This window comes from Myzus persicae, unplaced genomic scaffold (genome assembly GCF_001856785.1).
Source record: "Myzus persicae strain clone G006 unplaced genomic scaffold, MPER_G0061.0, whole genome shotgun sequence".
NCBI classification, from domain to species: Eukaryota; Metazoa; Arthropoda; class Insecta; order Hemiptera; family Aphididae; genus Myzus; species Myzus persicae.
The window spans coordinates 34,210-106,298 of NW_019102066.1; the positions used below are offsets into that span (position 1 = coordinate 34,210).

Sequence of the window (72,089 nt, forward strand, 5' to 3'; positions counted from 1 at the left end):
ATTTATTTATTGTTTATAATTTACAAAAATAACACTTCGATCAGATATTTTATACGAAAGCATAATAAAAAAGAAACCACTTGTGAAATAATTAAGCAATAAACCCATAGATGGTCTCTATTAATTAAGTTTCCTATATTGTCTTGGGCGACCCCGTTTAAGATGGGAAGCCGTGTTAAAGAAAGACGTACAATCACTTAATGGTGGTCCAGATTAGAAAACAAAAGCTGAGGACAGAAACTCGGAGGATTGGTTGATTGTCAGGATGGTCCTAGTGGTTGTTAGTTACTAAGAAGAAGATGGTATTGTCATTTATGGAATTTTAAACCTATGAACTTGCTGTACTCACATTTGCATGGGCCTGTACTCTGCAAGAAACTGTAGGTATTCTGTTAGTTCTGTAATTACTGGTAGCAGATAGCCGGCTTGTGTCTGGTGACAGTCAATCGGTCCTTAAAAACTACAATGCTCTAAAAATAGAAAAAAAATAGTTAAATTAAAATAATACCTAGGTACATAATCATTAATATAATCCAGTATTTAGCAGGGTTAGCCGATAGGTAGGTACTAATAAAATACTTCTGATAAAAAATTGGTTATTTTGCTGCATATGTGATTGGAGTGCGAATGCCTGTAGGCTGCAGACATTGTTTTTGTTAAATCGGGCCATTCAAATTACAAAAACACGGTTCCAGCCTGTATGGAAGGTTAGGTAAGAGTTAAAGTGTTGGTTTATACTTTATATAGCCATGTACCTACATATCATTAACAGAATAATAATTTAATATATAATATCAATCGCCGTAATGATTTATGATTACTTATGTCTGGGAGTTAGACCTATATTAAAGTTATAATTAAAAACCGTAATTTTCTTATAAAAATGTACTAATTAGTACTTTTGTATTAACTCCATTATCTTTAATTAACAGCTGAAATTATTTTATAATTGTCGTTACTTTATTTTACAGAAAAAACTTAGAGATGTACATGAACATATATTTTAAACAAATATTTTAAAACAGTTTACATTTTATATTTGTATATAATAGGTACCTGCATATTTATTAGTTCATGCCTATACTAATAAATAATAATATTATAAAAAATAAGTAGCAATAAAAATAAAATTTTAAGTACCTAAAGGAAAAATATATGTTACAAAATTATTAATTGCTAGTAACAATTTGTTTTTGCACGATTTTTCATATTTTAGCATTTTAATTGCACAATTTTTAAGTGTTAGCTGCACGAAAATTCGGTGTTTACGTTTAAGTAGGCAATGTTATAATATCTCATATTACAAATTAGGCAATGTTCTGGGGAAGTGGAAATTAGATCCCTCAAATTGTTGGAATATGGTACGCCGAATGTTTGCTCATTGGAATGTAGCTCCCCCTAATATTCTGCTTAATATCCAAGTGGTATATACTTACTTGGTCTGGGGCGCAATTCAGGAATTTATTCTGCGTGGGTAGGGGTGAATATTAATTTTTAAATTACAAGACATACCTACCTACGTATAGTAATATGTGTCTCAATTTCTTGATTTTCAAATTTTCGTGAATTTCGTCAATATCACAAACACTTTCAAATAACGTTACACTATTTTTTAGTTAAGAGGACGCTACCCATGCATTTATTGTCTCTGCCTTACACGCTTACGACATAGAACATTTTTGTTCACTATTTTCAATAGTGTGCTGTTAGTTTTGACATTTAAGTGAATTGACCTATTATCAAAGTTTTAGGTAAGAACATTTGGTATCAATGCTTAAGCGTTGGCGGATTTTTGAATATTTTAATTTTCAAGCGAGATATGAGCATTTTTGATTTGTGTTATTACACATACCTACTTGTATCTTGCTTGAAAATAAAAATATCGAAAATCCACCAACACTTAAGCATAGATAAAGTTCTTACCTAAAAGTTAGATGGTACTTAAATTCACTCTAATATCAAAACTAACGGCACACTATTCAAACTAAAGTGAACTGAAATTTGCCATGTCGGAAGTTGGTAAGACGGAGACAAGAAACACTTGGGTAGCATCCTATTAAAAATGAATAACATGTTTAGTTTCAATGATTTGGCGCTTAACTATACCTAAGACTTGCAAGTTTAATACAAAATTAATCATTATTCTTTTAACCTGGATTTTTTAAATTTTTTTTATAAGATATATATAATTTATTCCTTTAGGAACAATAAGAATATGTGATATTAGAAAGTATTTACATGAAAACGTGATGGGAGGAGTCACCCAGTGGTTACACTACCCTTACTTGATAATTTTTATGTAGGTACCTATTTGTTTCTGGCAATGCTTATGTACAAATAAGTTCAACATTACTTCATATTTTTTACATTAAATAATTTAACACATCCATAATTCATTAAAATATGTGCATTGTCGAAACTACGGGTCAGGCCCCTTAAACCATTGCTTGACCGAATCGGCGCATCCGAGTTGGGTCCCAAATACTAAGGGCTAATCGCAGGTGGTGTACTAGTTGGGTCCCGGATTTTTAAAGGTGCTAGACAAGTTGGGTCCCGAATTATTATAGGTATCCCACTAGTTCCTGAATATTTTTCGGTAAGTACTACACTATACTAACATTTTCATTCCCATTTTAACAGACTGTCTATGATCTATTTAGACCACAGGTATGGTTAAAAATGTTAAAAATTTAAAATGTCTAACCTAACCTTTGATTATTTAACAATTATAGTACCTAGCTGGTAAGCCTATTTTGTATGTATTAATACGCGCCTACGGTTCTGACCACAAATGTTGATGACAGACAGAAAAAAAACACACATCATGGTAAACACAATACATTTCTTCTCTATGCTCAAAATCTAAAAGTTTTGGTATCTAATTAAAAATGCGAAAAAGGTTAAAGTTTGACGGTTGAAAGTTAATCTTTATAATTATGTCTAGTACTCTGGTGTTCCGTTGTGCAACCTGGTTAGTTCAACAAAATACGTTATTGAACATGTAACAAAAAAAAAATTAGAGAACTCATAGTTCTGCTGTATAGTATGTCCTAAGTAGGTTTCAACTGTATCTACCTTCATTCCATTAAGGTTACTGCGTAATGCAGAGGCGACATCAAGGAGTGGTTGAAGGGGCCAGCAGTTACTTCACCATACCTTGTAGCTTTTTAAAATGTTTTAAGTTTTTGCTCCACCCAGAATGTATTGATTTTACCATGTTTTTGTATTGTTTGTGGGGTACCGGGTACCTGTAAATAGTTCTACAAGAGTCAAAATATTTTTAAAACTAGTTATGACATGTTGGAAGTATCTAAAATAAATATTTTGTGAACATTTCAAATATCTACGGTTATTCATTTTTAAATTTTAATTACAACAAAATAAGAAAATCGTTCAAATTGTTGAGCAATAATTATTGATGAAAGCTAAAACAAAAAATCGTTCAATGATAAATCCTTATATTATAGTGTTACCTATTAATCCTTTACGGTTGAATATCCAAATTAAAAATATTCATTATTGTCCAATATATAAATGTAGAATGTCAACAATTTTGAACTCCAACGTTCACGGTTAACTTTTTTGTTTTGTTTGAGAAATACAAAGTTATGGGAAATCTTGTATATTGTATTACATTTTAAAAATTTAAATATAAAAAGGTACATTTTTATTAATTTCCTTCCATTTCAAAATAATTTAGTACCTAATTTTCGTGATTTTGACGAATTTTGTCAAAATTCTAACTTAAGTCACTCATAAAAATATATTGCGAATTCAACTTTCTTTTTAATGACACTAATAACAACTCATGAGAAACCTTGTATACAATTTTCAAGTTGTTTAACGGAGCAAATGTTGTTTATCAGCAATAATTTTAAAACAAATTATAAAAATCGAAAATTTCTTATAATTTATAAATAGCTAAAAAAAGTAATCTATTATAAAAATTAAAGTATATACGTTTTCATTAGTACTTGAGTTAGATACACCAAAAAACTAAACCAAAAACTGGTTTTGCTTTAAAATCTTAGTTTTCTTTTGGTTTTTGGTTTTTCCCGTAGCTCTTCAACGTGTACTCAAATGTGTGTACTTTTGAACCACAAAAGTACCAACAAGATTCATTATCCTACCCGCAAAAATACGGATGTGAAAATTCATTATGTTTTTACTGCCTCAAAAGGACGATGACAGACTCAAAAAAATATCATTGTAACATCAATACATTATAAATTATAATAGCTTCAATCAGAATCCAAAAAGGAAAACTAAAAATTTTACGCAAAACTAGATTTTGACAAATTTGATTTTATTATTTTGCAGTAAGTAGTAGATAATTTAAAAACGAATAATTATTGTTGCTAATGTTGGGAATGAAAATGTTAGTATAGTGTAGTACTTACCGAAAAATATTCAGGAACTAGTGGATTACCTATAATAATTCGGGACCCAACTAGTATAGCACCTTTAAAAATCCAGGACCCAACTAGTATAGCACCTTTTAAAATCCGGGACCCATCTAGTACACCACCTGCGATTAGCCCCTATTATTTGGGACCCAACTCGGATGCGCCGGAAACAGTAGTGTAATTTGGACCGGGAGTGGTAAACTGAGTCCCAAATAATTGGGTGGATATTAGGGCTAGGCAAATTGAGTCCGGAAAACTTAAAAGTGCTAGGTAAATAGAGTCCCGAGTAATAATATTTTTCGAAAAAATAATTTATAAATAACGACGATAACTTAAAAATAAAAAGTCTCTACATTCAATGAGTACTGTATAGTGACTATAGTCACCAATTAGTGATTACCGATTACCGATTGGCCGATAGTGTTTGGAAAGACCTTATGAACACTAAAATGATCACACTATATTATCCGTTTATCGATTATCAAAAAAACGTATCCTCAAATAATACGTCAATTATACCGATGACTATGACAACTAGTCACCGGTTGTAGTTCAAATGTTCAACTTCAAATTACGGTTCTTAAAATTATTTATTACAAAAAACAGTGTGGTTTAAAACAATGGATTTAACGATAAGTGAACGAAACAAGACAATTTTTATGGTTGATAGACATACATTTCTCTGTAAAAGTGAGAAGGAAAATGTGCTTTTTGGAAACTAATTCGGGACTCGATTTACCTATACCCTTTTCAGACTCGGGACTCAGTTTACCACAAAAATGGTCCTTCGGACTCAATATACCTAGCCCCATTTGGACAACTGGCTAGACAGTGATATGATATTGTAATGAGCTTATTATTATGTATGTTAATTTTAAAATGAGTTGTGAGTATTTTAGAATTGTAAATTGCTTGAACATCTTAAAATACTCTTAACTCGCTCTAAAATTAAAAAATAATAAAAAGCCCATGGGATAATTACCGTATCACTATTAGCTTTACATTTTATAAGAGGTCTTTTCACTCTAATTTTTAAACTAACAGAACTAAACGTGATCTGCTGAGCGTAAAATTGTATATGTTACGCACTTGTACAACGGAGACAACACATGAAGGTCCTCTTAAGTCGGGAAAATATTTAAACATAAATTCGATGATTGGGCGTAATTTTTTTTCTAAAAATATTATTTGTCATGCGTTCACCGGAAGTTTAGTTTTCGATGACGGTTGAAGTGTTGGAAAGCTACCTTTTCCCGTCCAGTGGGTGTTAAAGTAGGAATCCCCAAAGTGTCAGGTGGTAAAGTGGAAATCTCTAAAAGTACTGGGCGTATCACCTGCATAACCAGACACTGAAATCTATACCTCGGCCTTTACAAAATATAAACTTTTGGTTTCTCTTTTACTCGTATTCATATTCTAACCTTCTCACATGAAGCGCAAACATTAGTCTTTCGTGAAATTGTTTTTGAAAAATAGTCTGGTTGTTGCATAGACTCCTGTATTACCTTTGCCGTGGTCGATGAAAGCCGGGACGGGACAAAAAATAGTATGAGTGGTTCGAGCGGGAAAGTAATCATTTCAGTCTTGGGTGTATGTAGCCCTCATCGTCTGTGACTGAAATAGCTCACTTCCTTCCCTTATTTCCACAAAATATACTATTAAACTGCACTTTTTGATGCTAAGTTCTCGGTTAGGTTAGCTAATGGTGTGAGTTATGAAGTATTCTAATTTTTAGTCAATCATACCCTTTATGGCTGCAATATAACAAATATTATCAGCCTCTCTCAAGAAAAATCGTGGCCACATCATTTTTATGTATACCTACACGAATAAATAAATAAATAAATAAATAAATAAATAAATAAATAATAATAATAAATCAAATAAATAAAAAATAAAAATAGTAATTAATAAATTCCACTTGAAAAATGGCTTCTATTAAAACAGGTAGATATATGGCATTTAAATTGAGCACTTGGAGAATTAATTTTGGTAAAACGAAAGACAACGAAAATAATCAACTAAATTATAGGTTCAACTCAGAATTTGTTTTTTCAAGGTATCTATGCGAAATAGGGTAGGTAACTGATTTTCAGCAGATAGTTCTCGTGTCATAAGAATTAGTACCATGTTCTATGTTTTCAGTTTTTTCAATATTTTCCGGGGCATTTGTTTTTCAAATGTTAAAGAGAAAATTTCCAACCTCCAATATTGCGAGGTATAAAAATTAAAAACAGAATATGAAAAAAGTGGGCAAGTGGGTACCGATCTGCTGTAAAGTAGTTGTAGAATACATATAAAGGATGTGAAGGTATTAAATTTGAATTCAATATAATATATATACCTATATATCAATGTATATGAAAAACAATTCTGAGCAGAGCATATATCGTATAATATTTCCTGATATGTCTTAATATTGCTAATTATAATACTTTAATATTTTACTATATCAATATTATGGAAGGTTGATTTAATTTTTGCCAAAAACATTACATATTTTACTATATTAATTTATATTTAATAATTAATATTATGTCTTAATGTACTTTAATAATAGTCTATATTTCTATCATAATATAATAATGTTATTATTAATTTTTAGTCCTTACCGTAGAACAGTTTGAAACATTTATGGTGTATACAAAATGCTAGTTTAAACATTCGGAGAAAATTTCACTTTCATATTAACTTTTCACGTATACGTTTTTTAGAGTTACACTGTACAACTAAATTTATTTTGTCAAAAATTGGTTTTTGTGTAATAATTTCATTTTTTCCTTAATTTCTTTTATTTTCCGACGCTTTTAATCCCTCAAATACGCACCAACTAGATTCACTACCAGAAAATAAACTGTTGTTGATCGTCAATAGTTGAAAATCGAAGCATTGACTATACTTATCGTTTTCATAGGCACGCGTTATAAGAGGGGGCTAAGGAGCCAATTTTACTAATATTGTTATACAAATCATACTTTGTAAAATATATGTTGTGAAATTCATACATTCATTGCAGAATCTAAAATATGAAAATCTTTGAAACCAGACTGGTTGTTTACTATCCAATGAATGATTGTTGTTGTATAATATATTGTATGATAATTATATAGGTAACGTAAATAAGAATAACACTGCAGAGAAATCCGTTATAAGCCTTAACCCAAAACATGAGGATTCTTGAGACAGCTTAAACCTTTAAACTCGTGTTTTTTTATTGGTACCTACATCGTTGGTTATAAAAAATACGATTCGGCGTAAGAGATATAATAAATCTGTTGACCCTTCCGCGTTGTACCGCTATAACGCTCAAACGGTGCACTTATCATAATACGGTACCTATATCACACTATTTACCACGGACAGCTGCTGGTATAGTGGTTCAGTGGTGTGGTTATATAAATCGTATACCTAGCGGTTAAGTTGCGTCTATAATTCAATTTTCTGGGCACAGTCCGAAAAGACGGTGCACCGTTTACCTGACGGCCGCACGCCGCCGCCGCCGCCGCCGCCGCAACCGCGTATTATAGTTGCGCTTTCCGCCGCTCAAGCGCCCAGCCTACACGCTTTGACGTCACAGACGCGCGCCGGCGGGGATGACGACGGGCATACGCGAAAGCGGCACCGGCGCGCGCGTCAGCCGGCCACCGCAGAGCACTGCCGGTGATCCGCGCCTCAGCGCATTCATAATATTATTGCTGTCCCGTCCCGGTCCCGCCGCTCATGCCGTGTCGCATGCCGGGCAACATTGTCATAACCACCATCGTTAGGATATTATACTCGTGAACACGCGGGGCCGACCCGTCGGTGTCATCGCGGCAACAATAACAATATATTGCAAATTTGCAATATTGTGTAAAACAATAACAACCGCCGTTATGCGGACCGCGTCGGGTTATCGCCGTAGCATCGGCGGTAGCAGCAGCGCCGCGTCGTCCGCGTCGCGTATTGCCTGGGCCACAGGACGTTCAATCGCCGTCCCCCGCAACAGGGCGGCGTAACTGCTCTGCCGAACCACACCACCGACTGCCGGCGACACGCGATGATGGACTGCAAACCGGACACTATCGGGTTCTATACCATCGACCGGCGCATCGGCAAAGGCAACTTCGCCGAGGTCCGGTTGGCCACGCACCGGCTGGTCAGGAGCGAGGCAAGTGGACAATAAGCACACATCACTATATTATTCACTCGCTCTGCGTATTGGTGCGATACCGTTAAGATAATGAAATAAATCGCGATTCCCCGGCAAGGTTTCGATGGTACCACAAAATATTATACAGGCGCAATTTTAATTTGTTTTTTTTTTTTGGGGGGGGGGGGGTTTGAGGGTCTTTATGTATACGGGGGAATAATTATTCTTTACATTGCAACCAAACATATGTACCGTGTAACGGCATATTAAAATCCTATATGCACTACAATTATGTCTCTGCAGTGTATAATATTCTTCAACCCGTTGCGTTTACCGTGGTACCTGTAGGCTATAATGCTATATTACTACCTATTTGCATCTAAGAATGTAAAAAAAACGAATTTGAATCAAACGCTCTGAGCTTAGAACCGAAGAGTCAAAATATTCTTGAAAAAATTAGACATCAGTGGGCTTTGTGCATTACTAATAAAGTCCTTCGGTCTCGGATAGGTATAACACGTTAACGTCATTAACAATAACATAATGATAATTAATTATATATATTTGTTTGTCACATATGTATACAAAAAAATGTATGTTCCTATTCCTATATTATAACGAGTGTATTAATGCTAACTGCATGTTAACAACATGTTCTATGCATTAGTAGTGAGGAGCTGGAGAAAATGTTGTTAAATGCATGTAATATGTGTAATTTTATATTTATGTACAAATGGTAATATACAAATTACTAATATGACGTAACAGTTAAGAGGGCGTAGGAACTTAAAAACATAATATAGCCAGTGGTGAACAAACGGGGAAGGGGAGTTTTGGGATTACCCCCACCCCTAAAAAAAATTCAGGTCTTAGTGCGCCAGCGAGAGCATAGCATCCACGGCCCCGCCGGTCCATTAGGCTTAAATGATTCAGTTCCAAAATTTGAAATTTGAAATTGCGCCTGTACAAATACAGTGAAATACACCTCCTAATGGCTAATATGCTACATATACTGCACACGCGAGTGGACGATGATAGTACTATTATTATTTTATTTGATATGTATATTTTTACTGTCATTAAACTGTTCGTTTCCGTCATTATTATCATATGGCACGCATATAATGTAGGTAGATGCGTCATGTGTACCTATAGTCTATAGGTACTCTATAGAATATACTATATTGTTATAGAGTATATTACGCAATGCTCACATTTATTGTTCCATTTGTAGGAAGGAATTTAAATAATAAATGCGTGGGTGGTTGCTGAAAGTGCTTTGTGATAAAACCAGAATTATATATTTATATATGTTTATTTACAGTTCAATCTTTAAACTTTTATTACACACTTTCAGATAATATGTATATTGTATAATCTAATCAAATCTATACATGTTACACTATAATAATACTAATGAATGAATGACAATAATATATAACTAATAAAAATGAAATATAATAAATAATATCAATAATAGATATTATATATTTATATGGTAATTATACAAATCAATTTAAATTTTTTAATGTCTAATCTTTAAAACAAAGTGTTTGATATCAAAAAAATAAATTAATATATGTATATTGTATAGGTACTTTTGTTACATTCATACAATCATACATAATAATAGCTACGAATTAAGTCATTATAGGCATCTATTTTTTAGATTTTAAGTACTATACATTGAAGAATGTGTATATTATGTTCTCGATAAAAAAGTCCAGAACAATGGTTTTTATTTAATTCACTACCAGTTCTCAAACAATACTAATAAATTAATTATAATAGCACCCTCGTGGAAGTTAAATATTTGAAACTTTTTACAAAATTGTTTTCAATATTTTCTATTGCAAGTTTACAATGATGATATTAATGTATCACATAATATAATGACATTTTTAAAACACTAAAAAATGTGTTCAGAAAACACTATATTTCATTGTACAACCAATAATTATACTCGATATCGCATATAGGTAATTTAAAATTTAATTTGTTAGTTGTTACTATAGTAGAAAATAAAGGTGAAATAAAAAATAAAAAAATAAACTTAAATATAATGGATATACTGTATACATATAAATTATACCGTCTAATTAAATTCACATTTCAAAAGTAACTTCAAGTGAATCAATGTATAAAACTTGTAATTTAAACTTTATTAGATGTTATTACGTTTTTAAAGGTTACCTGTATTAATACCTATCTACTTTGGTTATTAAAATATAAAATTTAAATAGGTACCAGTTAATTAAAACATACTTTAATCAACTTAACTCTCTATAGTTTATAAATTTATATAATATTTATGCATTTTATAATAATATTAAATTACTTTTCTTGTAAAAGTTAATTATTATGGAGTGCATTATTATGGAACTTATTTTTCTTTTGAATTTGCGTATAGTAAGTCCTATGAGCATAATATTATATCGACGTTGGTAGGTACCTATACTATTACTTATTAATAGTTTTTAATGTTTTAATTATTTAAAATTTAAAATGTTGATTATAAAATTAATATCTCCTCTTTTCATTCACTCTCCTTACTTAACAATAAATTATAAGATCACATATTTACTTTTATTTGGATAGTTTATGTGAATTTTTAATGTACTTAATTGATTTGTGTGTATATTTTAATATGGGTATTGTATTTTTGATACCTATTAAAATTCATAAAAAAAGATTGGTTGAATTTTAATGACGATACTATTCTATTCTCACGAATATTTACTCATATTTAAAAATAATTTATTATAAGAGTATCTATAGCATATTTTTACGGTCACATTACAAAATTGTCCCCAGAGGAAAATATTATTCATCACCGTTAATACTTATGTAATACTATAGTTGTATAAATTAAATGAGTTGGGATATAAATATATAATAGAAGCTTTTTTGAGCCTGTCGGCTAACACTTAGAGTAGAATCTAGATATTTTTTAAACAGTAAAAATTATAGGTAAAATATCACGATAGATTATATTAAAACTTAAATATATATATTGAAAGTAATCAACCAGTTACTACTTAATAAACTAGTTACTTAGAAACCTATAGGTACTCGAAAACATATTGAACGTCATCTAACTATTTACTTTTCATAATTATTAAATTTAAAATTTACTTGTCATTATTAAGATTATAAAATTATTCTTAAATAATTAAAAATATTTTAATATATGGCTGTGCAAAGACATTTAAACTGTCTAGTCTTTGACAAAAACATTTTTACTCAACAATAAATAATGTATCATTATTTTAAATACTAATATGATTAAAAAAACCTTTAATTTTTCCAAAATATATTTTCCGGTTCACGGTACAAAAAAAATTACTGTACTTATATTTAATACAATATTTCAGCCTAACAAAACTGCAGTAAATATCATTTTTCCTCAACGTATTTTAGGTTTTGTATTATTATTTTTGTGTTTAAATGTGGTAGTAATATTTTTGCTTACATTTTTCCAACTATATGTACACCTACACACAGGTTTGTCTAAATGATTTAAGATAAGGGTAATAATTATCATAATTATCAAAGCATCTTTAAGCGCATGACAATTGTTTTTATATTTTTATCTTAAATTTATATTTTGCATAGAATATACAGTATTACGATAAAAGTATTAAATGAGTGGGATGGAGATGTGGATTTATGTCGCCCCTTAACTACATTTGTGTATACTTTCAGTACTATGTAAACATGAGTTCCCGAAGTGTTGTAAGCATTATAAAAAAAGCCATCAATGTCACTATAGTTTAATCAACAATAGCATTAAGCAAAGATAAAGCTCGAAATTGAAAATGATCTTTTTTATACGATTGGACAAAATAATTTTTTCTAGAAATTATGGAACTTGATTTTTAGTTTTCAAGATTTTCGACTTTTATGAATCAAAATATTTGATGATGGACAAACATATTAATTTATTATTATTCTTCGCCTGTCGGAGTAAGTAAATAATCTGGATTTCTAGTAAGAATTATATTCCATTTGTAATATTTGAACAAATTAAAGTGTACAACATATAGACTAATGGATCATAATATTATATATACAATTATAAACCGTAACATATAATGTTGGATCTAAAGTCAGTTTTTCTATGATTTGTTTTAATATGCCTAGATGATGTAGATGATTAAAAATGTCTAGTACAATAAAAAACAAATATCAATTTTCTATATTCTGACCTTTGGAGTTATACAAAAACGAGATACTTGTCAATTAAAAGAAACCTAGAAAAGGGTATACGATAGAATTTCATTATAAGTACCTATTGAAAAATAAATGAAATGGTAAATTACATTCAAGCTTCATTTAATAATACGGCAGAAATTCGATATTTAATTTTAAGTGATACCATTATTTGTTCAATACATTTTTATCATCATAAATTATTAACATACGTCAATTTATTTTTAAATGTACTACCTTGTTCGATATGGGTGTACTTAATAGTATATAATATATAAATATATACCTATATAGATATATAAATACTAAGATACTTATACCTAGTTAAATTATAACATATTATATAGTGTGTATTAATAATTCTACTTAATATTTGTAAAAAAACTGAAATAATGATACAAGTGTACAACATTCAAAATGTGCTAATTATTAGGAATAAAAATAAACAATAGTATCTTTACCTAATGATAAAAACTTGTAGTGAAGTGGCAGGGCAGTAGGAATGTAGGAATAGCGGGTAAAGACGTTAGATGAAACAAAAGCATGCGAATTGGGTACGTCCAGTTTAGTTTTAAATAATATTATTATTCATAAACATAACTTTCACTTCAACTTTCAATGTTAGAATTTTTAACCATCATAATTTGGTGGAATAATTTTTTTTAATTCATGACAATTTAAAATTTTTTACGGCATGGTAAAACTTGCGTGACCAATAAATCGAACCACGTCATTGGTTGTTTTGCACGTGAGACGTTTTACCAGAGTGACGTAAAAGCTACGATTTCGTACGTACGAGCGCGGTACATGCGGCAAAAAACATTTCTAAATATATAATAGCACTATGTGAATCGCCAAATCGCCACTATTTGTTTGTGTGTATAGAACTTATGTGTATATATATAGTATAAGCCTTCCACATTCCACAGAATATGAGCTTTGGGGGGTTTTAGTTATGGGTTGTGTGCACGAAGAATTTCATTGAATTGTTCAAGCTTTCAGTTTGTCAATATGCGCAATATACATAACCTACTTTTTCTAACTATTTGACGAACTATAATCACTAGCTACGGAAACGTGGTAGTTGTATAACTTTTAATTTGAAAATGCATAACATTTTTTCATGATGAGCAGATGAGGTTAGGATGATATCGTACATAATTTAAAAACATTAAAATGGGAGTATTTTAATCTTGTTTTAGCATGTTTGAAACAGTTAAGTATCGTCATAGCTTTTAAAATTACTCGTGAAAAAGGTTGGAAGAATGTAACCTTATGTAGTTATAGTATGTGTTTTGTGGCTTGTTTAAGATATTGTTTAAATAGAATCATAAACTCATTAAACTTTATTTCTTTATTTTTTCATGTCTTAATTGTGGTATGAAAAAGAAAATAATGAATACTGAAAGTATATTTTAAATGTATAGTGAATGATTATTAAAAGTTAAAACTAAAATAATAATTATTGTAAACTTAAAATGTAGGTATTAAATTTAATACAAATTGATTACCGTGACCGTATAGTAATCGTAATTCCAATTGTACTTCCGTAGAGTATGAATAAATTTTAAATTTTTGTTTTAACTATAAAAATCTAAAATAGCTTATGTTGCCAATTCTAAATTTTGGCTATAAATTAATAATTTTATTTTTAGATTTTGATTCGCTTATAAATATATTGAATATTACTTAAATTACAAGTCATTTAACCCTCGTAGTTTGTACAGTAACATTTTTATTTTTTAAAATTAAAAATATACATTTATTTTTTATGTAAGTATTTTGTTTTATTTTAGTATTGATGCCAGAGTTATCTTAACGTTGTATTTATTTGGAATGTTGACGTATACACTAACCGAGACCAGAGTGCATTATATGTATAGGTATGTGAGGATATTATTTCAACCCACACTAGGTATTTATTTATGAGGTTTGAACTACATTAAATCTAATATTATCTATTATTATATTGTTCATAGTATCTTTTGTATACAGCCTGACCCCCGAAGAGTATTAAGATTTTCAAGTAAATTTTTAGTTTAAAATTGATTAAGTTTGAATTGTCTTTAATTTTTTAACTAAAGAAATTAAATATATAGATACTAGATATTCTATGCTTTAGCTAGTTAATAAAACATATTATAGAATTCAATAATGAAATTATACATGGCAATAAAAAATTACATGATATAAGAGTGAGTTGGTACCTACAATAAATATTAAATTGTATTGTTATTTTTTTGCGTGTAATATTTTCTCAATCTCGCTGTGTATTGTTATTTAAATATTGTATGAACTATAATGTCTCCGAATGAAATTGAATATTATTTGATATTAAAATTGTGTTTTATATTTAGTCATGGATAGTTTATAATGATTGAAGCGTAAACATACAATAGTACAAAATAATTTAAAAGTAGGTACGCGCAAACAAAAATGTAATATAGTCTGTAGATAATATTAATAACAGTTAATGATTTGGTAATGGAATGGGTACATTATAAATTGAATTAAATGTAGGCAAATACTAAATGTATAATAATGATAAACTATAATGTATTTTTTTGGCATCATTATACAATGGAATCTCGATAACTCTAATATCTATAAGTCGAATTTTCGATGATTCGAAGGAATATCTATTTTAATATGTATATGCAATTTTTTCTATAACTCGTATTTTCGATACCTCAAATTTTATATTCGACCCCGATTGATTCGAGTTATCAAGGTTCCACTGTAATTAGGTAATGCAGTGGCATACACACAGGGAGGGGGGTTGGATGCTAAGCCCTCCTTTGGTATTTTCTTACCATATGTAATTGTATCTATACCACTGTGGTATGAGTATTAGACTTTTGTCTATTTATTTTATAAAAGAAAGTGTAAATCAAATTTTGTAACTTTTTATAAACAAATAAACAGCACCATTAAGTAATTATACTTATTGATAGTTTAATAGGAAAAAATGATATACAAATATGTGATAAAAAAACATAATGATAATTTTATGTACATTCATTACATACTCAATTTTAAATATTTATATTTTTATATTAGTTATATTGCTTACATTATTGAAAAAAAGATGTATATCTAAGATTAAGACTGATAAATATGTTTTTGGCAATTGGTATTGGTTTTTACGATTTATGTACACGATAGTTATTTTGTTTGAAAAATGTGTGGGTAATGGGTGTATATTTTGATGACTTATTTTATTTGGGTTTTTCAGGTTGCTATAAAAATGATCGATAAAAGGAAATTGGATGCAGTTAATCTGGAAAAGGTTCACCGTGAAGTAGATATTATGAAACAGCTGGACCATCCTCACATCATTAAACTATATCAAGTGGGTAAAATAAAATGAAAATCTATTTTTTAAATAATGTGAGGTTTTCTGCAAATAAATGTCCTTGTTTTTGAATGTATTGTCTTGGCATCTAACTATTAAAACCTATGCTGATTATACTTTTTTAGGCTTTATTATACAGTAAGTAATTTAACTTGAAAATTACTATTAAAATTACTATTCAGTGCCATATTATAATATATTGAAGTAAACCGTTTCCTGTTAATTAATGTCCGCCGATTTATCCCATCTTAATCTCCATTAAACATTTTTAACACTGTAATTTTGAAGGTTTTTATCAAGTATAAAATACAGATCTAAAATTGTATTCAATCATAATAACTATTTTATTTTCTGTAACCAATATCAATCCTATAATAAACAAAAATATATTATTTGTTCATGAGCTAAATATCAAATCTATGTGTTCAATCCCTTAAAATCCAAATGATTTAAAATTCTTTCTTATTTCATGCGCCATTTCCTGAGAATTTCAAGTCGATAGCTATCATAATTAAGGCTGTGCGTTGATTATGAATCTGTCAGGACTTTTTCTTTTATATAATATACATATATATATATATATAGATTAAAAATTACAATATAAGTTCTGAAAACCCCATTTTTATTTTCATATTTGTAGTATAAAAGACTTGGAATTATAATATTTTCACCTATGGTTGTAATTTTTTAATTATGAAATTTAAATAATATTTCTTATTAATTATTTGAATGGAGTACCTAAACTAAAAAAATTCAAAATGTTGTTCATTGCAGATGTAATCAATTTACTCACAAAAAATGAATACTTTTAGTATTTACAACCTACAAACCTCGCTAACTTTTAAAGAAAATTATTATATAATATGATAAATGTATAAGCTAATGATCTTAAATCACCTAAAATAAATATTATTTATACCTCTCTAAAAATTAATTTATAAATATAAAGGCTATATTGTCATTTAGGTATCATGATAATACATTTCAATTAAGCTTTGAGCAGTGATTTACATTTTAATCTCCGGGTAACATAGGTATCTTATACTCATGTTGAGAGATAATTTTTTATTTCTTAGAACACAGAAAAAACACTTTATTATGGAAGGGAGTAGATTAAACTCACTACGACTGAATAAAGTCTTCAGTGAAAATCACAATTACTGATTTTCTAATAAACTTAAGGATTGTTTTGACTCCGTTAAAATTACGGTTGAAAATAATATTATAATATTCGTTGGTGGCTTGGTGTGGTTAGGCCTATACTCTGCGTTCGAGCTCTAAGTGTACACACCAGCCGAAGTTGCTAGCTCCCGGACGGATGACTTGGATGACTTTTTAGTTTTTAGCAACAAAATTCTTGCCACACATACAATACTCATTTCAAACCAACCGTTTCTCCTCCCCTCCCCATAAACAGTTAATGGCCACAGTTACCGGGTCTAAGATCAATAAAAAAATATATATTTATTTGATGTTAGGATTATTTAATATTAGGATAATTTTATTATTATTAGATACTCCGATACTCGATAGGTTATTATTTAGTTTGGACTTAATGTATGGGCACAAAAGTATATTGTAGATTCCTACACATCATTACAAATCTAATTCAAAATTAATCCAGAAATAAAATAATTATTTTAAACTTTTGTTACTTACAGTACCTAATACCTATAAATTATGAATAGGGTTAAACATTTCCGCGAAACAAAGTTATCGGTGTATTTAAATAATTAAGCTAGTTAGAACGAGTTTAAACAGCTAACTATTAAAAGGAATAATATATTTATATATATTTAAATCAAATAATTAATTATTGTTGAAAATAGGTTATGGAATCAAAAGATATGATATATATTATTTCGGAATATGCCAGCCAAGGAGAAATATTTGGTAAGTAACAATCATTTTGACGTAATAAGATAGTGCATCTATAGATTATTTAAGGAATAATGTAATACTATTTATTTGTTTTAAAATTGTAAGAATAATAATTAATAGGGATGATTTATTAAAAATTGTTTTTAAAGTTTTCTTTAATACAACGATTTAACTCATTATTGATTATTTAATATTTTTTTGAACATTTTACATTATAATAAACAATAAAAATTAATAATCTTATATAAATATTGTTTAGCTCACAAATAATCTACTATTAATTTGATTAAAGTACAGAGATTTTAAGTGCTATAAGAATATAACAGAAACTTTACTAAGTCGTGTCCTTTCTATGTCATTGATAATAATAAATAGGTATGCGTTTTACATATTGATAAACAACAGGTGTATTCAACCACCCTGACCAATTATGAGTATTGTATTTTTATTATGCTATGACTCAAGTATTCACTATAGTACAATATAATTAGCATACTATTTTCATGTAACACTAGTTCAAATTTACACGAAAAAGCAGAATCATTATTGTTAGTTGATATTTGGAATAATACCGCGAAAGGCGAAAGCTTAAATAAGAACTATAAATTGTTATCGAACAAAACCTTGAATATTAAAATGAATTATATTTAATGTCTTATTATCTACTGGCCACTAGGTATCTGGTATCTACTTAATCGTGGATATAACCAACGACTATTGTCTGTAATATTATGATTATGCTATCGCTATGATTTAATTTTTGTTATATTTTAGTTGAAATGTAATTCACGTTGAAAATATTTATTTTATTTTATGGAAATATTAAAATGCATAACATTACTTTGGAATTGTCTTGGACATATAGTGGATAACCCCGGGAGGTTAAAAAATATGAGATTACTGGTGGCATTAATAGTTACTGGAGTTTGAGATTTAAAGTAAAATTCACATTCAATATTATTTTTTAAATTGCAACTTCTCTAACATTTACGAGTTTACTGTTTAAAACTTTTAAATTTGAAAATAGACTATGCTTGTAGCAGACAAAAATACTAATAGCCATTTATAATATGCCTCGTATACATATTGAGACAGTATGTAATGCCTAACAATATTGCACATAATTATGTTTGGGTGATAAATACGGTCGAATAAAACGTATATCAATTAACCACGTATTAATTCTCAAAAATTGATATTTTATATCAACAAATACAGTCTTAAAATTCTGCACCATTTAATCGAAGAATTACCTCTTTAAAGGGTTATAAGGCCCTTTATTTACCCAACTAGACTCGATTTCCAATCGTAACTTAACATAATATAGGTATATAACTTATGAAGGTTTTTCACCGGGTAAGAAAGTGTTAACAGAAAAGAAAACATGTGCCTGTATAGCAAGTACAAAGTACTTAAATTAAATAAGTCTTATTTTCAAGGTTTTTTTTATTGATTTTAGAGAAATGTATATCAAATAATATATAATATGTGTGATTTAGGAGGCATATTAAACCCTTTTAATATTATAATTTAGGTACTTGTTATCACATTAAACTAAACGTATTAGTTGTTCCATTGTAGACCACATAATACTAAAAATTAGGTTAATTTTGTTTTTATTCCGAAGTTGTTCATAAATCGTAGGTAGGTACATATAAAGGAGCTTTATTATAGTGCCCACCACAACAAATTCCTATATTCACCACTGAATATGTGTGATGTTTATTTTCAAATAATGTTACATATGTATGATAAAATAAATACAATATTTTATTTTAATTTATTTTTATCTTTTATTTTTACTGTTCATTTTTAATTTTTATGTTTTATTATTTTAATCAATTATTATTATTATGAGTACTTTAATTTCTCTAATACGAGGTTATCATCAGTGTTGAATTTGGCCATTATACTCCATATTTTTTTTTATTGTAATTGATTGTATTTAAATGTATACACTGACGGCCAAAAAATATTATTATTACATTTAAAATCTGATTTCTGGAGTATTAGAATACGAGCCCTGTTCCCAAAATGTGTTAGTAAAAATTATAAAATGTCTATACTAATGTACTATACCATAAAAAACCAATGATATGGTTTTGTGGCTTCATGTATCAACATTTAAAAATAAATGATTGAAGCTATTGCTGAGGAGTTCCTACATTGTGGTTTTCGGTGGTTTCTTTAGAAAAAACTATACTACACACTGTAAAATATGATATTATACAGCCATCTATAGATATATTATAACATTATGTTCAACATATTATTATTTAATATTGCAGTAAAATCCGCTATCGAAAAAACACAAAAGTCGACGGTTTCTGGTGCTAAATACATATATATATATAAACTAAAAAAATATATATTTTGATATCGAAAAGAAATCTCATAACTAACTCGTTTTGGCTGTTTTTCACAACTGATAAAAAAAAAAATATATATATAAGCATTTATGTATTCTCCGCATCCCTCCTAATATAGTACCCTACGCGCATTGTGCGTGTGTTGCATGGTTTAACGGCTTAGGTACACAGGGTGAGCTTTTCGCAGTGAAGTACGTTCATTTTCTCGGTCAAAGTTTTGTGTTTTTGGACAAATGTTTTTGCACAGTTTAAAGCAGCCAAATAGTTTCAACTCATTTTTATTATCTACATTCTTTTATTTTTTAAATAATCACGATTCTTTAGATTTTTAAATTATATTCTTTAATAACATTTTTGTTATCTGATGGCGGATATTATTAGGTGTGTAGGTACCTATATTAGTTCATAGCACTCGTGTAAAAATGTCAAATTTTTGAAACAATAATATTTTTATATTTGTAATTTATAAACATTTAAAGTTTATATTGACGAGCGCGTGGTAGCGTTCCACCAATGTCGAAGTGTAACCGTTAGTGGTGCAACCCTTCTTTTCCTTCATATTATATTACCTGTTAGACGATTAAAAAAAAAAAAACTACTGCTCAAACAAAATACGATTCCTTTAAAATAATCGCTCTGTATAATATAATAGTGTCGTATATATATATTAAATTGCACGGTGAAAGTGTAAAATGCGCAGTCGGTGGTGGTGACGAGGTGTAAGACGACGGGAGAGCTTTTGGTACGGATACGTGGACTACGGCGGTGGTCGCGCATCGTCGTCGGTGGCGAGGGCGGTGCGGGAGGGTTGGGCAGCCAGCCAGCGAGCGAACGAGCGATCGAGCGATCTAGCGACAATCGTTACACACACACACACACACACACACACACGTACAATTTACGCGCGCAAGCGCCCGCCCGCTTATTTGTACATGTACGAAACAGCAACTAAAGAGAGCGCGTACTATAGAGAGCTTATTGATCGCGTGCGAGCGGTGGCGACCGGCTTCAACGCACCGCTGCCGGTTGCTCTGTACGCCCTCGCCGCCGCCGCCGCCCGGCACGTAATGCGTCGACCCCCGAAAGTGTAACGCGTACAACTACAACAGCCGCCGCCGGTGTGTTGCGTTTTTCCCGTCCCGCGCAGTGTTGTCATCATCGGCTGGGCGGCCGATACGATGCGAAATGCACCGGCGTCGCCGTGATCATATTACACATAATATAATATATAATATACCTGTATAATACGACAGTATACATAGTACGAGTGTACGACAGTACCGCAGACTTCATGTACAATATAATATCGTATAGATTATGTGTAGGTACGAGCTATGTGTGCTCGACACTCCCGAAGACCTGCGAGTTTTCGAGTGACGCGATACCGTCATAATAATTTGATTACTTTTTGACTTTTGTCCGAACGGACTTCTATTATAAGTCACTAAAATAATATAACGCGAGTTATTCGATTCACTGACGACTGACCTTATGCGGCTAAACAGTTAAAAAAAAAAAAATTTAAATAATAATAATATAAAAGTGACACTTTATTGCGTCATTGCTTTGCATATTCGCCCAATCTATAATACCCATATCACTTGCAGGTAAGGGGAGGGGGACTCGTATAGATATTATTTCGAATTATGTGCGACTCCCATTCACGATTGAGCGACAGTCTATATATTATAATATATTGCCATATAGCCGTGTATAGGTTACGTTTGTACGAACTTCGCTTAAGTTGTTGAACATAATATTGTTGAATCGAATGGTTTGTTAATATTGAGTCTCGTACGATGATATCGCTTAAAATCTAAATCACAGCATGATTTTCAGCCTTTCGCCCCCCGCGTCGAAAGAATAAGAATTCTTTTAATTTTGTCAGCGGCTTATCGATTTTTTTCCACATAATTTCTGCAGCAGGTAAATGCAGGAATATTTTTGGCACTCTAGTACAGTAGGTAAGTAGGTGACGGAAAATGGTGCCACACCGCGCACTGTACCAATTAATTGACCATGCTGTTTGATTATGTATATAAGCTCCTATAATATATAATATATATCATATTATATATTTATACAGATCGTTTCATAATGCTTTACAATAATCTATCCATCAATATTTTTTTTCTAATAGCTACATTTTAAATTTTATTTGGATAATTAGTGCCCACTCTATAAACTATAGTTATGAGAGCACAAACTAACTCAATTTCACGAATTTTTTTTTAGTTTATTATTTCTGTTTTTACGGATTTCCGACGAAAACGGCAGTAGTTTAATCTTACTATGGCATAGAACTTCTTTGGTCGATTTTGCCGAATTCAGCCTGCTTTGCTGGCCAGAAAAACAGTAACACCACATTGAAAAATTTTTGTAAAATTGAGTTACATCCTTCTTTGTAGAAGGTGTGGAACTATTATACTTCACAGTAGTTTTTGGTTATGTTGACTCCAAATAAAACATTTTAAATGTTTAAAAACCTGAGATACACAATTTAAAGAGCTACGTAATTTATGTAAATATTTTAAAAGTTTAATTACTAATTTTCATTAAGTATTCAAATACTTAGTTGCAAGAGGCGCGAGGCAGAAAGCAGATAAACGAGAATACCTATAAAGTTGAATAAACACGCGAGACAATCTGCAGTATATTATAATACATTTCCTAGACTTATTTTATGTAGCTATATTTTACTAAAAATATCTTTTACATTCTTTGAACATTTTTGAAATATTAGCTAAACGAACAAAATTTTAATGCTGTCGTCGATGAACAAGAAAACGTCCATGTACATAGAATAATTATCAATAGGTCCGCTGTTGAAATTTGTAGGTACATCATATAATAGCTACCAATTATTTTCAAGTTTCTTGTTAATTGTTACTAAAACGTGTATTCTCATTTTAATAGTAGGCATGTCAGTATGTTACTGTGTACTATGTAGTAAGTTAAACATTTTTCTACTGAATTATGACAAAACCGTTATTACAAGCTTCTTCGGTTTTCTCAAACACTGTCATAAAAATTATATTTATGTTACATAACATAATATGTTTAACCGTATATAATATGGCGTGTTACCTATTTTAGGCTGTTTTGGATCATTATTGTTGTTGGAAACAAAAAAATATAATACTTACTTTATAAAGTTTTGAGCCATAATGAACCATAGAAATCAAATAATATTCAAACTATTCTAAATAAACGTCGATATTACAATAATCAATAAATTGTGTTCAAGACTGCACTTTTCTGTTCGTTCATTCGCACTGTTTTTTTCGTGTTGTTATCGTGAATAGAAAAAAATAATTCTATACCCGTTTTATAGAGTGCAAAAATCGTAATATTTTGTTTTGTAAGATTGTAGAATCTACCAGTGGAACGACTCAAACGAGGAATCATCTATTTAGCATTAATATACAACCGTATTTATCTAACATTATTTAATGATTATTTTAAAACTTCTTTATTGGGGTTCCAGTTTAAAGTGTTCCAAAATGTTAATATAAGGTTGTAGCCATGACAATATTGTTTTTATATATTATATTTTTTTATTGATACAATTTGTGTACTAAAATTTTTTAAACTCGTGTAGTATTACATTTTAATAAAAGAAATTAAAAAAACTTTGTTGATTTAAATAAAATGTAAAATAACAACTTTAAAGCATTGAAAAAAAATACTTAATTTTATACGTAAATACGTTGTACACTAATATGTAGTTAATAATTATAATATTAAAATATTAAATTTGTTATAATGCAATATTATATTCCCAGCTATAAAGTCTATGGCATAAGTATAAACGATAATATTCAATACATTTTTTAAATCTTAACACGTATCAACCATGTATTTTTATGTGTACCTATATACTCGTACTTATAAGTGCTCTATAATTTTAAAAGTTCTATGAATATTCAGCTGTATGGTTTAATTCATTAATTGTAGTAAACAAAGCTAGGTTCGGAAGTTATTATATTTAATACGATAATATATTATTGTTTTCTAGTTTATTACCACAGTACTTACGCAATAGGGTTTTCCAAAAAATAATAATATATAAATTAAATGTAAAGGGAATAGGCAGGTAAAGTCACTATCTATAAATATTTATTTTGTATTGATCGGGAATGGTCTAGCTAAGTTCTAAGCTTAATATTATCGACAGTAGGCGATACAACTTGTTATATGGTTATTAGCTGTCAGTCTTCCGTAATCGCCCACGCTGTATAAAAAGAGAGTACACACACTTTAATAATCAAATTTAAAATTCATATTCATGTGTAATATGTTATTTATTTATAATGTATTCATTACTATTATACAATCGATGAATCAAAATAGATACATCAACTGTTTCTGTTTGTATAACTATATATTTGGTAATAAAAGTACGATAAAATAAACAATAATGTAATACTTAGTCATATTAAATTAGGTAGGTAGATAGGTGGGTAGGTAGGCAGGTAGGTAACTATTATAATCCTAAAATTGCAATTTTATTTGAAAAATGTATAGGCACTAAGTTGGTATTCAACACTGAGTCTATGTCTTTACTGACATAACTATTTTAATAATGATTTTTATAAAAAAACAACTACACGCTGCGTTTTTTTTTATCTACATAAATGTATATATAATTTTAGCTGAAAATGTTTTAGGAATAGAAATCATAATACTATAATAATATATTATAGACATTAAAGACATTAACTTACTATTTTAGTGAAACATTCAAACATTCAGTCTTAAATCAAATTTGTGTTCTTATATAGACTCTTAAAATAAATTGTAACTTATAGTAGGTTAGTACACCTATTACTAAGTAGTAGTGCCTGCTAGTATAAATCCCATAATATTTTTAGTCATTAAATTACGAATCAAACTAATATTATATCGTTTTTATACTTAATTTAAATAGTTTTTATAGAAATATTAAGTTTTTAAATTAATTTGAGGATAAAATAAAAAAATATTCGCACATGTGACACGTATATAATGTTTCATAGTTTTACTATATATCAATTTGAAGATAATTAAATTTTTTCTGTAATATATATTTGTATTTGTGTAGATTACATTGCCAAGTACGGTCGAATGACTGAAGCCGCAGCAAGAAAAAAGTTTTGGCAAATACTCTCAGCGGTTGAGTATTGTCACAACAGACATGTTGTACATAGAGACTTAAAAGTACGGAATTGTTTGATAAAAAAATTAATTATTTTTAGAAAAATATTGATGATTACATTTTTGTATAGGCGGAAAATTTGCTACTTGATGCTAATATGAATATAAAAATCGCTGACTTTGGATTTAGTAATTACTTTACGCCTGGTGAACAGTTGGCTACTTGGTGTGGATCACCCCCTTACGCTGCTCCTGAAGTTTTCGAAGGCAAAAAATATTATGGGCCCGAGATTGATGTTTGGGTAAATGTTTTGAACTATTTACAATTATAATATACTTGACTTAGGCAGTTAGTAGAAAATGTATGGTGCGGATTTCAATAAAAAATGAATAACCACAATATTATTGTTGCTATTACTGCAGATATAACAATTAACAATGTACGTTATTAATTAATTTTACTTACATCAGATTAATGATTATAATGCGTTTATTTATTTATTTGTTTGCAATATATTTTATAATTTTGTTTTGTAAAAAAATATTTTGCAGAGTATGGGAGTCGTTTTGTATGTACTGGTTTGTGGAGCACTGCCATTCGATGGAAGCACGTTGCACTCGCTCAGAGATAGAGTTTTGTCTGGAAGATTTCGTATACCATACTTTATGAGCACAGGTTAGTTGAATAAAATGTATCTAATGATACGTAACATCTTGTCATTTTGTTCCAGAGAAATCTTAGTTTTTTTTTATTTTGATTCGTTCAGATTCGTTTCACGATTACAACTGTAGCGTGACGAAAATTTCAATATGGCACGTTGAGTTAAGCTTGATTTATAAAAAAAAATAAGTTAGAAAAAATGGAGCAAATATAATAAATTATCCTTTGATATCATCAAAATTGATTCACAAAATACTGTCCATAACATCTACATAATTTCCCATGGTTGATTTTCAACTACAGTGTGTAACGTTACTTATCAGTTTATAATATACTTTTGTGTGCCTTATATACCTTGTACCTACCCATTAGATACAAACTATAGAAATTTAAATTGATTACACGCATTTCATATCGTTACTTTTTAGTTTGTAATTTTTAAAAGGTAATGTACCTATACATTATTTTTTTTTATAATTAGTGTTTCATAAACAAATAGGTGCAAATAATATAAAATATATTTTAAATATAGGTGCAATTTCCATCATAGTTTTAGAATAAAACGTTTGAGTTATGACCTAATATAGGTAATAAATAATATTAAGGCGTATAACCTATACGTATAAGCTATAATCGTAGGTAATTGCGTACACCGTACTCACAATTTAAGTTCAAATTTCACTATCCCTTACTTTAATTTTACCATTTTTATTGATAGTAATTTGTTTTTATATTTGTTTCTATTACATTTAAAACCTTGTGTACCTAGTGTTGTGTACTTGTATCTACATATATTTTACTAAGAATACATTTTTAGATTATCACTAAATTTAATTGATAATTTTGTTATAAACCTAAATTGATAAGACAGTATGAAAACAGCCTATATATATGTATTATAATATACAACAAAAATCACTCTAAGCTCCCTATAAATATATTTTGTTTATTTGTTCTTATATATATTATAAATGTTATAGTATTGACGGAGGATCGTTTGGAGATAAACCGACGTTTTTAATTACAGTTGTTGAAAGTTTTTTCTATTCGCAGAATCTCTCCGAACCAAATTTTCATCTGTTGAACATTTGCATAGATAGTCAGAGTGTTAGATTTTTTTCAAAGATTTAAATTATTAAATTATAATGTGAGTGACGTGAAAAATTGAAGGCAACGGCCCCAGGGGAATACTTAAAAGTGTACAGTACGTCAAATTAAACGATTGCGATGACGTAACTGCGTTTGTCATAAATTTTCAAACACAAGAATCCAGTGGTTACGCCAGGTTTTATTTTCACTCCGTGCCGGGTCTGCCCGCGTGGTATGACGTACATGCAATGACGTCACTGCCATTAGCGGCGAAACGATCAATTTTACACAACGGCTGGGTGCCTTGGCCGGCATAAAAAAGAGCACTAAATATTTCAACACGTGAAATGTGAATATATGATAATGGTATTAAATATTAATGCATTTTACAGGTTGTGAATCATTGATACGTAAAATGCTCATATTAGACCCAAATAAAAGGTATACTGTCGAACAGATCAAAAGGCATCCTTGGATGTTGGAAGAAGCGCCGAGACTTTTACCGGGTACGATCGCAGAAATGCCCGCAGAACCTAATGATCAAGTGTTGAGGTTTATGAGCAGTTTGGATATAAATACGACGAGAACTAGACAGGTTAGATTTCTTAGTTATAATGGTGTTCTAACTTAAAAAGGCTGTTTATGAATCATAGATTACATATTTTTATATTTTTCATCTATCATTCGACATAATATTCATTTTTTTAGGTTTGCTAAAAACCTGAAATGACATAAAATTATACATAAAAGCTTTTGTTGCGTATATTAACGGATTTTTCATAGTAATTGGTAATAATTTACTCTGTTAACAAGTCAAGTGTTAATGGGAGCATTCAGCTATACTTATGAATATTTAATTTTTCCATGAATTTTACATATTTTTGACATCACTCACCTATAATTTGGCAAAATCAAGATCAATAGGTTGAAAGCTATTTTTTAAAAGGCGATAGAAATTATTACTACGACATTGACGATTATACATAATTATACATTTATAAACATTCCAGTCGCTGAGGAATCGGACATACGATCATTACGCTGCCATTTACTATCTGCTGTTGGAGAAACTCAAGCAACAACAAGCGCAAGAGAACAGCAGCCACTACCTGCAGGACCGGCGGCTGTCGGAGAAACTGTTCTCCTACGAACAGCCGCAGCTGTTCACGGGACACTCGAGTCCCAACAAGCGGGCGTCGATTGACTGCCCTGCCGGGCACCAATACATGCAGCCTGACCTGTGGAAGCAGCCCAAAACCAGTGCGGCCGTGCACCTGAACAGCGGCCACACGCCGTCCAACCGACCGCGGTCGTACAGCCAGGGCCGGGCCGTGCAGCATTCTGTCAACCTGGCCGACCTCTGCAAGTCACCGCAGCAACAACACCCGCCGTTCAGAGAGCTGCCGCAGCTGCCGCAGCTGCCCAAGTTCAAGGGATGCAAACCGGACAAGATCGAGATGGCACTTCAGGCGCCGCACGACGACGGGCCGAAAATGTGCTATCACAACCGGTTGGATCACATGACCATGATGGCGCCGCAATACTCCACGTCGACGGACGAAGGCATCGAGACCGACCTGGAGGACGCCGCGGCTTCGTCCAGTCCCACGCAACAGTCACACCGTTCGGCGTACCCACTCACTGCAGCCGGCGGTGGCCCCGTAATCAAGAGCCACAGCCAGAACCTGGCGGATCACCTGCAGTGCGCGGCGAACCTGCAGCAGTACGAGTCGGACCTGCAGGTGTCCAGCCTGCCATCGTGCGCCAACGAATTGAAGTATGCCGTGGACTGCACCGCGATATGCTCGGCCGCGGCCGCAGCGGCTGCGGCCAACAGCTGTCCACCGCCGTCGTGGGACAAGCGCGCCTCGTTCCTGGCGCACAACCACAGTTCCGCAGGCGACGGCGTCCGGCCGCGCACCGACAACATGTCGCCGGTCAGCTTCCGGGAGGGAAGACGGGCTTCCGACGGACTGATGAACCAGATCGATCCGGCCGTCATGGCCGCGGCTGTCGTCGCGGTGGCCAACGCCGTGCAGTCGTCGTCGCCCAGGTCACCTCAACTCCAGCAGTACAACGGTCGCATGCCGGTAGGCGCCGGCAAACTGTTCCAGCTGCAAGAATGCGGCGGTGTACAAAAAGAACACGAGACGCTCAAGATGCTGTACCAGAGTTGTTTGCCCAACGACGAACAGTTGGCGTCGAACCGGAAGCAGGCCGCTGCGGCCGAGTACCGGTGTGGCAAGGACGTGCCGCCCAGGTCGCCGTCGGCCGCCATGGCCAAGCGGTTCAACTACACGGACGGTTACGCTCTGGACAAGGCCGGGCTCCAGCAGCAGCTGTTCCAGCAGCGGTTGCTCCAGCACAAGCGGACCGCGCTGCACAAGCAGGGCGCGGCGGCGTCGGCGGCGGCGTTCAGTCAGTGCGGCGTGACGATGACGGGTGCCGATTTGCCGGCCAACAAGCGGCAGCACCACGCTCACCGGCAGCCGTCGTTGCAGTACAACAACAAAGCTGTACAGCTATCGTCTCCCCAACACGGCGGCGGCGACGGCCACGGCCACGGGGCGACACAATTCCAATCGGACGGCAGCTGGCAATCGTTGCCGCACACCATGGCCACGTGCCAGATCAACGACTTCGACGGCCAGGCCAATTGGCTGTCGGTGCCCGACCCGCAACACCACTGGTACTGTACGTCCGGGCAGCAGTACAACTTCTCCAAGAATTATTCACAGGTGACCAGGTTTTTGGTTTTTATCGTAACAATATAATATAAAGGCGGTATTCCACTAACACCGTGTTCCGTGTTGGCCGTGTAGACCGTGTGATATCCAATGATATGATTGGATAGTTAATTTCATAACCGTAATTTAGATACCATGATATTCCACGTTACCACTTGTTACCATAAAGTTGAATTATTTCAACTTTTCACCGTGTGGTTATTGTTGGTATAATATCTAATATGATTTTTATAACTTGTAATAGTCGTTGTGGTAACATAAATAATAATAATAATAATTCTGCACAATATTCAACACGAACACGGTCTACACGGAACACGGTGTTAGTGGAATACCGCCTTTATACCTGATTAATGATAACTTGGCACACCCGATTTCTTGACCTGGGCTGCAATCAATGTATAACGATTGATTAAGATTTAAGTCGTCTAGACGTTTGGGGCAAACGGTTTTCGTAGGAGTAGATCGTTGATGACATTTATATGTTATGACTATTATTCTTATTTTTCATGATTATACCGACCTAGTCATTTTCCATCGATCTGTAAAATAGTTTATAACCAACCACTGTGTAGGTTGTATCCTGGAAAGTACCTACATGTGTCGCTGAGAATGTGAACTTGCACACCTCTAACATATCTATGACCAATTGTTTACCTCATATAATAATATGTTCAATGTCATACAAAAAACTTGACCACGTGGATTGAAACAATTGCGATTCAAACCACACGACCAACAACAATTGTAATTCTTTGTTCACACTCAATCCATAATAAATTAGGCTCCACAGACTGATGAGTCCTATAAAAATCGTGTGATCTGGCAAACCATTCGATTGGTAATTTTGCAAGATGACATTTGAATGGATTAATTAGGCTTTAAATATTTGAAATTTACATTTCACTAATAAATTGGATCAGTAGCATTAGTTTTTAAGAAGTTATCTGAAATAAAATCAGGTCATTCTACATTAAACAATATGATAAATATTGACGCCCTGGGGTCATGACGCGTGTGCAGTAGGGTTAACAAGAATCCGTGTATATTGTCGACAATTTCAGGTAATGGGTGTTAGTGTCATATATTATTCATTCATCTTATCCTCTGAATCTGATTCAGGAAATGTTATTGTTTTCTCACACAATAGTTTATGAATCCGCGCATCTGAGATTTATTTTTTAAATACCTAGCTATTGTTGAAGTAGTCTCGGATTTCTTTAGTAGAATATTTAGGTAAATTTTTTTTTACAATATTCTTGATTTTTATGTTAAACATTTGAAATAATTTTATAAAATTGCGCTGTAATAAGTAAGATTCATATGCGTTTATGGCGTGTACCTATTAATATAATATTTGGTCCTTTATAATATATATATAATATAGTTACAATGTACGCAAAATATAAAATACAAATCATAATTACTTTTGAAAAATATTATACCTAATGTATAATTATAGTGTATGTTTATGAAGCTATAAGTATTTGGTTATGTTTTATATGAAAGCTCCTTATTGTCTATATAGTAAATAGCATGTCTATAGGCATAGTAGTTAAAGGTATCTACAATCTACATAGATCAAAGTAGTAAATACTTACGAATAGAGTTGAGAGGTTAACGGACAATGTCATCTGAACTCAGATAATAAATACATATTTTCACTCACGTATGGCTATAATATTTTATTGATTCGTTTATTTTTCTTTTTGTTGCATAAAAAAAAAATTGAATACACTTAATAATTAAAGTTCACGCATGATAAATGCGATGACTAACCGATAACCATTAAAATTCTATAATTTTTACTAACAAATTTATTTTTAAAAATTTAATAATATTTAAATAAAACTAAAAATTTTTAAATAATGATATCATCTATTATCTATTAATCGTAGTTATATACAATTTATATCTCTAATTAAATACCTTTTTTAAACTTTTGTTTATTGCAAAATACATGTATAGTATACCAGCGAGAATGAAGAACCTTGACCGAATTTTCGTTCTGACTGAATCACATCTTATTTCAATGTTTGTAGATGTCGAACCTGTCTTTAAATATTATTACTAACGCATTCAAAAAGTTTGCATGTATAACAATTAAGCATTTAATTATGCATAAAATAAATTATACAATTGTATTAACATACAATGATACTAATAGACAATAGTTAATACTTAAACATTCTTGATTGTTAACGTTAACAATGATAAATGTTTCAATGCCTTAGATTAACGTGTGGACATTTTAATTCAAATAGTGGAATAGTAATTTTTGAACAAGTCAATTATTAAATCCTTATTTTATAATTATTTTTTCAAGTAATATTTTAAAATTCCACACTCCTGTATTTTTTACTAAATATACACATTGGACATTGATAGGTGAACAATGAATTCAAGGTTAGTAAACCAAGAATACTTCTATAATTGTTTTTAAAGTAGTTAAATTCGTGTAAAATAATATAACATTTTAATATTTAAAATGGAAAAAAGTATCCACCTACCTCATCGTTATGAGTTACAACTAACGAGTAATGACTATTTCAATAATTTTTTACAAAAAGTAGAAATAATACTTTTGAAAAACAAATAACGCTTTTACAGTGAGATTAAATGTTTGATATTGATTAGTTCTTATTCATATATAATATATATATATAATTTATACATTGTACGTTCACATTGTACAGGGTTTCTGTGGTGGGGCATAACTATGTATCGATTAGATATAAGTTTGTAAGTAATACGAGTAGATATTTATGCGTAAGTACCTAAGTATTTAATATTATGACTTAAAATAGTTGTAATTAAATAAAAACCTACTTAATGGCAAACACTATTTGTTTCTTCATATAGCAATAATAATACAATAAACATTTTAAATGTAAGCTCATAATTACATCTAAACATAATATATTATTATCTTTATAAAATGTACCTTAATGTCTTTAAGCCTAAGATGCTTGTAATTTATTAGACCAAGATTATAATTCTGTATTTTTATTTGTTCCATGCAATTGAACTCTTTATCTAACAATAAATTATAATATTTTATAAAACACAAAATAAAATTATTCGAGGAAGTCCCACTTTTTGAATTCACGTAATTATAATATGCAGGTTTATTATATAACTATAAGTTTATACGTATTAGTTACCTATTAGTAATTACTTTCTATTAAGTAAATTTAGTTTTAAAAAAAAAATGAATAATTGAATATTTATACAACATTTATTTGCTATAGCCTATATTAATCAAAATAATTACATACAAATTGTACATATATTATACTTATTATGATTTATGAGAATATTTTGTCGTAATTGTTTCTTCGGTATTTATAGGGTCAAAGTATACTATATGGAGTGTAAGCGTGGGCAGTGGGCACTAAGCAAGGTCGTTTAATATTCTAGAAAACTGTAACACGTAGGTAATAGTAGGTATGAGTGATATTTGAAAACGTATAGACTTATATCCACTTCTTTTTGTGAATGGATTTTGGATAGGGTAAAAAATAAAAAATGCATCTCAATTAATATTGTATACACCCAAGTCGGAGGGTTTCCACAATGGTGGGCCTCCCTTAACACGTGATTTCGTGTTGTTATTTTAATCTTAAATTATAAAATGTATTTATTGGGTGTATAAAAACTGTTACAGTTTGCAAATATACTATTTTGTTAAAATAAAAAAATAAAAATTCATATGAAACATTTTGAAAATATGAACATAGTTAATTCAGTTTATGCTCTTGAAAAACTTTTATCGTATATCTATTAATAATTTTGTACCCAATTAGGTAGATATTAAATGTATTCTAATCAAAGGTGGGCAAGTTAATGAAAATAATTAACTCAAGTTAAGTTAAGTTAAGAGGACACAAGATCGATAAGTTAAAAGTTAACAGTTAACAAATTATAAGCTTAACTCGATAAGTTAAAAGTTAATATAAAAAAAAATTAACTTAACTCAGTTTAAAAAAAGTTAATCTATTTTTTTTTAAGTACCTAAATCACATAAAGAGTGAATGTGTCCTTCTAGTTTCTAATTTATAAATTATAAATCAATTTGATTTAACTTTTATTATAATGTGCACTGTATACCCTTTTACTTTTATATTATTTATTAAATTAAACTATAAAATAAATATATTAGTATACACAAAATTATGTTATCAAGAAAAAGTACAGAAATGTTTGTGTTATTATAGTATTGGATTATTTTTATTTTATACTGATATAGTAATATTTACGTATAAACAAAAAATTTCAAAATGTTTTTAACTTATTGGTTTTTTTTTTTAAATCAACTGAGAATAGCTAAGTTATTTCAACTGTAAATTAAACTAGTTAAGTTCATAAGTTAATTAGAAAACAAACTAACTAGTTAAGTTAAAAAGTTAAAAAAAAATAAACTTTTTAACTAGTTAATGGCCACCTTTGATTCTAATATGTTACCCAATTTCTGCGGAAATAATGTCCATTTTCCAATACCGTACGTCCATATCTAATCTTGAAAGATTTAATCAAATTTAGCATAGTATAGGTACCTACAGCTAGGTAGATGTAACATAATAGAGTATAATTGTATACATTTATAATGCTATATATGCCATTATTATACATTTATACCTAGGTTCTGTTTTCAATTCAACCAGACTTATGTATAATATATTATATAATTATACTACCATAAGGTACATTCGATGTTCAATTTGTTGTTTTATTAAAGTGATATGACAAACACATTCACTGCACTTTGGACTCTAATTTGGAAATAAGATTGCATTATAACTAATAACTATAGTATTTATTTATTTGTAATAATTATGACAACTGATGAAACTATGAACTAAGTTAGCTCATAGCTAGGTATGACTGGTAATTGGTATGAGAATCACAATTCACAAACAAAATGACAAACAACTGTTTACAAATATTATTAAAAAAAACAACAATGTTACGATTATAATAACCGAACACGTATAACGTTAAAAACTTTTCAATTGCAGTCTGCAGTAATAATTTAATTGGATGCTATAAAATATCAATAGTTTGCTGATAGTATGGTAGTGTAGCTAGTAATATGACGAATTAAATGTATTATTAGATTTATATAGATATTACTGTTAATAGATGAATTGTAATTTAAAATTTGGTTTTTTTTTTGCTGATATAATTTTTTATTTTGCTTACAATTTGTAACATACCTATATGGCTATACATATATTATTATTGTAAGATTAAACTATAGACATAATAGTTATTATGTCTATGAATAAAGCCTAAAATATTCTACACATTATTATATGATTTATGAATCATGGACACCAGCTATACCGATTACCGGTTATACAGTTACCTGTCTACTTGTAAATTACATTTGATAATTATTAACATTGAATATCTTATGGGCTTTTTACAGTTTCAAATTAACTATAGTAGTTACCTAAGTACATTAGACTACGTACTGCCTAGTATAAAAGTAGACATAAATAACGCTAATACGAATACGCGGCCACAGCAGTATCGAGAGGTAGCCGTTGGCTGATTGCGCTTTGGTCGGACCTGGACGTAGGTACTTGATACAATGCCAGATTGAGGAATGTGGAGGACTTGGGGCCCCTATTTTGTAGAGGTCAATTTTTAATTACACATTATGTAGGTATATTAATTTATATTGGCGCAAAACGTAAACATAATTAATGTAATCTGCAGTTAAGATAATTAATTATGTTTAACAATAATTAGATTACTTTTGACTTAATACGGGCTACCTTATTCATGTGATGAGAAAAATCAAATTGTGTAGGACCCCCCCTTTAAATACGTCCCTGTACTTACATAATAAAAATGTATTATTTTATTTTTTACCTTGAACATATACGATCTATACTAAAAAAAAAGTACAATAAGCATAATGTATGTTTTTTTAATTAAGCGCAGTGGCTTGGGTGACTTGAGGGAAGAACCTACTTGTGATGGTACTTCGGACACAATAAAAATAAATAATATTTCGGACATTGGATGTCACGTGCGAGCGTGCGACAATATATAATAATAATAATCATGTTGTAAGCCCACTGGCCATGTTGTTGAGGGTCTTTTATCAAAAACATTAAGTTAAATAAATAAATAATAATCATAATGATCTGAGGCAGACACACACACCTACATACGATATATTTAATAATATAATAATATAATATTCATTATCACTCTAGTCGTTTTGTGACTTTGTCTTTGTGTCTCTGTATACGTGATTATGACGTTATAAATTATGATTATTTCGACTTAACTTTTGATAGTAGGTACCTAATCTAACCTTAATAATACGATGCATGTACGATGATTTTTCGATGGAACGATCTTACGTCACGCCGCGCGCTGTTCTGCAACGATGCCAATACATAGATCATGTCATTATAACAATAATATTAATATATGATACAAGCGTTGAAGTGTATCCAAGGCCAAAACTTGGACTGAAGGGGTCCTGGGGCAGAACTCAACACAGGGCCCTTTTTATCAATCATTTTCAATGCACAGGTCATGAAAAAAAATGTAATTAAATTTATTCATAACGAGTCGAAAAAAATGTATTACAGTCATGAGTACATTGAGTATTTCTTTCTCAACATTTATAATGGAAAATCACTTATCAATCCATATAGAAACGTTTTTCCTCGATTTCATTGAAGCGAATTCGACAGTTACTCTATTAAAATTAATTCTGCGTGCTTTCAGATTATCAACGGATAGTAATGTCAAGCTGCTCAGTCTTTCTTGCTCCATTAAGCTATGTCAATAGTTCTAGATCGATTTCAATTTTGAAAAAGATCGTAGTCAGGGAAACTGTCAAAAACATTAGAAGGGCCGTGCACACATCTGAATAGCTCGATTTTCAAGTATTTTGGCCTTGTCATCGTTTTGTTCAATCGAAACGTGTTGACAATTTTACACTGATTATCAGGGCGCATATTTCCGCATACTGTGAATAACAGGCACACAGACGAATTGCCGAACGGTCGAGTTAAAAAACAAACCTAGCTTCGCTTTGCCCGTAAAATGAATTATTTTTTGTTTTCTGCCAAAGACCCCCTATATGAGTGGTTCTGGGGTATTGCCCTATCAATATGTACCTACAAAATATGGTTTTCCCCAATAACAATAGTACGTGAATATTCCAGACCATTCTCGAATCCCAACAAAATAAAATAAAAATTATAACTATCAAATATTCAAATACACAATTTGTTTTGACGTCTGATGCGGTTTGATTACATTCAGGGGTCTTAGCCCCCCCCCCCAAATCCGTCTATGGTTTTACAGTTAATTATAGGTACTTATATACAATGAAATGATAATTGTTTATTTTTCTCTCTATTCATTTAGATCCCATTGAATTTTCATACTTGTAAGTACCTAGGACGTGCAACATAATACCTAGATCAAACAGGGTTGAATTTGGGACAGTTTTAAAATTGAATTAGAAATTATGGGATCCGAATTGAGAATTTTATGGAACGAATAATTATTGTAAAGATAGTGTAGTAAAATGCAAAATCTAGTTTTGTCTCAAGTCTATCGGTTTATAAGAAATGATGGTATTGTGTGTACCAATACCGGTATACGTAATAATAATAACTTAATATTGTAGCAGTGTTGTTACGAGTTTAAGTTTGTAATTTCCAACGTGTTTTCACAGCTCAGTAGTACGGTAAACGTGCCAATGGGCAGTTCTTTGTTGGCGGCCAACGACGTGATGTGGACATCACCAAGACTGCAATCGCTGTCGGAAAACACAATTTCGGAACTCGGAGAACAAATGGAATCCGGTTAAGTTCACGTTCTGTCAAGTTTGGTAGGTGCATAATACAAAATTGATATTTTGATATCTGGTATTTCTGTTTAAATGTATCGAATCGACAATCGCAGACAGCACCCAGTATACGGTAGAAATTAAAAAAAGAAATATTTATTTTAGTCTCTTTTCCGGATTTTATCTATTCGATTTATGTATTATATATTATTCGATACCTACATATTTAGATGTATATAGCTAATAGCTATACACTTGATTTTGAGTTATGAACTTAGGTGTGTTATATTATGACCTTTGAGTTTTGAGTTATCTTTATTGTTGTGTCTCAGACATCTGCACTCGATACTGTAGATGTATAATATATTATGAATTTTTTTTTTTAGATCCTAGACACGCGAACAAAATTATTATCACACAGATATTAAGTATATTTTATACAACACACACTCAAGTACTCAACATTCATTAGTCGAGACATCATGTTTTTATTACAATATTAGACATATTTGTGTTGGTTATTGTTTTTTTTTTTTTTTTATACATATATATAACATAACTATGTTTTTTGTTTTAAGTACATCTTAGAATTCACCGACGAGTAAAATAATTGTAATCGAAACAATCCAATTTGTGAAATAAATGGTTTTTAATCAAATTTCTTTATTACTTTTTAAGGTATTACCTTGCTGTCATTCGAGTGCAGACTGTATAGTTAAAATATAGGTAGTTACGAAAGCTATATGAGGTACAACTCTGTTGCAGATTTGATTTGAAGACTCTCGGCTCAACATTTATTTTATTTTTCGAATAGTCCTATATTATGTATCTTCTCCGATTTTAATTTCAATGAAAAACTGGAGATATGAAGCAGTTAATGTCTAGTTTTTCAGTTAAGTATGTTAGTTACGTATAATTATTCGACCGTGGATTATGTGTATTTGAATTCGATTATTATCTGCGGTAAAATAGTGGGGGAGAGGGGTTGGACCTGGAGTACAGTAGCCCGGCAATTTTAGTGTCCCATTGAAATAAATTTGCAATTTTTGAAATTTTGAAAGAAATACTTATTTTATATTAAATAATATTTTATGATACATATGGGTATACATATTTATCAAGTAATTGAAGCCTTGAAGGTCTTACAACCGGATGAATCTAATTTTTTGAAATTCCGCTTTTTGACGGAAATCGATAAAAGAAAATGTTCTGAAAACAGATGCAACAATCAAATAGTCAATAGGTAACTCTGATTATTGACATTTGACAAAGAAGTTATTATTGAAATATTGCTTATAATATTACCTAGATCATTAGGTACCGCAAAATGGGGTGATAAAAACATTTTTGAACTTTGAAGTATCATAAGACTTTTCTATTTAGGCTTTATAAATGATCAATACATCAAAAAAATGGTCTCGTTGAGCACTTCACATGCGTATAAACGAATTTTTTATATTATGTTTAACAATTTATTTTACATATATTTTTAAGTGCTTTGTTTCTCCAACAGACGGTGTCAATAGAAACATTTATGGTTTTTTGGTGTATTTTCTATTTTACCAACTCAAGGGTCAAAAGAAACAATTGTTGAAAATTGTAATAATAAAGAGAATAAAATTGTCAGTTAAAAACCTTTTTTTATTTATTTTTTAACTTAAATATTTCAGTTAAAAAAATAAGAACAATATAAAGGTAAATTTGCAAAATAAAAATTTAATATTTTTAAATCAGTCTTTAGGCCTTTAGGGTGTCCTTTCCAAATTGAGACATAATTTACACTTTATAAATTGTAGGTAATACTTGTAGACTAGGAACTTGATTTACAATCATACTTAAATTTAAATAATTATTTGTATGTTCTACTATATTATGTGTTTCTATTCACCCCTAAAATGGTCAAAGTCAGTTTAACCTAAGAATTGAAATGATTAATTAATTTTGTTAAATAATAGTTACGATTTTCACAACTAATTTTAACAAGAGAAATTAAAATTTTTATAGTATTTACTTGATAACAAGAACCGTTGATTTTCGTTAAAAATTATTAGAATTATTATCAGTTGCTGTTTATCAATTTTTATCCCTGTGGCAGTAGAAATAAACAGAAAGGTTAGAGTTCATCGAATCTTGTTCTAATCTATACTCGATTTGGTGAATGTTTCATATTGATAATTTCAACATTCAGTCGGGGAGACGTCGCAGTAAAAGCTTTCCCGATTTTGTTTCTATTCACACCATCGTGTCTATTCACCTCGTTTTGGTGTATAAAGAATATAATAAGCAAAATTTAACAAAATTAGTCACAAAAAAATGTTTGATTTGTACTGAAAAATTCCAAAAAGTGGATTTATCTGATTGTTGAAGCGAGCTTTTCAATTTCGGTATTTTAAGCTGTGACTTAATCATTGATTAGCGATTACCTGAAAATTATCGTGTATGGGACACCCGTATCGCTTCAAGCTTGTATAATGGGTTGTATTTTATTATTGGAACTTTTGTAGGTATAGGGCCCTTCAAAATCATTATATTTAGTACAGGGGCCAAAAATTTGATACAGGGGGGGGGGGAGGCAAAGTCAAATTGTTACATTAGGCATAATAATTACCGTATCAATAAGTGAAGATATATATTTAAGAAAAATATGACAATTCAATGTACAACAGATTTAATTTATTATTGTTATTTTAAATAAAGTTAAATAACAACTGCAGTTGTTAAAAAATAGTCTTATAAAATAGTCTCTTTTAAAATATGGAAATATGAAATTTAGGTATTATATATTATTATACCATTGGTTCCCAAATGTTTTTTTTCGGTGATGCCCTGTTTTGGACTAAATTCAACCAAGGTGCCCTACCGTAATTACCTCGAAAAATATACATAAAAAACACTTATTCACATTGTCAATCGGTTCGGATTCGATCAGTCTGAATCAAAATACACGAGATTTAATTTGAAATCAACGAAAATGACAATAAATCATAAATAATTTGTTACGAGCCACGGTGCCCCCGGTAAGTGCTCGCGGTACACAGCTTGGGAACCGCTGTATTGTAGTATAGTAAAATACGGAAGCCGAGACCGTATAATATAATAATAATGGTTACACTTAAAATCATAATACGTCAATGCGATAAAAAGAAACAATAATGGTCTATATAACTATGGACTGTATCTTCTAACTCAAAAAAAGGGCTTTTGTATCAAAACCTATTTTACATTCAGCATTCAACTCACGTGCTCAACATTTAGATTTGATATAGTTATGCACTCACAGAATGTAAATTGATTCTGACTTACAATGATCTATTATTCAGTACTTTTTATCAAAACCAGGATTCGTGACACGTAGGTACCTACCTATGACTGTTAATAAAAAGACTATTGTAAGTGTTAATATTAAATGTATTATGATTGTTCCAAGTTATTGAAAATATATTTTGTAATTATGAATATTTTTAGATATTTAGGCACTTTATAATTGTAAGGGTCGGGTGTGTTAAGACCTGTATTTTTGGGGGGAGGGACTTAATCCCTACTAATGGGGATGGGGGCTTCAGCCCCGGACCCAGACATTATTAGGGGCCCTCATATAATACTCTTATACAGTCATATATTATGGTTTATATTTTATACTAATCAACATTAAACAATTACTTTTAGACGTATGATGTAATTTATTTATAATCTAAAAAATAAATTGAATATAAAAAGCGGATAAGTGGATGTCGCTCTGCTGTACGCCTCTACAGTAGGTCACAAGTGGGTCACTCGTCACTGTAATGGATGGTGTTAATTTTGAATTCAATGATAAAAAATCATTGCATACGAAAAACGATTCGGAGCGAAGACGGTCTGTCAACCTATAATAATATAATATTACTTAGGAATTAGTATATTTGATGGTATTATTGTGATTAAAGTAATATATTTTACTATTAAGTATTATAGTACAACGATTTCATTCATTTTTGCAAAAAAAAAAATAATACATTTGAGAAGTCATTATATGTGTATACAATTTAATTACGTATATTGTATATACTTTAAAAGTTTCAAGTGCCCGTGAATAATATTTTTAAATTACAACAAAATGATTTCAATCATTATTCTTGGTTATTTAATATGTTATTTTGTTCATATTTGAACATAAAACAACTGTGCTTTATATTATGATTAAATATTTTTGATACAGATAAAAAACTGCTTAAGTGAAACTTTCTTTTAAAATTTCAATCCTTAGCTATAAAAGTTGAAAATTAAAAAAATGTTTAACTATAAAACTATTTGTCAATTTTGAATGACGTAAATTTTGTCAACATTTTACTTTAAATGCTTATAACAAATCGCGCCTATATGTATTTTTAATATTTTTCAACTGCTATTGTAACAATATAATTATTATCAAGAGTCTTGTATTAAATATTCATGCTTTTTGACCCAACCAATACAATTTTATTGACATTTATAAAAAAAAAATTACAAAAAAAAGAAAATTGAAAGTGTTCGTCAACAGCTTATAACAAGCCAAAATATTTTAAAAATTTTATCAAGTATATGAATTAATGAAATAAACATTTGGTGTAAATTTCAAGTGTCCACATTTTTGAATTACAACAGTATAAGAAAATCGCTACAAGAGAAATCGAGTGAATATACAATGTTGTAAGAATTTCAACTTTAAACACTCATAAAATTTTAATTTTAATTTTTGGTAAAAATTTTTTATTTAAATAAATATATGAAAACTTATAAGGAAACTTGTAATAAATTTTAAAATCTTAGATTTAAAAAGAAAATTTTTTATGAATTTCTAACTTGAAATAATTTGCGATTTTTCGTGATTTTCGTGAATTTTGTCAAAATTCTAATTTCAGGCGCTCATGAAAAAATATTGCGGAAATACTATCAATTTTTTTTTTAATTTCCACTAACAATTACGAGGAACTTCGTATTACATTTTCAAGTTTTTTGACCAAGCGAAAAATATTTTATCGACATTACTTGAAAAAAAATTAATAATTGTCGAAAATTTGATATGCCTATAAATAGCTCAACATGGATCAAAATATTTTGAAAATTTTATGGCGTATAGAAAATACTAACTAAACATTCAATGAACATTTTATGTATCTACGGTCATTTGTTTTAGAGTTATACCAAAAACGATTATAAATTTATTCGAAAACTGGTTTTACGCAAAAATTCCCGTTTTCCTGTCGCTTTTGAAAACTATTGGGAATTTAAAATTTTGACCCCTTGAATGCACCAACTAGATTCACTTTCTTACCAGAAAAGTTGCTTTGGAAGATGATGGAGAGCTGAGTCTGATACTGGTGATTAGTAGTGAGATTTCCTATACGTATTTAAGTTTATTTTTACTTTTTAGAGTACAGCGAGTGGTCATGATTCGCGTTCACAAACAAGTCTCTGTGGAAATAAGGAATTCTATTATCAGTCATAATATTTATTCAAATACCTATTATTTTTGTATACAACTACCTACTTTTTACATAGCCCCATTTTCAAGATTTAGAAATCTAAAATGTTTAAATCATTTCTCCAATGGTCTTTTTGAGGGACTAAGGTGACTCGGAGGGAGGCTAAGCTGAGTAATAATAATGAAACATCAGAAATGTTTTTTAAATAGTAAGCAAATATACTTGGAAGTCAGAGTAGGTAATTTGTTATGACATTATTGAATTAGAATTTGGTGGAGCTAGCCCTGTACTATGATTAAATATATATATATATAAGTGTGTAATATACTTATATTATGAATGTATTAAAATAATCTTTAATCATATCTTGTGCTCGTGCATAATAAAACCATCAACCTACATGTTAATAATTTCTTGTCGTATATTGTACTCATGGTATAAAAGAAAATAAACACCTGTCCCTTGTTAAATAAAGATTGTTGTTTAGTCATTTTAAAACAACAAATTTGATCACAACTTTTAAAAATACAAACGGATTTTTATAAGAAACTACCTACATGCTTCCTATATTAAGTTTCTTATAATTGAAGTTTAAAACAAAGCATAATCATTGAAATAATAATAAAACCATTTAGCTCTATACAAATAATTAAATCAATTAAAAAAAAAAACCTAAATTTTTCTACAAATAAATTTAAATTGTCATTTGATAACACTACTGTTTGATCGTGTATTTAAAAGAAAATTCAAGAATTGCAAGTGAATTTGTCAATCAAATTATTATAATAAGAAAATTATATATAAATATATATATTAAAAAACCATATCATTAATATTATCCATATTATATTACTAAATTTGAAATAAATTCAAAACAACATGTATACAAAAATCTATCAATTAAACTAAGCATTTGAATTTATCTGCCTTGTGAGAACATATCACTGCCTGTTTGTCTCGCTTTTAGTTTAGCTTGTTCAGGTGATAATGATTCTTCCTCACTGGGTTCTATAGGTTCATAATTTTGTTTCAGTTTGTTATTCTTGAAATCATCTACAATCTTTTTGCGATAAACAGCGTTGAATAAATCTTGTGCTGTAAATTCAGATTGGGTAATTTCAGGAACCCTGTAGGACACGTACGGCTTTAACTGAAAGCAATGTCATAATAGTTCAGTATTAAACTCCAACAACATTTATCTACAAACACTTTAAAACACTCACATTGAAATTTTCCAAATCTGGAACAATAATATCTGGAATTTTTTCTTTGACAGTTACAAACTTGCGGCCAATCCTGACAGTGGTGTCTCGTATTCCATAATCTAGTTTTTAGAGAACAGTGTTTATTACTTATGAGTTAGCTCTTTGATATGATACCTAGTTAATATAATTCAAACATAGATAATACAATTTATTTGATTTGTTTAAGTACCGGAAATTTGAAAATCTTTATTGGGGTTTTCTTCTTGTTGTTTTCTGAACTGATTTGTTCCTCGATTGTACAGTATGAAGTTTTTGAAATTTCTCTTTCCGTTTCTTACCGTGCCAGTGGAAAATGATCTAACAAAGGTTTTTGCAGGGAGCGACATTTTGGGTAATGTTTCTGAAAAGTGAAAGTTCTTTATACGATGCCGGGTAGTTAAAATTACTAAGACAAAAGTTAAAACTTAAAATAATTGAGTATACTTACAAAATATGACAATTTAGTTCTGTAATAATTTTGTATTTACATTTACGCTGAATATTTTATATTCTGTGATAAGACCATGCTGTTATCAGTAAACACTATCTGGTACCGGCTTATCTTTATAGACCGATTTTTTTTAAAATTAATTATTTATTAAAAAGCATACTAAATAAATAATAATAATGTTATAAGGTACCTATTATTTAGTTATGCTTCAAAAGCAAGGTGGATTATTCCACCTTGTTAAAAAGTATAAAATGTATAAGTATTTTATAAGCATTTCGGCTTATCTACCTTCTATCTCGACGTGTTGATGATAGAGTTATTTTCTTAAAATCACACTAAATAAAAAATATTATAAATATATTTAGGTACAATAAATTAAATAAAAACAAAATAGTAAATACTTCCTAATTTTTTAGACTTACAATTCAGGCACATAAAAATTGGATAAACATTTATTAATTATACAAACATTATTAATTCTAAGATGTTTGTTGAAGTTAGTTTGTAGCACGGTAGATTATAGTATACCTATTATAGATTATAATTTATAATCTACCGTGGTTTGTAGTAAGTTCGGCGACTTAATGATTTGCAATCGTAAACCTTATATTAAGTTTGCAACGATGTCATACGCAGTGTTCGGAACCTTCACTAAAAAAATAATGCGTTCATTTAATTTTTCAAAATAGGAATTGTAACAAGAAAATGTTACCTATTATATAAAATAATTAATCCATACATTTTGAATATATATTTATAAATTGGTAAAAAAATTGATGGTCTTAAAAATTGTTCAAGTTCATTAAATTATCAACTTCATTCATGTTGAATTTGAAAAAAAAACAAGTGACGCTAGCATATCGTTCACTGAATATGAATGTGAACGTGCGATCATGAACTCCGTTCTTTCCAAACAATGCGTATACGGTATATACCTCTATAAATAATTATGTAAAACAACCTTAGTCACACAGATAACCATCGTAAAGAAATTGCAGAATATTATAAAATTTAAATATAAGATATATAAATGATCAAAAAATAAAAAATAAATAGACAATATTTATTTATTATATTTATTCTATGCCTATAATATTGGTAGTCAACTCTAAACCGACCATTTCTTTTATATTTTTTCCATTCAATTATGTATCATATACTAATTACCTACTACTAATAATAATTATTATACTCACAACATCTAATGAACAAAAGCGATCAACGAAATTGGATCTTGTAGTGCAACACCACAACTTTACAGCTACTTATCAAATGCTTCCTGGTGAGGGGCCCCAGAGAGAGTGATGCTCCTCTACAACCTATGTGAAATATTTAGACCCAACCCAGGGACGATACTTCTTCAAGACTTCAACTCAACATAATGAAATAAACCCGATGAAGAAAAGTTAACACATACACGTCATAGAGTAAGCATATTATTGTAATTAAAATAACATAAGTAAAGGTATCAAATATGATATCAATATGTAACAACATTTTTTAAAATCTAATTGTTTTTCAGAAACTCCAAATACCCTAAAAGTTGGGGCGTAATTGTAAATAATAATTTTAAAAAAGATAATTTTAATAACAATTATTAATAATAAATGTTCTTTAACATCAATACTTATTTCTTTTTTTTTTTTAAATTTAAATTAGCTTTTTGAATTACATGATACAATAATATAATATAATATATAAAGAGAAGTTTCGAAATTATTTCACAAAATATATTTTAACTAAAATTGTATTATTAAATGATCATTAAAATATAATTTTTCAAACTGCGAAATAGGTATTCTAGAAAAATGTAGCATCAAAATGCATACGAACAAATATTAATTTGTTTTGAGTAATGTCTGGAAACTTTTTAGTTTATTTATCTTATAGCCCTAGGGGCACAATTTCAATGAAAAAACTAGAGGTGCTGAAGGGAGTAACCGAATTGGTTCCCATTGAAAAAGGTATTTTATTAAGTTGAGTCGAATTGGTTCCCGTTTAAAAAGGTATTTTATTAGGTTGAGCCGAATTGGTTCCCGTTTGTGTACTGGTAATTTTTAATTTTTAATAATTGGTAGAAAATATAAATTAGACAGTATAAAATATAAATGTACCTACACGGGCTACACTCTATAATCTATAGTATAATATACAATAAGATGGCAATATATTTATATTAAATTATATTAAATTTCGAAATAATAATACTAGAAAACTTACTAGCAAACAAGAAAAAAATTACAAATTCTTAGAAAATTGTATGACTGAGTACACTATAATGTGAAGCTTACGCGAATTGAATAGTTAAAGAAAGTTTGCTTTTGCTTCAAATTTGCAAATTAACGATTTTAAATAATTGTATTTATTATATTTTATTATTTGTATTTTGTACCTACGCCTAGTGATGACTATATAGTTGATTTCCAAATCAACGATTTAAAATTGTATGTATTATATCATTTTTTTTAAACGGGAACCAATTCGGCTTATCTTAATAAAATATCTTTTTCAAACGGGAACCAATTCGGCACGTGGGGTTGGAGCTCGGGAACCAATTCGGTACCAGTCGTGCTGAAGCAAATTAATTTTTTTTCACATTACCTTATAGTTGTGGATACCTGGATATCACTATTAAAACGTAAATTAATATGAACAAATTTAGGGGTGCTAATCAATCCATGCACTCCCCAAATTGAGTCAATGAATTACAAAAAAACATGCTAAAACAACAACACTTTCAAGCCCTATAAATAACTTACTAGTTACTATTCAATGATAAATGTTTGGGAATTATTAACTATTAACCCCACACTCTACACAGTAATAATAATAGAGCGGTTAATTTACAGAGATTATCTATTAATAATATTATAGAGGAAAATATTAGCCAAAAATGGAAAAGTTATCATTATTATTATTCTATGGCGGGGGCGACTAAACGGTCGATCGCGGACCATTTCAAAGTCGATCATGTTGGAATTTATTTTTGTAGACACGCGCCCTAAAATTATTCGAGGTTCTAGTGAACAAATTGTCGATAAGTTTTGTCTGTATAATTTTTTATCTTTTATTCTGGTTTCGTACGTCAAATGTTTATCCTTCACGCATATTCGTTCCACTGTGTTCATTCAGTATCTGTCGTATTCAATTTATAATAACGTATTTAAGTTCTTTAAAATGTATAAGTATGAGTGCACATAAGGAACAAAAAATATTTTATTTTTAAAAAAAATTTCTATGAAAGTCGATCCTCAAAGGTGAAATATATTTTTGATAGATTGTGACCAAAGATGTTTGGCCACCCCAGTTGTATGGAATAAACACTATCATAAAACCATGTAGTGATAGGCGCAACTAGAGTTTACATTTTTTTGGGTGGGGGGTAGGGTTCTAAAAGTACTGAACACGAAATTCTGAGATTCATTATTTTTCATCTGGGAGGGCTAAGACCCTCAGCCCACCACCACCATAGTTGCATCTATGCATATAGTAGGAACTAATACTTTTTAAATATTAATTACCTAATCATACAATTGAGATTATAACTTCAACCAAAGTTGCTAATAAATTATGTTGTAATTAATTTTTGTGGTTAAGCTTAGTAACAACTTTGCATTAAAAAAATATCATATTACTACAGGATAAATGTATAATTCTATATTTTTATAACGCTCGTTTGGGCTTTAGGTTAGGTTACTTTTTAGTTTTTTTTTATAGTCTTTTGTTAGGTACACCTTCTTAACAAGCACTTAACTAAATTTAATAGGTTTTAAACAAATGTGATTATATGATGTACTGTTATTTATGTCTGCTAGATGTCACATTCACACCTGTTGTATCCTAAATATTTCTTACTAACACTTTTTTTTCGTGTTATCGACGACGCTGCCGGTACTGTTTGCGTATTACGTCGACAACGCCGCCATCGTTTATTTTATTAAAAAAATAAATAATACTACAGACAGGAGACCAAGTAACAAAAACTATTATAAAAGGTTTGTAACCGGCTAGATCATTGACGATGACAGCTTTACTCGCCGCCATCGTTTACTATATTAAAAAAATAAATAATACTACAGGCAGGAGACCAAGTAACAAAAACTATTCTAAAAGGTTTGTAACCGGGTAGATAGTTGACGATGACAGCTTCACTGATCGACTGGAGTCCGCCGCCCTGAACTTCATATTTTGGGTTGCCACGTTGCCTCTTTCGTGTCCTGCTCGCAAAACTTCCTCCGCCTGCCTCGCCATTTCCACCTCTTCTTTGAGTCGAGATCTCATCCACCATCATGTAAAAAATACTACACGTCTCCTATCCACATCATAGAACACCTCGACTCTCATTGGGTGGTCCGGCGGGGTAGGTCCTTGAAGGTAAGACCTCAAAGAATATCCACCAACTGCGCCAAAGTTCCTCACTCAGACCACTCCAATACTGGCACTCGAACAGAGTATGGTTCACTCTTACAGTGGTGGCCACACGCGGTGGTGGTCTTCAGCAAAGTACCTTCAGGACCTTTTTTCCAAGTCACCAACCAATGTCCAGAATAGCTTGCTGTGTCCAAGACGCTTTAGTTGTGCAAGATCTCTCTTGAGTCTCCTTCATCTGACACCGTTCGGTAAGCCCGAATAATCGTATCTGCCCGGGTCCTAGCTGAGGCTGCTACAGTGTTAATCCACACAGGGGCGGTGTATACTGACTCTCCACCACCGAACAGAAGAGTATCCGCTTCCTATAACTCGGACCACTTATGTTAGGCACAAGCAAGGCCAAAGCAAGCGTCGAGCGGGAGGCTATCTTGGCGACCATGTCCACATGTTTTGCAAACATCAGCCTCTGGTCCAGGATGATCCCGACGAACCGCAAGTGCTTACTCATCATTATCAGGTGTCCCCCTATCGTTCTTACTAACACCTAACATAGAACATTTTACGTTCAGAATAATTATTAATCTTACTCTGTTATTTTTAATATTATAGTAAATTGAATCAAATTCAAAAAAAGAATATTATCCTGTCCAGGACTATATATATACTTTTTAAGTTATTTTAACGGGCATTTAAAATCACATGGGCTGAATTTGAATTTGAAACATTAAGGGAGAGGTTACACAATAGCAATTCTCCTAGTTGTGTCACTTGATGTACAAGATTTAAAAGGTTGGCATTAACTTATCAACAATTACATTTTTTAAACTATTAGACTTAACTAGTTAATTATTTTTGTTTTAAACTTATTATTTAATTAAAATTGTTTATGTTGTAACCTTAATTTTTACTTTTTCAAATTATTAGTTGATTATCATTATCGTGCAGTTAAGTTTATTTTATTTTTCATTTTAACTTTAAACTTATAGATTTAAATGTTTTCTTTGTACACTTTTAACTAATGGAAATACAATAAAATTAACTTAACTTGCCACAGCTAATTATTTTCATTAACCTGCACAACCTTGAAGATTTAAAAAAATTATAAAATTCATTATACGTTTGATATATTATATTCATTGTAAGGACATACGTTTTTAACATAATATACTTAAATTTAGGTCAGCTTTTATATTTATCAATATAAACTTAATTAACATCTGATAATAACTTATTCATTGCTTTCTATACATAATAAAATTGTTATGAAATATATTAAGCAATTAAGTTTGTTATCATGTATATATATCATCATCTACGTGGAGCTTGTTGTATATACTTTAAGAGAATTTCTTTTGTAACAGGTGTTTCAATGCTGTGGCAAATTGCTATAAACAAGATTAATTAATAGTTTTGTGAAACAAATTAATAAACATGTTAAAATGTACATACCTATTGCAGTTTTGAGAGCATTCGGAAACGATTTGTCAGTTCGCTCTCGCATAAACTTCCAATTTCCATTTTCAAATTTGCATTCGATTATTTTACCATCCATGTTTTTAAGTTCTTTATTATATTTCATTCTGGCAAAGGGATCAGATTTACCACCTACATATAAATATCCAACTTTTGATTCCAACATTCTAAAAAGTACATAATCTGTTAGTATATTTTCTATTAATTTTTTTATAGGCTACACATATTAATACCCAGTTCCGCCTTCTGTAACAATTTTCAGTTTAAAATCAACAGAATTCAGTTCCAATGGTTTCCATTTCATAACTTCAGGACACGTACCAGCTACATAAGGCTATGTAAAATTAAATATAAGTTATTGGCAATCTATAAATAGCTACCAAATTGTATAGTGATAAATATAACAGTACATCAGTTGATGGTTGAAATATGAGACCATCAGGTTCATGAGATAAATTTTTACTAAAATTTCCCAGCAATTTATCAGAAGCATTAATGTCATAGAATTGTTTCAAACGAACACTAAATGGTTCTTGAGTTTTGTCTAAACGACCACACATGATAGCCTGATGTCTGGGCTTAATTATATCAACCTAAAAACAAATAGTTCAAATATTTATATATTTTCATAAAACCTTAGATTTACATATAGTTGTTTGTATTTAGATCAATCATTCATATTTATTTGAGTTACCAAAAGTCAACTAATATTTTGTGTTACCATATTGTATATTTCATACTTACTTCAATTAGCATACATCTGTTTGGATAAAATGGCTGTTTACCAACATCAAAGCCTTCAAATGCAACTACATCATATACTAAATAGCGAGGTATATTTTGGCCATCGACTTTATCAATAATCATTTCCTACAACATAAAGATTTTAGGGATATAGTATTTTATAATATTTTAGTATAATAGACAAATATTAAATTAATATTCTGATTAAAGTTTATTTACACCATCTAATAAAGTGTCTTTCAAATGATGATCTAGATTTTTCCTGTGTAAAAATTTCAAGCCCTCAACTTCAAATACACTGTTGTCTCTATCAATAAAATAAATCTCATTTTCACCTTGGATAAACATTAAGTATCTATAACACATTTTAAACAATTATAACACAAGTTATCTTATTTTTATTTAATAAGAAATTAGGAAAAAAATATATTTTTAAGATATTATATTACCTAGTACCGTCAGCTTTCCACGTAACACGATAAGGTTTTGTATGTAATAATTTAATATTTTGAATATCCATAGACACTGGTTGAGATCCAGGAAAACCAGATCTAGACAATTTGTAAAGTAAAAAAAAAATTGAGTCAGCATCACAAAAGCATATTAAAAATTAACATATATAATAGAATTGAAATTACACATTATTTAACTGTTTTTGCTGTTAAAAAAAAAAAAATGTATTTATGAAGAATATTTACAATCTGTCTTAGAAAGGCACAATAAGAAAATATGATAATTTATGTACAATTACTGTGAATGATATGAGGAGGAAGGCCAATCAGTGATGGAACACAACCCATTATTATATATACATTATATTAGGCCTAAAAATATCAAAAAATGGCCTTTGAAAAAATTAGCCACACGCAACACCAATACAATATTATCGCTCAATAAGAAAACACTCCAATAAAAGTTGTTTAGTTGTATGCAATTAAATTGGGTAGTTGGATTGCGTGACATAAAGATACATTTTAGCCTTGTCTAATTTAAAACCAGATTACCTGATTTTAAGTTCAAAATAGAAATAATTTATATTATGTAGTATTTATATTTCAATGAGGTCAATTTTTTTTAATCAAAATACGAGAAATAGGTAAAAAATGTTCTAAAAAATCCAACAAAAATGCAAAAAATGTCATGAAAAAAATGTTGTGGTTAAAACACGGAGTACTTGAAACATATTTGTAGCTTGGAAGCATCGCGTAAGACATCCAAAAAAAAAAGATGCAAATGCATTGAAATCTAGCCCTATTCATAAGTTTTAATTTACTAATTAATTCATAATTATTATACTTGAATTAATCAGTGTAACATGTTTATGCCTAGTTGTTTGCATAAATTTTAATTTATATTAATTATTATTAAGTAATTCTGTCTCTTATTAATATTTAATATTATCATTTACATGCATTCTTACTTATTCCATTTACATAAGTCTTGAGTTCTTCTTTGAATGTTGCTTAATCTGGGTTGATCAAAAATAGCAGTAACACCAGATACACCTTCCATAAATACTGGGTTACGATTATTTATTTCATTTCTTGACCGTTTACTAGAACTATAAAAAAAAATTAATATGATTGTTATACAGATTGATTCTCCAAGCATGCCCACCACCATTAGGTGGTCTGAAACAGTGTTTCTCAACCTGGGGGTCGCCAATTTATTATTTAGGGTCGCAATCGAATGATTTAAATCAATGCGAAAATTAAAAGCTCAAATAATAAAAAAATAAAATCAATAAAATATTATTATATTACATACCTTTTACGAGTATAGATTATTTATATTAAAATGGAAAACACACTATTATCAAATTTAATGGTCTATAATGATAATCTAAGCGAGCATGTAAAAAATATATATGTAAGGGTCGCTAAAAAATTTAAATTTAAAAAAGGGGTCGCCACAGTAAAAAGGTTGAGAAACACTGGTCTGAAACATAAATTATTTTTAGTTATTATTATGTTTTTAAAATATAAATTTTAAAGTACAACACAATATTTTTATAACAAAAATATATATGGTAAGTACCATAGTTTTTATATATATATTATTTATATTATATCTTTACTCTGTTTTAGAAACAAAGAAGTGTATATAGGACATTCTTTAAATGGCATACAATTATTTCAAAATATGGCCTTTAAGTATACATAAGAATTCCAAAAATCAGAATTTGAATGGATGCATATAGTTAAAAAAAAAAAATGGGGAATGCTTGGTTAGTTATTAATTTTAAATTATGTTAAGTGAATATTCAAATAAATAATTACGGTTCATGTTCTCTTCTATCTTTAGAGTCCTGATCCCTGAAGTCGCGTTTATTTCGTGAAGAGGATTCATACTTACTCGAATTATGATTATCTTCTTCTGATTCTGAAACAATAAATATTTCCATTAATTTATTTAAAAATTGAAATATTCTATGTACTAGTAATATGCACCTAAACACCAATCTGGAAGTTCTGGAGCTAGTATAGGTTCTTCATCTGAATATCGTTGAAATAATTCAACTATATAATCTTGTTTGTAAATTCCAGGAGGTCTAAAATATATATAATTTAAAATTATTAAAAAATAACATACATGAAAATGTCTAATTATATTTAGATACCATATTATTTGTGAATAGGAAAAACTTATTCAAACTTTTACATAACTTATAAAACTAATTTTATTATTTTTACGGTTATAACATGTAATGTATAGTACAAATTTGTAATGAGTAATGACTAATGTTGATTAGTGGTTTTTAAACGCCTAAAATAAGCATTCATATGCTATTTTTTATTTTGTGGATTGAGTCACTTTGTCATTTTATTTTATGCAATAAATTGTATTACATTGTTAATAGAGTTATGAAGTATTATTTTTACCTAAAAATACATGTCATGAGTATTTATTCAAATTAAGTATCTAATAAAAACATTATGTAACAAAAAATATTAAAATGTTTAGTTGAGATTTTCAGAACAATTTTACCTAAAATATAAAAAGTAGTGTTCAAATTAAACGACAAATAAAATAAAATGTTAGCAACAAAAACATTTTAATTTTTATAATAAGTAACAAATTAAAATTAAAAAACTTTAATTCTTAAAAGATGTGTTAGTAAAATGTTCAATTGTTATATCTCTCAAGAAATCATGGCATTTGTATGGCTTAAGATATTAAATAGTAAATATAGATACTTTGTATGTAGCGTCACAAACAAGTTATTGAATTATTTCATTTATTTTCAGCTGCAAAAATATTCTTAGATATTAGTTTTAGGTATTTCCCTGTATTGCCATACATTAATTCAACTATTTCAGAAAAAGGTAGTATAAATAATATCTTACCTAGCTGCCGCAAATTGAGCTATGGCACTAGTTACATCAAAATCTAATGTTTCTATTAAATAAGTTGCTATCATAAATCCTGTTCGGTTAAAACCATGAGTGCAATGAACACCTAGATAAAAAAAAAAATGATTATTATAGGTAAAAGTAAAACAAATATATATTAAATACAACCAACCAATAGACAGCAAAGGATTTTTTGCAATAAATTTTGAACAAATATCTACAAATAGTTGTGCTTGGTCTCGTGTAGGAGGTTGTTCATGACCAGCGCATGGGATTTTTACATAAGTACAACCCGAATCTTCGATTTCAGATTTATTATAGAAACGACTAGTTTTTGTCAGATCAATCCATAAACCTATACTTACCTAAAAAAAAAATTAAATACTTAATATAATATTTATTTGTTAAATGTGTTTAAATAGATATAAAATAAGCAACTATGGTTGGTAATAATTGTTGTAACTTGGAAAATGTTATCATTTTAAAATTTAAAATTTTAGATTCTGAGTAGAATATAATAACTAATGATTTAAGAGGATGCCATATGGGCATTTGTTGTCCAGTCTTACAAATATTGCAACATTTTATGTTCACAATAATACATTTTACTCTGTAATTTCTAAAATTAAAGTGAATTTACTTCTTATAAAATTTACAGGCAAGAACATTATCTAGGGCAGCGTTTCCCAAACTTTTTCTCTGCCGGACCCCCTTAGAGAAAATAAAAAAGATCGCGGACCCCTAAATAAAAATTTAAATTAAAGCAATAATAAATAATAATACTAAATTGTTTGCTTTATTTTTAAAATTAAATACACATATGTTTATAATGAAAAATTGAATTAATAAAAAAAAAATGGATAAATAGATATATTATTTTTATAATAAATAATTAATGCGTTTAATGTGATGGATGGTGTTGTTTCTTTAATACTAAATCTGGTATTTTAGGATCTATATTAGAAAGTTGAATACGTAAATCTGATTCTATATTTAATCGATTTCTATATTTATTTTTAGTGTACACATAAGCTGAAAATCCTTTTTCACAGAGATAAGTTGTTGAAAAAAGCATCAATGGCCTTAGTGCTGAGTCCGATATTTCTGGATAGTCTTGTCTTATACTCAACCAAAAAGAAGACAAAGAAGATTCTTTGAAAACCCTTTTTAAATTAGAATTACTGGATATTTCGATTAATTGATTATCTTGTGTTGTTGTTAAACCAGTTATATCAGGGACATCTGCATTAAAAGGGTCTACTAACCAATTTTTATTTTTGTCAGGAACTGGAAAATATTTTCGAAATGAATGTTTCAAAATTTGGAGGTGTTCAATAATTATATCTTTTGTGTCCTGAGGAAAAACTTCATCGGATGATTCTATAAATGCATAAAGAGTTGGAAAGTGGTTAAAATTGTTTTGAAGGGCACGTTTTCTCCATAGCTTCAATGTTATCCTCCGTGTGAAAAATATTGTCTTCTTTCCCTTGTAAACTAATATTTAATGAGTTCAGAGAATTAAAAATATCAGCCAAATAGGCCACTGTACAGAGCCATTCAAAATTATTGAAAAGATTTGCATATTTAGTAACTAATCTTAATTGCTTTTCAACGATAACTATTTCAACAATGTATTTATTATCAACAGTATTTCCCATGTAATACGAATATTGCATCATTATTTTCGTTTTATGGATAGGTATACTTTGTAAATTTTTAATTTACGTTCGCGGACCCCCTCCGGTATACGTGCGGACCCCTAGGGGTCCGCGGACCACAGTTTGGGAAACGCTGATCTAGGGTATCTCTGAGGATTTTATTGATACTAGTTTTAAATACGTTATGACCATCTTTAAACTGTACATTTTTGCGAATTACACAGTAAATGTATAATTTTGAACGTAGAATTTGCCATGTAGTAAGTTTGTAAGGCGAAGACAACAAATACCTATTTGGCGTCAACTTGACAGGTACGCATTTTACCAGAAAACACTTAAAGGAATGGTAAATATGTTCCAAAATGTTCATGACTCATGTAATGAATATTTTGAAATTAAGCATAAATGGTTCTTCTTTTTAATACCTTAAGGAACAGTTTAATAATAAAGAGTACTTTGGTTAGAGATTTGATCAAAGAAGGTTTCTGAATGTTATGATTTATAATTGCTTTCTAGTTAGGTAATGATATTAAAATACTGAATATATATTTAATTATTTTTAAAGAAACTAAACAGTTATCAGCTGTTTTTAAACAGCTTGAATTAATACTTAAATAATAATGATTAATGTAACTTTATAATTTAAGTCCTGGTTAGAATTTCTTATTAACTTTCTTAAAAAGATTGAAGATAACCACAACTAGAAAAAAGATTTACATTCACAATTTTTATTTTCATTTGCAAAAAATTACTATTCACTTTATATATTGTATTATGCAATACCTTCATATTAGACATTGATGAGAACAACATTTCTGCATTGAACCTATTCTCGATAGGTATTTGATCATCATATTTACTATCCAGTGGTGTTTTGAATGCCACAAATTTTTCAGTTATAGTTGTATAAGATTTACGAGGGCATTTAATCCAACGCTCAGGGATAGGGGGACTGTGTGATGAATATGATGAGCTAGATCCATAACGCTTTGATCCTGCAAATTGGTTGTTAATACTTATTAATAAATTTTGTTTACAAACAATAATGTTTTGGTATGAGATATTAGAAGTTGTTCTACTAGTATTATATTTTCATATAAAGTTTGGTTTACCCGACATAGTTTTTTTTTTTCAGTTTTAAGCGGTCAGTTTAAAATAAATTAAATATTGTGTTCCATCAAGAATCATAGTATGTGATTTTAATTTAATTTGATAAATAAATAATACACAAAGTCGTACTGTAGTCATTGAGCATAATAATATAAGAAATGCATAATGTAAATAATTCGTTATAATATAAAACACAAAATTATTTTCACATCTCACAGTCAAAACAAGTCAAAAAATATTCATTATAAAGGAAATAGTTGTTTTTTTCGTTGACTCTGTGGTCGTTACCTACAATATCAAGTATCAACGATGATAAATTGATAACGTCAGTTGAGGACGTTTGTTTACTTCTTCGAAGATACAAACAGTATTTGAATTTTTTACTGTTCCATGGCGCACTGACGCTCTACCGGTGTTTTTCTTTCACGATCGTTTTTCGGTTCTAACTTCTGTACCAACAAACAAAATATACGAGTCGAAAAATTTCTGTATATTTTCGCAATTCGGCATTTCGGCATCGGTTATCCGGCATGTGTTTTTGAAGTGTTGTACTCGATTATTTATGATTTATGATTTTCTTTTAACATTTTCCTAGTTTGGAAATCGAACCGTCGACATGGCCGAGTACTTGGCATCTATATTTGGTACCGAGAAGGATAAGTAAGCATTAATAAACAACTCCAACTGGCTCGTTCAGTTGTAGTTACGTTTATTTAGATACGATTTAGAATTAATTTTAAAAAGTGCAGTGAAATGTTGCCTTATGCGGTTATTGTAAAATTAAATCACACATTATGTATGGTTATAATAGTCACCTTTTTCTACTCTAGGGTCAACTGTTCATTTTATTTTAAAATCGGCGCCTGCCGTCATGGTGATCGCTGTTCAAGAATACATAATAAGCCTACTTTCAGTCAGGTAAGTTTTCATTTAAATATTCTCTATGCCCTACATGATTAACTAACAAATTCAATGTTTCATCATTAAAATTTTAAAGACTAGATTATTGTTGCTATCTAGTGCTGATTATAAAATTGTAGCCACGGACCGGCGGTTTGTGCAACCGCTAGACAATGATGTCAGGAAAACATTAGTTTAAACTCAATTTCGATGAAAGTCACACTACAATTTATTACTTCAATGAACAATTTGCAATTTATATTGACAATTAAAAACACTTGGTATAACTGTAGGAACAATTGCGACAAAGATACATAATCATCTATTCTACAGAACTGACTTGTGACCGACTAGTAACTAATAATAATAATACTACTGGGAATGCAGGCTGGCTCTTGCTGGAATATTAATACAAAATATAAATGTATCTGCTAATGATACACCTAATTGATGAGGATTCAAAAAAAAAATTCATGAAAAATGTTTGTTGACATATCAAAAATCTAAATCGCTATATGTTAATTCAATTTTATAATCTTTTGAGTTCTTTTGTGAAGCATGCCTTTACATAATTTACAAATTTGTTGATTTAAAAAAAAAATACTGGTCATGTAAAATATTACATACTGTATTTACTCTTTTAAATAAACAAAAATATTGTGTACTATAGGTAGGTTACCTTTAAAATATGGGAATTAAATTCCTAGAGGATAACTTCTGTGAGCATTCTTCATAATTTTGAATTTTACTAATTGGTGTTTTACAAGTAATCAAAGTTAAGTATAATAAGACATTTTACTGTAAACTAATAATATTTAAAATAGTTTTATTACAATTCACATTAGGTACCCCTTAGTTTTTTGAATTAAAAAAATACCTCCAATTCTTTATGATAGGCATCAATATTAATTTATCAATATTGAAGTATATCAGATCTATATCTTTGAAAGCCTGATGCAAACATAAATATTAGATCCAAAGTAGGTACCTGTAGACGCATTAGTTAGTTATTTCAAGCAATACAGCACTAACTGACCTCAACAAATCTACCAGTGTTTAAACAAAAAAATTATTTGTTATATAGTATTATATAGTTATTTTGTCACAAGTATCTTTACTTTTATTATGATTATTGTTATACCTAACTTATGATTTCATTGTTAGTAGTTTTAAAATTAATCTTTGGTAATTAAATTTTTTTAGACTGTACTATTGCAAAATCTTTACGTAAATCCACAAAATTCTGCGAAGTCTGCTGATGGATCACACTGTAAGTAATAATAATAAACAATAATAAACAATGCAATAGTTTCCTTGTATGAATGCAAAATTAAAAATGTCTTATTTTTTTTGATGTTAAGTAAATTTATGTAATATTTTCTTTAAATGATAGGATTTTAAAACAATATGTTTTTACAAATTCAAATTGATTAAATTGGTAATATAATTTAGCTATAGTATATATCTTGAATAATATAATATAATTTTATTATTGTTAGGTTGTATTCCAAAATCATTTTTGGTTTAAAAACATATTTTTATTTGGGTAGAGCTATTTATAAATTTGTTTAAATTAAAGCTTTTTTCATGAACAAATGATATGAATACACGCTTATATATGATTGAAATTTATTAATTTACAAGTGAATAAGTGAAAAAGGTTTTTATTGTTATTTTAACTATAATGTACTATTATAAACAAATTCAAAATACCTATTGAATAATAATTTTTCAATTAATATTAACTTATTTATCTAAAAGTACTAAATAATTATTAGGTTTAATTTTTTACTTTTATGTTTACAGTCGTTGTCAAATATCTTGAAAGAGTGTACTTTTTGTAGCTTGAAGACTCTGCTCTAGCTTGAAGACTACAACTAACCAGTGTTTTTAAAATTTAAATTAAATTTTTTTAATAGTCATTTTCACTCATTATTTATTTAAAATAAGAATAGAAAAAATTAATTAATTTTACTAAATCAATTCAGGTTGTCTGTTATAGGAGTGAATATGGATGTTTGCATCAATATGGGATTTTGACCAGTAAAAACAAAATATGTTGTTTACCACTCCTTCAAGATATTTGATAGATATTATCTTTATTTTTAAATACCTATGGAGTTATAATATGGTAAATTATTTGTTCAGTTTAGAATCTGCCCAACGTTTGATCATCTATATTATAGATTCTATAACATAACTTACTATAAAAAAATTTTAATTTTTAAATCGTCTTAATCTGTTGCTTATAATGCTTTAATATTCAATTATGAGGACATGATACCAAAACGTGTATCATATAAATCGTAATTTTTGCGTCTGTCATCTCCTTTTGGAGCAATGAAAATGCATGGATTTTTATCAGTATCTTTTTTCGTTTGGAAAGTAAATCTATTTTTTAGTCTAAAGTAAAACATTCTCAGTAATTTTCTTAATATTTTGAAAAACAAAAAAAATAAATTGGGAAAAAATGAGAATTTATACATAAAAAAGCTTTTGATAAAAGCTATTTTTTTGTAATTATTCAGTAACGAATAATTTAAGATGCTTAACTTCTTTATACTGGAACTAATAAAATAGATTTGTGGAAAGGCACATTTTTTTTGAGCAATTTAAGTTCAAATTTTAACAATATTGCATATTTAATTATATAATGATCTATTCTCCTTTTGTGTTAATGTTCATATTTTTAAACAGTGTTTTTCATAGGCTTTTGATTTAAAATTTGAGTGAAATATAGTAGTCACAAGTCAGGTATACAATTTCAATGATCGAATAATTATTTAACTAATTAATAAATAATATCAAAAATCAGAATTCTTATGATTCTAGATAATTCTTTCTTACAAGTTTATATTGGTGTTTTTACTTTAAACCCTTTCAGTAAGCCATGTTATTGGGAGTACAATAGTATATTTTCTACCATATTTTATTTTGCTGTTACCTCTTAAAATATGATTTTATCATGGAAATGTTTTGTTTTATAATATATATTAGTTTATTAGTTATTAAACATTTACATCAAAAATATAACCTTCCACTTGTATATCTAATTATTAAATATTTTTCATTACCCATTTGTTGATATATAAAGGTGATAATATAAGTAATATAGTTTGCTCATTAAACGAATGTGTGTGGTTATTTATAAGCTACTATTTGTTATTAGCCAAATATTTTATTTAATATTAAAACTTAAAATTATATTTAAAACATTTTGAAGTATACAAGATAGATTGTACACCATTTTTTGATTAAAAATATACATTATTATATTTTATGTATGCATTTGACACAATATTTCGTATGATCTGTATTCATTATTTGTTTTTTAGTGGTTTCAAATGTAACTGATGAAGAAATGCAAGAACATTATGATAATTTTTTTGAAGATGTTTTCGTAGAATGTGAAGATAAGGTAAAAATCTAAGTTTTAAATTGTATTGTTTAAACTTTTAAAGTTAAACTCAAATTAAGGATAAATAATGGATTCAAGTTAAGGTTTACCAAAATTAAAAATCTTGTTAATGTTCGTATTATATGTTTTTAGGTTTTACATAAATTAATTGTGTTCTCCCAGACAATAACTTGAAATTATTATACCTATTTGAATTAATATATGCATTACTGTATTTATTTTTATTAATTATATTACATTTAACTATTTGTTTTCTTAGTATGGTGAAATTGAAGAAATGAATGTTTGTGACAATTTAGGAGATCATCTTGTTGGCAATGTTTATATCAAGGTAAAATATATTTACCTATTTAGAATCATTTTTTATATTATGCTCGTTCATTAGTATATCAATTATTTTTTTGGGCCTGATCAATTTTTGATGGAATTTAAAAATTTTTTTTTCACAAAAGCAAAATTAAATTCAGATATTCCTAATGGTATATTTTGTACTTATTTAAAAAAATACTAGTTTCGTCGAGAAGAGCATGCAGAAGCAGCTGTTAACGATTTGAATAATCGATGGTTTGGTGGACGTCCAGTTTATGCTGAATTGAGCCCTGTGACAGATTTCCGAGAGGCCTGTTGTCGTCAGTATGAAATGGGGTAAGGATAGAAATCATAAATAAAACAGCAGAATTAATTTATAGTGATATTCAAATAGAATTTTTAAACAATACATTAGTATTTAGTACTCATAAAAACTATTTAGAATTGAATAGAACTATAATAAAAGTTAAGTAAAGACTCAATTTTGTTACTATGATCAATTATCAATTTAAAATTTGTATGTTTATTGTAAATGTTTGTAATAGTTGTTAATAAAGTATATGTAATTTTGATTTCTAGAGAGTGTACTCGTAGTGGATTTTGCAATTTCATGCACTTGAAGCCAATATCACGAGAATTACGTAAATATCTTTATAGTCGTCGATCACGCAGACATCGTTCACGTAGTCGTTCACGTGATCATGTTGGAACACGTAGAACCAGATCACCTTCTCCAAGACATGGCCATCGTGGTGGTGGCGGCGGCGGTGGTGGTGGCGGAGGTGGTGGCGGTGGTGGAGGAGGAGGAGGAGGAGGAGGACGAAGAGATCGTAGATATTAATTATTATTATGTTTCTATTCTAGCGAATAACTTTTTTTCTCGAAGTTGAATGGCTTACCATTAAACAACTTGATATTTACATGTAATTTGTGTTTTAATTTTATAGATAAGGTAAAGCTTAAAAAAAATAAGAACTTAATAACCAAGATAGTTTGTTTATTTATCTTCCTGTTTTACAAAAATACATTTAATATTATTTTTTCTGGTTAGTCATAAACATCTAGTGGTTAATTATATTTTTTTCAATAAGTAAATGACCTTTGAATTGTAAACCATTAATACTGATAATAAGGAAAAAACAATATTATAACTACATTTTTTAATTGTGTTTATATACATGCCAAGTTGTATAATATCTGTGTTTTAATAAAAATACACTTTAAATCTTATAATTATGTAAGAAATCAATGCTTTTAACACAAATGTTTTTTTTTTATCCTATTACTTGTTGAAACTTGTGGTTTTTTTTGCAATTATAATTTATTCCAGTGTTTTAAATATGCCACTCTCTAATAGTGGTCATTTGGGTGTTGTGAGTTGAACTAAGTATATTCATTGGTATAAAAATGGTCAAGTGGGTACTGTGGCTCACTGTCAGTGCGGGCCTGACCCACCAAAGGCCTATGGATCAGTTTTTTTAAGGGGCCCATAATGAAGAGCCTTGGGCCCTTAAAAGAAAAATGATGTACGGTTAAATATATCAATAGATGCTCAACGGAGGTTCTATATCTTGCATAGACCTGAAACACTAAGTAAATGAAAAACAAAAATAAAATTGGAGAGGCCCTGGCTGCATTTGTGTCCAGCAGCCATGGCCAGGCCGATTGATCACTTTTATGAATGTGTTACATTTTTATTCCCCTGAGCGGAGATCAGCCTGTATCAAGTATATTTCATGATATGTTTTTGGATGTTTCTATTAAAGTAAATTATTTTACTATTATTTATTAGTATTTATTAGTATTATGCTCGGTTGATTTAATTCTTGCTAAAAACATTGCATTTATTATATTAATTAGTATTTAATTATTGTAATAGTATAGTGTACCTATATTTCTATCATTATTTTTTATAGCTATTAATCTTAGAGTCAATATCACCTTGCTATAGAACAGTGTGAATAGGTTCATGATATAAATATTTAATAGCTTAAAATCACAGACTTCTATTATACTACACTTTGTAAAAATCTGTGCTTAAAATTAATCTAAATTTTTAAGTCCCCATAAATAATGTTTTTGAATTACAACTTTCAATGTCTATAAAAAAAAGATTTTTTTTTTTAGAATTTTTGGCTTTAGTATGAAACTACTTATGAGGAATTTTGTATAACATTTTCAAATCTTTTAAAAATTGAACATTTTATATTCCAGTTTTAACAAAAAAATAGTTTACAAATGTTCAAGATTTTGTCAAGATTAGAACTTAGAATGCATTTAAAAAAAAAAACTACCTATGAATCTTTAATATTTTAAATACCTACCTAACATAAAAATAATTGTTGTCCATACATTTTTTTTTGTTGGCATTTATAGAAGAAAGCTAAAAAAATTTAAATTTTATAATGTCTTAAAAAGCTCAAAAGTTAAAATATTTTGAAATATATTTAATATAGAAATATAAATATTTCGTGAAAATATCCAGTATCTACAATTATCACCTATTCGTTTTTGAATTACAAAATAATATCAAAAATGATTTCGAGGAGGAATAGTTATTTTACGGGCGAATGTAATAATTTGAACTTCAAATGCTCATGAAAAACTAATGTAACTGTCTGAGTAAACTAATGAGAAATCTTGTATTCAATTTTTATATTTTAAATAGTTAGACGTGTAAAGAAAAAAAGCGGGTAAGTGGATGTCGCTCTGCTGTGTAGTAGGTTACAAGTAGGTCACAGTAGTTAATGGACGGTGTTAAACTTGATTTCAATGATATACCATCATTGTTTAGGAAAAACGATTCTGAGCGTGGGCAGTCTGTTTAATATTAATATTTAATATATTTCTTATAAGTTATAAGTAATTATATTTTATGATATCATTGTGATTTAAAATAATTTATTTTACTATTACAGGCACAAGGGATTAGTACCTACTATACAGTTGGTTAAATTCATTTTTGTATAAAAAATTTGTTTGAAAAAATCATTGTGTGTATAAAATATAATAATTTACTCTAATATGTTCATGTTCCCTTGAATAATTTTTTTAAATTGCAACAAAATTAAAATTGTTATTCTTGGTTTTAATATGTAATTTGGTCCAAAATTGAAATTAGAATACGTTTAAAAAAACTGTGTTTTTATGTTTTTCGATTACAGAATGAAGTGGGTACTTACGTGGAACCTTGTTTTAAATTTTAAATCTTTTGCTACTTAAATTAGACATTGTAGATATTTTTAACTACCTACAAAATAATTTGTAAATTTTCAATTTGATAAATGTGGTCGAATCTAACTGCTCTAACAGGTGGAACACGACGGTGGATGTAAAACGTCATAATTTTCTTTTAAATTCCTTATTAAAATTGTATTCAGTTGTAATTGCAGTGCTGTGCATTATCTTGATAAATAGGTACAACTGTTATCATTATATCATTTTTATTAATGTCACTTGATTTTTACCGTTTTTAAAAAAATTTTAGAATCTGAAATTCAAAGCAACGAGTCAACTGCCACAGTTAGTTCACGAGGCGTCAGCCGGACTGCGTAATTATGAAATGTTAGTAGGTATGTTTAAAACCAAGCAAAATAAATTGACAATTTTTTTAGATCTAATTATCTGTATTTATTATTATGTTTGTATTATACAACAGTCAATCAATTGTCATTAGGTACTTTATTAAACAATAAAATTAAGTAATCGTGGCGTGGTTTTTAGCTTAAGTTACAAATGTCTTCTGAACCACCTGGTTTCTTAGTGACAAATCCTTGTCAAACACACATACACGTCTTCCGAACTAACCTAATCCTCCCTCATAAAAAAGTACAAAAACTAAAAAAAACTTGACAATTTTATCATATTTGAAAAATAGTCATAAACATTTGATGTGAATTTAAAGTATCTTCAGTTATTCGTTTTTGAGTATATATTATATGTAGTCATGTAGGCACTATAAATAGGCACTAGAGCAAATGGAGTGGCATAGAGTGAAGGTTGTAGGTATGTACAGATTTATTTGGATTAGGTTTAATGAACCATTTTTGTGTACCATTCAGACATTAAGTTGAGATGAGTTTAGAGATTTGCAGAGGTAGGTAGTAAAACGGTTTTTGTCTATAGATATGATGGATTTGTCTTCCACGTTATCAGGTATGGACGATAGTATTTTTGGAGATGGTCTGAACTTGAAGTGTAGATGGAAAAAGGATTCCACCCTGAGAATTGGGGAACACCAGCGAAAATTTTCGAGAATCTAGTAATAGTAATAATAATAATAATAATAATAATATATTGTTTGAATTATCGATAACTGATAACCACGATTTAAGATAGTAAGATACTATCTTAAATCGTGCTGATAACCGATATTTCGGCTTTATATTACTTACCTATACAAATCTGTATCCATAGAGCATACAGGGGTGTATAATATATATTATATAGGTAGGTCACTCGATAACACTAACAAACAAATCAAATACAATATCATAGTTGTACATATATTTTTTTTTAACTTAAATAACAATAATAATTTAATCTTTTTCCAAAGTATAATAATATTTATAACAACTCACCACGTTTCACCGTTATAGTAAGTATATTTAATTTTTAGGTAAAAAAAAAAAATAGGATGATAACAACTTTATAACCAAATACAGTTGGCTTATTTACACAAATCATATTTAGAAATATAGTATATTAAACCAATATTAAATATACATTATTTATTTTTAACATTTTTGTATGAACTGCAGATAGGTAGGTACCTATACCACTTTCTCCTTGTATCTGTATGGACGGACAGACACACGTCTGTCCGTCCATCTTATGTCTATCGTATAGGTACGTACTATTTAATATCGTTATTCTACTTTGTTTCAACTAACTATTTAAGTTTTTTATACACAAGAGAGACAAACAAGATTATTAACATTCAAGTTGATAGCACTTAATGTAAGAAGAAAAAAAAATGTCCCCTATAGGGCATTTTAATTATATTTACATACACATCGAATAATTTGATAAGACTAACGTAAAAAAAAATATACATTTATAAATATAAATAAATATAAACTTAAGTAGGTATCTAAATGACAGTAGATGAACCGTAGAGTGTAGACGTTACACATTATTTTGTTGACAAAAAACTGGAATACAAATATAATGTTTAATATGCTGGTTGCTGTATATAGTATATTGTTGTATAAATTAAAACGAATTCTGAATATTAAACATCAATATATTATATAAATACATAGGGTAAGATTTATACATTCCATTAAAAGAATATTATAATGTTACACTTTTTACAGCCAATTGTGTTCAATATTTTTGTATAATTTCAAAAAAAAAGTCCTCATGAAATATTGTAATACGATTATATAGTAACAATAGTGTAAGGTAGATATATAATATATAATAATTATGACGTATAGTCAAAACGATTTTTGTGTGTTATAGTTTATAATATTTTTTTCATCGTATATCTAGTATATTATTATACCTAGTTGAATATTATGAAACACGGTTATTAATTTATTACAATTTTGTTATAATAATACAATATAGGTAATATATAGCTATCTCCTACCTATCATAACAGGTAGGTTATCAAGACCTCGAATTATTAGTGTGGTAGTGACCGGATATTTTTTGAGATTTGTATTAAGTGGGTACCCTTTGGGGAAGGCACTTACTTGTTAGCAATTAATAATCCGTAAGGGGATGTCGGTACCGTAAAACCTTGCAGCATGCGGTGCTTAACCTAATATTATTGAAAGAGTATACAGAGTGTATCTAGAAAACAACGAATGTCACCATTAGGATACACTGTGAAGTAGACTAAAATCGAAAATCGGAAAATGTCAAAATCATGTAGGTTACTTACACTGGAGTTACTTCCTACCTCTTTCTACCTGTTCATAGCTGACTGTATAATACTATATATGCAAGATACATTTGTTGATGCCTATCTAACGTAGTCGATAATCATTGGTATCAAACGTAGAAACGACAGGTGTCATGGTTTTTTCGATTATGGCTCCGAATGATGTAAAAACCATGGTGAAGCATTATACCTACATTTCGTATGATGAATTTCTAGATAGGTACCATTGAATATTCGCCTTATCTTAAACTGAAGTCGTTATTTATGAGCAAAAATGTAAGACCCCTTGTTCTTTGACTTAAGAAAAAAAGTTTTCAAATTGAAATCGGGAGGATTTCTTTATGAGCCTCATAATATTTTCGAATATCTACATCATATCGAAGCCTTGTCATTCGCGATAATTGCTAGTGAATAGTTCAATAGGTAGTTGTAAAGTCCAGATCAATTGATCATTTTTGCCATGATAAAATATCATCATCGTTGCGTTCTAACACGTATTAGATGGGTAGGTCATAATTAGTAAGTTTCATTATAATGCCGTGAGAATTTCCACTTGTGAAATATTTTTGGAAACGAAATAAAATTTTTAATAAAATACGATACTCTAACGAATATCCTCCTTCAATTCATACGCACAGGTGCCGAAACGTATATTGTTCGAATGATGTATTATTCGATCATTGCATATAATATATTTGCATGTAGGTAATAGGCAGGTATTACATTTTGATCTCTTTTTTCAATGCACGAACATTCGAAGGCGTTTAGGGTTGTGCATGTATATACTATATATTATATTATGGTACGATAACTGCAACAGTCGACGATGTGCGACGAAAAAGAAAAGTTTACCCCAATCCCACGCAGTAGTCGTCTTCTCTATATTATTATGCACAAACACGCATATTATTTTGGGTAGTACTACTTACACGTATATATTGAGACATTCTTAACATAATATACCTATGAATATTTATGTACATACAATACACACAACAGACAACATTAAAATATTTCAAAGTCCCGTCTTTCGGTAAAACAAGTGGTGGTGGCGGTGGTGCAGTTGTCGGCAGCACATGCGAAACGATTCGCCACAATGCCATCCATGTAGTGATAATGATTGTTGTTCGGATATTATAATAATAATACGGCGTGATCGCTGTGCAGGTGTTTCGGACGATGACCCGTCACTATCTACACGGGCCCTGGGAATCAACTGGACAGCACCAGACAGCACAGGGTCAGCAGCCACCAGCCGGCCACGCAGCACACCAGAGGACCTGAATTACCGTCGTGTACCGCCGCCGGTTGTTCTCCTGCAAACACGTACGAAATGATCAGTAAATTCGACGAAGAATTATTATTTATACACGAAAATTATTTCTACGGCATCATTGATATTATTATGCATCGACGTGTACATTGATTATTGCAGGTGGCAGAGTTTTGAATCCCAACTATCTATATCTGGCTACAGACGCTGCAATTTCGATTTGGCGTGCTTTTATTTTCCCAGATGGATGTTATCTGCAGCAGGTAGTGATTAAATAGGATCATTGTACTGCGTTATATTTTTAATTGTCAAAATAAAATTATGATAATATTGTAAACGCAGATACACTCGAAAATATATAAATATACATTTGTATCGACCACATTCGAGTCGAAAAAAAAATGTTTCCTATAAATCACATACGTTATCGGTAGGTACGTGCATATTTTTTTGAATGGTACTTAAACTATCATACATATTCATAGCATACAGTTTTGGATTCGAGTTCGGAAGGAAGTAACTGCTATTATAATGATAATCGAAAGTTTCGTATCGTCCGGTGTCAACAATAGTAACACGTTTATGCCGATTTACCTAGGTACCTATAGTGTCGTCATCATTATTTTCAGTGATTGAAGCTGTCGTTTCTCAATATTCTCTACCTTAAACTCACTTGCCGTAATGTATTTTAGTATGAAAATAATTGTAATTTAGGTTCGGTCCAGAGTGTTAAACTATTTTGCTTTATATATAACAAGTACATATTTATGTTGCATTGAATTTTGAATTTTATAGTGTCCAAGTATTCTAAGTAGGTATCTTAAAAATTTGACCATTCTGAAAAAGCAGGATAAGTAACCTACCTAGCAAGGTTTATATTTGTGTAATATTTCACAGAATATTATGATATAAATCAATATAACATCATCTAAATAAATTATTCATCTCAATTAGGCAAGTACTAAACGTGTCATATATATTCATATTACTATGCATGGTTTTTAATTCAAAATCAATGAATTGCTAAAAATTAGTTCCACCTCTATCCAGATGAATTAAAAAATTTAATTTTGTTTTCCAATTAATTTTAGAGAAAAAAAGGTTTTTCATCCTCGTACAATTAATTTTAAAAACCTGTAAAAAAAACCACCAGCTTATATTATTTTCATTTTGCATGGTTCAAACGACTAAACTTTTTTCAAATATTTAATGTAAAAAATAATAATGTATTACGACAACATTTTCTGTACCTACATCTATATGTCAAAGTTTGAAAAAAAATTATACGACATCAAATCTATATTTATCTTATTACTATTGGATGTATAAATTTACAATTATATAATTGTTATTAGATAAAGGAGTAAACATTGTTTGAAAGAATTTTAAATGTAATCTTAATTCATTATTCATTAACCATTGATTCATTTTAAGTCTATTTCTGTGTCATAATCCGTCTGGTTCAAACATATGCATATGCCTGCTGTCACGAAAACGATATTTATATAATCTGCAGTGTATTTAATTTGTTAAAATTTATATTTTGAACTATACGATGGAGCTATTGATTTTACTGTGTAGTGTTATGAAACAACATATAAAAAACATAAACATTTTTGAAGAAATAAAAGTTTATTTACTGAAATAATTGGACTTGGTTGACAGATTTTTTACGATTATCAGTTAAAAAATATTCAAAAATGGATAATACTGTGATCAAGATTACACTCATACGCAACCTAACCACACATCACACATGATGTGTCAGTAATTCATTGCTCCTGTCAACAGTATTATAAGTAATCGATTTTGTTATTCCCTAATATCTACCGGATATGATTAAATTCAAATTGTCCTTAAGGTTATACACTGGATATCATCTTTTTTTTTATTCAAAAGGATCATTTACCGTATAATCGTTTACTCTAAGGACAATGGTTTGGACTTAATAGATCTGATTAACGAGTCTCGATTGAATATTTATCTTCAAAATGTTTTAAAATTAATTTTCTGAAATATTTAATTATGTTTAAAAATTCTTGGAATGTATTAATATAATTATATAACATAAAACAGATTTTGAATTAATAGATGGAGATACGTAGTGCTTTAACTTTTAATTATGTTTCATACATTTAAGGAGTTTATTTGATTACAAAATGAATCACTGAGTTGGAAGTAAATTACTCTCGTGTTCATTAAAAAAAAACGATTTAAAAAATATTAGCTTTTAAAATAACTAATTAATTAAAATCGTTTACACATTTAACTGTGTAATTGAATAAGATTCAACTCACGGGAATATGTTTTTATTTTGTTCTGTTTGTTCTGTTCTGTTTTGAACTTTTTATATACTCTTGTATAAAAATGATATTATAAATTTTTACAAACATAACAATTCAAAATTATTTCATTTGTTTCCTTTAAAGTAAATCATATTAGGCACTGAAATTAAAAATTTGTATTTTAATACGTAATACATATTATTATTATACATTATTTTTATGATCCCAAAGTATTAACTATTAAAGTTAATCATATTAGGTCGAACATTTGTAAATCGAGCGAATAAAACCACTCAGTGAAATGCGGTCTCCATATTTATTTTCAGATTTTTCTAGAAAATATTTTG

General features: G+C 29.5%; 5 protein-coding genes across 6 annotated transcripts in view; 2 read left to right on the plus strand and 3 right to left on the minus strand.

Moving 5' to 3' along the window:
- Nucleotides 1-8,014: 8,014 nt before the first annotated feature.
- On the plus strand, nucleotides 8,015-38,474 carry LOC111031130 (serine/threonine-protein kinase SIK2-like). The gene is made up of 10 exons (XM_022310946.1): nucleotides 8,015-8,556; nucleotides 15,986-16,102; nucleotides 17,935-17,998; nucleotides 25,439-25,554; nucleotides 25,623-25,793; nucleotides 26,044-26,167; nucleotides 27,634-27,836; nucleotides 28,252-29,979; nucleotides 37,703-37,858; nucleotides 38,203-38,474. The coding sequence occupies exons 1-9, from the start codon at nucleotides 8,446-8,448 to the stop codon at nucleotides 37,835-37,837; spliced, it is 2,769 nt and encodes a 922-aa protein (XP_022166638.1). The 5' UTR covers nucleotides 8,015-8,445; the 3' UTR covers nucleotides 37,838-37,858; nucleotides 38,203-38,474.
- Nucleotides 38,475-44,086: 5,612 nt separating this feature from the next.
- On the minus strand, nucleotides 44,087-45,083 carry LOC111031135 (39S ribosomal protein L41, mitochondrial). Its single transcript, XM_022310952.1, has 4 exons — nucleotides 44,953-45,083; nucleotides 44,695-44,865; nucleotides 44,484-44,584; nucleotides 44,087-44,410 (listed from the first exon to the last, which is right to left on the minus strand). Exons 2-4 carry the CDS (start codon nucleotides 44,849-44,851, stop codon nucleotides 44,180-44,182), a joined length of 489 nt encoding a protein of 162 aa, XP_022166644.1. The 5' UTR covers nucleotides 44,852-44,865; nucleotides 44,953-45,083; the 3' UTR covers nucleotides 44,087-44,179.
- A 5,354-nt stretch (nucleotides 45,084-50,437) lies between these two features.
- Nucleotides 50,438-57,717, minus strand: LOC111031133 (mRNA-capping enzyme-like). Its single transcript, XM_022310950.1, has 14 exons — nucleotides 57,667-57,717; nucleotides 57,338-57,549; nucleotides 55,069-55,261; nucleotides 54,891-55,002; nucleotides 53,994-54,094; nucleotides 53,823-53,925; nucleotides 52,964-53,104; nucleotides 51,993-52,094; nucleotides 51,763-51,898; nucleotides 51,544-51,669; nucleotides 51,210-51,392; nucleotides 51,033-51,133; nucleotides 50,776-50,966; nucleotides 50,438-50,711 (listed from the first exon to the last, which is right to left on the minus strand). The coding sequence occupies exons 1-14, from the start codon at nucleotides 57,671-57,673 to the stop codon at nucleotides 50,635-50,637; spliced, it is 1,785 nt and encodes a 594-aa protein (XP_022166642.1). The 5' UTR covers nucleotides 57,674-57,717; the 3' UTR covers nucleotides 50,438-50,634.
- Nucleotides 57,718-58,130: 413 nt separating this feature from the next.
- On the plus strand, nucleotides 58,131-63,278 carry LOC111031134 (splicing factor U2af 38 kDa subunit). The gene is made up of 7 exons (XM_022310951.1): nucleotides 58,131-58,324; nucleotides 58,495-58,582; nucleotides 59,768-59,834; nucleotides 61,900-61,982; nucleotides 62,242-62,313; nucleotides 62,494-62,627; nucleotides 62,871-63,278. Exons 1-7 carry the CDS (start codon nucleotides 58,281-58,283, stop codon nucleotides 63,130-63,132), a joined length of 750 nt encoding a protein of 249 aa, XP_022166643.1. The 5' UTR covers nucleotides 58,131-58,280; the 3' UTR covers nucleotides 63,133-63,278.
- Nucleotides 63,279-67,487: 4,209 nt separating this feature from the next.
- The window catches only part of LOC111031131 (peroxidasin homolog), a 297,314-nt gene continuing 292,712 nt past the window's right edge, over nucleotides 67,488-72,089 (minus strand). For both annotated transcript variants that reach the window (XM_022310947.1, XM_022310948.1), the window contains exon 7: nucleotides 67,488-69,500. In XM_022310947.1, coding sequence (XP_022166639.1) covers nucleotides 69,397-69,500 — 104 coding nt within the window. In that variant the 3' untranslated portion in view covers nucleotides 67,488-69,396. The remainder of the gene's footprint in view (nucleotides 69,501-72,089) is intronic.

Bases quoted from the DNA above. Each gene is read 5' to 3' on its own strand.
- LOC111031130 (XM_022310946.1), top strand. From the start codon at position 8,446: ATGATGGACTGCAAACCGGACACTATCGGGTTCTATACCATCGACCGG. The intron at 25,555-25,622 runs GTACGGAATTGT...ATTTTTGTATAG, and splicing joins TTGTACATAGAGACTTAAAA to GCGGAAAATTTGCTACTTGA. The intron at 26,168-27,633 runs GTTAGTTGAATA...TGCATTTTACAG, and splicing joins ACCATACTTTATGAGCACAG to GTTGTGAATCATTGATACGT.
- LOC111031135 (XM_022310952.1), bottom strand. From the start codon at position 44,851: ATGTCGCTCCCTGCAAAAACCTTTGTTAGATCATTTTCCACTGGCACG. The intron at 44,585-44,694 runs GTACTTAAACAA...TCTAAAAACTAG, and splicing joins TAAAGATTTTCAAATTTCCG to ATTATGGAATACGAGACACC. The intron at 44,411-44,483 runs GTGAGTGTTTTA...CATTGCTTTCAG, and splicing joins CAGATTTGGAAAATTTCAAT to TTAAAGCCGTACGTGTCCTA.
- LOC111031133 (XM_022310950.1), bottom strand. The intron at 55,003-55,068 runs GTTGGTTGTATT...TTTTTTATCTAG, and splicing joins AAATCCTTTGCTGTCTATTG to GTGTTCATTGCACTCATGGT. The intron at 51,393-51,543 runs GTAAGTATGAAA...ATTTGTTTTTAG, and splicing joins ACAGATGTATGCTAATTGAA to GTTGATATAATTAAGCCCAG.
- LOC111031134 (XM_022310951.1), top strand. From the start codon at position 58,281: ATGGCCGAGTACTTGGCATCTATATTTGGTACCGAGAAGGATAA. The intron at 58,583-59,767 runs GTAAGTTTTCAT...AAATTTTTTTAG, and splicing joins ATAAGCCTACTTTCAGTCAG to ACTGTACTATTGCAAAATCT. The intron at 61,983-62,241 runs GTAAAAATCTAA...TTGTTTTCTTAG, and splicing joins TCGTAGAATGTGAAGATAAG to TATGGTGAAATTGAAGAAAT.